Raw genomic sequence first — 70,609 nt, 5'->3', positions numbered from 1 at the left:
TTGAGTATTGAGACTGTAATTATTGTACAAATGAAATCACAGTCTAAAAATGCTTCATAATTGCTCTGAAATTCTTTGGTTTGACCACTTGTTCTTTTTTACGTTGTGTGTCTTCCTTTTTTTCTCTGTCCTTAGGGAATTCTTGTGCTTTATTGCATAGTACTTTAAAGGCTTCTTTCTCTGCTCTAGATGTGTAACAGTTTTTTGCCTTCCTTGCTGCTTCCTGTAGGCAGAGACGTCATTGGACTGGCAGAAACTGGCTCTGGAAAAACAGGAGCTTTTGCTTTGCCCATTCTTCAAGCACTGCTGGAAACACCTCAGCGGCTGTTTGCTCTTGTCCTCACACCAACAAGGGAGCTGGCCTTTCAGATCTCAGAGCAGTTTGAAGCTCTCGGATCCTCTATCGGTGTCCAAACTAGTAAGTAACTTACTAGTATTGGACCAGTTTTCCTGAAGACTAAAGTTAGTCAGGTCAGGATTGCAAAGTTAAAAATAGAGGATTTGTATGGAGGGTTGAACAAAAAGTAAGAAAAGCTTGTGATACTGGAAGACAGAGATCTGGTATCAGGTTTGCAAAAGAAAGACTCTATGGAAAGACCATAGAGTCAAGGAGAAATCTGCAGCTCTTCTGCATTTTATGTCTAAACAGTTAAAGATGGAAGTAGAAGAGAATGTTCTCAATATTAGGTTTGTGTCCAGTGAAATTGCATAGAGCTCCCTGCTGTAGTGTGATGTAGTTTAATATTTCTTTCAGACTGTCTGTATGGATTCTTTAGATACTCTCATTATTATTATTATTATTATTATATTACTACTAATAATAATAGCTTTATGGGTATTTTTAGAATTTCTAGATTTTTCTAGCTGAGTTAAGGTGCAAGGAATAGATTCTGCCTGTGAAAATAAAATACCTGGGGCAAGTAAGGACTTAATTGTATGGCATAAGAGGCCTGGGAAGGTCAGGTATGCTAAAATAAAGTGAATTCTTATAAATTCTCATAAAAATAAGTAGTCTTTCATTTGTACAGAGTTGTGGATGGTGAGGAGTAGGAGCAAACACTATAGTGCCTGTGGCTGACTGGTGCTACACTGAGGGATTCACTATATTCTGTTTGTCCTGCAGCTGTTATTGTGGGTGGAATTGACACAATGTCTCAATCTCTGGCCTTAGCCAAGAAACCACATGTTATAATTGGTAAGTTAATGTGCGGGGGATATGGAGTGTTAATATTATCAAACTGCGGTTACCCAAAGACAGACAGCCAGAAGGTTTTGTTAGAGTACATCTTTCATTTGCTTTTGTCCTGAAATCTCAGTATTGGTTTGCTAATGTTTCTAAAGTATACACCAATAACTTTGTTGCTACAAGCTCATTCCAAAGCATTCCTGCAAGACCTCCTTTGGCTTGTTTTTTCATTCTCCTCAAATGTTTTAAATCCTGGTTTCATCCATTGCAGTGTAGCTCATTTACGGTCTGTTGTGTGTTGTGTTTTTTTAAGGGGAGGACATTCTTCTGAGGGTCTGACTCCATTAGTCTTATTTCAAAACACTCTCTGAAGATGTCCTATGAAAGAGTTACTCCCACAAAGCAATCTGCCTTTACTTTTCTTGAGCAAAGAATCCCATTTCTGTAATGAATGACTGTCTTGCCTGTTTGGATCTTTCTTTTCCTTTGCTTTAATCCAATTTGCTCTCATGATGTTGTTGGTAGCAACCCCTGGCCGTCTGGTTGATCATCTGGAGAACACAAAGGGCTTTAACTTACGTGCTCTGAAATTCCTAGTGATGGATGAGGCTGACCGGATTCTTAACATGGATTTCGAGACAGAGGTAGGAATCTGCTGAAAGAGTTTGGAACACCAGATGAGTCCCTTTAAAATCTCTTCATACAGTCACATAGCAAACACTGAACTGTTCTCTAGAAATTATGAGCAAATTGTAACTAAGATCTGATAGCTGCATGAAATTCTGTGGTGGGAGTAGAACATAGGGGAGTTCTGCAGAGCGTTGCCAAGACAGTAGGAGGCATTTTGTCTCTGAAATCTACTGATTTCTCTGGAGTGCCTGATGTGGACACAGTTAATGTAGAACACAATCACACACACATTCCTGCAGAAACTTTGCCTGATATTTGCACTGTTATTGGACTTCTGGAATTCACACTGCCTAATTGTCAACAAGCTATCAGCCTACACCTTCCCTTTAGAAGAGGAAAAATTTGTTCCTACTGTATGTCTGCACATGCATTACTCTTCATGTGGATGATCATTATATTTGGGGGACGCTTGTGTCTTAGGTGCTCATAATAATTCAGTATTCCCATTTCCTTATCTCTTTTTTGCAGGTGGATAAGATACTAAAAGTGATTCCTCGAGACAGGAAGACATTTCTGTTTTCTGCCACCATGACCAAGAAGGTGAGAGCAGAGTACTCTGCTTTAGTTCTTCCATCAGGCTATCCTGTTGACTAAACTGTATTAATACAGGTTTCTGACAAGATCTCTGTCCATCCAGTGCTAACTTACAGTGATCTTACCAGGTTCAAAAACTCCAGCGTGCTGCTCTGAAGAATCCTGTTAAATGTGCTGTTTCTTCCAAGTATCAGACAGTTGAAAAACTACAGCAGTACTACATTTTCATCCCCTCAAAATTTAAGGTAATGCCACTTCTGTTTCTTCCCTTTTCTCATTATGTCTTGTCGTCTTCTTCCCACATCTGCCCAGTATCTTGTAATCTTCTGTGGCTTAGACTTAGTCTTTAATGTCGTACATGTGATTTTTTTTTTTTTTTTGGTAAATTCTCTCTCTATTTCGTTACAGGACAGCTACCTGGTTTATATCTTGAATGAACTAGCTGGTAACTCTTTCATGATATTCTGTAGTACCTGTAACAATACTCAAAGGACTGCTCTACTGCTCCGCAACCTGGGTTTCACTGCCATTCCTCTCCATGGGCAGATGAGTCAGGTATGGGCATTACCCCACAGAATGGAGCAGACAGGAGACTTGTGGCTTGGGAAATGGGCAGCACCATACTGAGTCACAGCTACCTTTCAGAAGGAGTACTTCACAGCTAGTGGACTAGATTGATCCCTAAAGATTTAACTAATGTGAATGCTGCCACTGATTCTGTAATATTTCAAAAAGAAATTAGAGAAGTGAGATTTTTGAGTAGTTTCTCCCCTGGTTCTTTTGTGCCGGTATTTCAACAAGAGCATATTAACTAGAATGAGTGTTACTCTCTCATTCCCTTTTTGTCCTCTTCCAGAACAAACGTTTGGGCTCTCTAAACAAGTTCAAGGCAAAGGCACGTTCTATTCTGCTGGCTACTGATGTTGCAAGCAGAGGTCTGGACATACCCCATGTAGATGTGGTGATAAACTTTGATATCCCTACGCATTCTAAGGTAAGCTTGTCTGTGTGTCTGCTGAGAGCTTCTGGTCACCAGGACATAGTGAAGGTAGACAAAGGAACAAAGACGTCTTTTTTCTGCTCTTCTGATTGGAAACCTGGTTCACACTTCTGTAGATTAGAAGGTGTAGTTCAGCCTCTGCAGCTGAGTTGGTATCTCAGTTTGGTTGGATGGCCTCATCTGGATTGTAGAATTGATCCCATACGTGAAGAGGGGAAGTGACGAACATTCTGTGTCTTTGCGTTTCTGTTCGGGGTATGCGTTTTGCCATATTGCATTAAAGAGCTTTGAAAACAGTTTTATTATTATTAGACATATTATTAGTCTCATGTGTTCCTGTGATCCAGGTCTGCCTTCATATTTTAAACTGTGTTTTAAAAAAAAAGAAAAAAAAAATTCTCCCATTATGTTCAATGAGCATTTGATCAAGAAAGGTGACTTACATTATGTTTCACCTTCATATCACAGAAGTACAGCAAACTGAAAAGAAAGTGAGTTACTGTCTTATAGAAAGTATAGGATTATATCAGGGATGTGATTGTTTCCCAGCCTGGTTCCAGAAAGCATACCATTAACATGCATTTCAGGAATTGCTGTTGTTGCTTACAATGATTGAAGATACTATACCTTGCAAACAGAAGAAAGCATGATCTTTCAAAGAACTACTTTTAGTGTTGTAAAAGGACAAACAAAAGAAAAAAAATGGAGGTGGCAGCAGCTTAAGTGATGTTATTACAGTTTTTGTGCTCTTCTTTCTCATCTAGCCCTGTCACAGAACACGTCCTTTCTCGTGATTCTTTCTCCACAGATACTGTATGGAGAAGGGAGTATTTTAATTTCTGTAATGCAGTATAAAACCTGGAAAACAGCCTAGAACCGTATTAACAGAAGACACTCAGGCTCTTCCAAATTATTCTCAATCACCCTCCCTTTCACTGTGCTTGCCAAATTTAAATCTACTTGTCTGAGAGTGTCTCTGGAAGATAGACTATGTCGAGCACTAGATGCTAAGACTGAAAATGCAGGCATGGGCTCACTGTGAATATTACCTTTCCAAGGAAGTGATACTGAAGTCTCAGCAAAGTCATGTATTGCAACTTTTGTCCTGCAGTCTGGAATAAATGGAGTTGGTCTTCACCTTTAGAAAGAGAAGAATTCAAATGTTAAAACCAAAGATATGCCGCAACAAGCCAGCATCTTCTCTAATTCTGATGCTGCACATGGTCCTGAGTGTTTAATCCTGGAGTATTTTCTCCCCATTTTCTTGTTCTTTCCTAAAGAATAATTGTGTAGGCTGATTTACCATGACACCTGTTCTGTGTTTGGTGAACATATCTTATTGCTTACCAAGAAAATTGTTTTCAGGATTACATTCATCGTGTTGGGAGAACAGCTCGAGCTGGAAGATCTGGCAAATCTATCACCTTTGTCACACAGTAAGTGTTAAAATTTGGCAGACTTATTCTTTCCAGCTCTATTTCAGAGCAGAAAATATCTGACCTCATCCTGGGTGAGAAGAAAATACTACTTTTTGTTTTGAGGTGCCAGTTGGTTTTATTTACTTAAAGGGGAGAGAATTCCAAGCCCAGTGTGGGGAGGGAGAAAGGTCTAGAGAAATTCTAGAAGCAGTCATGTAATGAGCAGAACTGTTTATAACTGAATTGTTATACATACATACGTTTTTATAATATATAATACAGCTTAAGTAGCTGCAGGGGGTGTTTATAATTACTGAACCGTTTGTCTGAAGAAGTCTTTTTCAAATCCTTCTGAACAGAGACGAGCTGAATAAGTCAGAGAAGCCACCCCAAACAGTGGCATCATTCAGATGCAGTTGAGTTGCTTGTGAGACCATCAGCACAATCTATCTGTGGGCTGCAGAGAAAGGATGAATTCTATGAGTGGTGACAGCTGAAGCACTCTCAGGAGGGCTGATTCAATCTGGTGTCTTGTCTTCTCGCAGGTATGATGTGGAGCTATTCCAGCGCATCGAACACCTGATTGGCAAAAAGCTGCCAGCGTTCCCCATGCAAGAGGAAGAAGTTATGATGCTGACAGAGCGTGTGGCTGAGGCCCAGAGAATTGCTCGAATGGTGGGTGCTGACTTTTTGTCCCTCTGCTCACTGTTGTAATCTGAATTTCCTCAGGTGCCAGAACTCTTGGTCAATCTATTGATTGCATTGCAGGAGCTGCGGGAGCAAGGAGAGAAGAAGCGATCTCGGAATGATAACGATGATGACACAGAAGAAGCTATTGGTGTCAGGAATAAGGTGGCAGGTGGGAAAAAGAAGAAAAGAAAAGCCTTCTAATTCGATATTCAAACAGACTTTTTTATTTTTCTCTTCATGGCTATATGAGCTGGCAAAAACGGTCTACCAGGCTATCTCCAGTGGATTTTTTTTCAAAACTACATGTGAACTTGGGTGGTCCATGAGGAAAACAACTTCTCTTCTGCTTTACCAGCTACAGACTGAGCTTGGACCATTGTGGTACCATAGTACCAGTCTTCTGTTCAGAGACATCATTAGAGACTGTCTGGACCTGGAAGCAGCTGTGGTCTGGCCCTGCTCATTCACAAAGAAGTGCAGTGTGACTGCAGCTTTTGCATTGCTGCAGCCTGTCTCACTACCCAATCTCACTGAGTGCATCTGGGGTCAGATAGATCTGTCAGAAAAAGTTAAAAAAAGTGACTGAGTTTTCACAGAGATGTGTTATGTGGAGAACTCCAAATATATTTTGGTTAATTTTAAAGCTACCTGGTTCTCCTTGTCTTGTCATTGACCTGTTTTGTTCAGTTTGTATATTTGCTCTGCCAGGTTTTTTTCTTAGGTCAATCTTAGCAATTCACATGTGACAATACCTTAGATATGTCAGCTGAAGAGTGGCCCAGCACAGGAGCACCAGTTTTGGCAGGAGGCTATTCACTGCTTGGAATTCCATCCAGAATCTGTAATGATTGACATGATAAGAAGGAAAGGTTTGGGGTTTGGGTGGGGTTTTTGCTGCTGATTCTTGTAGTACTTATAAACGAACACAAGAGGGGGGTATTAACATAGGAAAGCTGCTGACAAGCAGGGTGGTAAAGAAAAACGGGTATCATAGAAGTTCTGTTTCCCTAGTTATTTCTCTGTGTTAGGCAGAGTTCCATGCCATATAAGTAGACTCTTGCAAGAATGGGATAAGTGTACTTACCTTCATATCTAACCAGGTTAGTGCTAGTTCTCATTGGCAATTAAAAATTTCAAGCTGGATGTTTCTGCTGGTGGGCAGAGAAGAATGAAAAGCTCCTCTATATCACTCAACATGAGAATTTAATGTCCATTAGAACCACTCATAAACTGGATTTTCTGCTATGTGAAAAACAATGTTCACAATAGTTTTTTTTAGATCTAGATTGAAAATAGAAACTATTGCAGTAGTTGATGAGCACAGTGGTGCCCCTGTCCAAGCCATGGGCTGCAGCTTTTCCAGGAGTATGCGATGGGAGACAGTGGCAAAGGTTTTGCTGAAGTCCAGATAGACCACATGGTAATTCTGTGGGGCCATTTGGTAGTAAACCCCACAGGTAAGAGAATACAGCCCTAGAATGTACCCGAGAGAGAGGAATAAAATGAGTGAGCTTTGTGGGTGGGGATGCAAATGCTTCTTGCCCACAGAGCAAGGGAACACCCCCAACTGGTCTTCTGTCCTGCTGGGTGCTTGAACAAAATTTCTTATTCTTCATAAGCAGGACAGGGTTGGTTCCAGTATCAGCAAAGGAAACTTAAATCCTTCTGAGGGTCCTGGGACCCTGGGAAAGCTCTTGAGTGTTATTCCCAGCTACGTAATGGATGGGATGCATAGTCAGCCCTGAACCAATCTTGTAAGGTGATGTGAAGGGCACATGACTGCTGGAGGAGGTAGGGCAGAGTAATTTCCCTTCAGAAGTAGCATGATGCTTGCTTTAATAGCTTCTTGGAGTCTGTAGCATCTCTCTGTGTTCTTTCCTATATGGCAGGCTGCAACAGCAGCAGTCTTGCCCCTTGATGGGATCAAAGATTCTCTATCCCTCCTCTGCAGTTGCAAGAATATTGGAGGAGAGAAGTAGAGCTACTCATTGTGAAAGGTTACAGAGCCTCCTTGAGAGGAGTGACTCCTAGACAGCTGGCCACCTCCCTTGATTTGGAATGACAAGCCACAGAAGCATTTGGCGCTAGGAAAGCAAAGGTCTCACCACACCCACATTCTCACTGGTGCCTCACCTGCCACAGGTATGTGCGTTCAATTTCAACTAAAAATACCTCAACAGGTTGGAGGGGCAGGAAATGGGTATTTTATTGTGACTACTTCAGGAGGGCTGGGTCAGAGGGTGTTTGTATAACTGAAGTGGAATAGGGAGTGTCCAAAGATGTATTGGGTCAAAATAGAATCTGCAGCCAGCCCAAGCAAAATCTGTAGCTGATCTAATGAAACACGAGGGGAAAAGAATGAAGTGAGACCTGTCTCTGGATAAAAGTTCAGAAAATACCAGCACTGGTATGTGCATGACTGCATACTTTTGTACAACAACTGCTTCCAGTGTATTTGTTCAGTCAGGAGGACTTCTGACAAGCAGGTCTGAAGCACACCCCTGCACACCTCTTGAGTTTTGCGCAGCAGGGAGCTGAGTGGAGGATTAACCTTAGTGTGATGTAAGGTAGGATTGGGCTAACATAACCTGTCATGTTTTTGTAGTTGAAACTCAAGTGAAGTTTCAATAAAAGCTGTGTTCTTGAAAAACGTTCTGTGGGGATGTTGGCAGTTTGAAACCATTCTACACTTCCTAAGTTTGTGATAAGAAGGTGATTGTTTATGCATTTGTAACACATATTTTAAATTACGTTTTATAGTTTTGATTTTTCGTACTGCATAGGTGACTACTTCAGGCACTAACAAATAGGGATATAGTGGCTTTCATTTAAGTGTTCTAGACCCGACAGAAGTGGGACAATCCTTTTGAGGGGAGAAGTAAAATTAAACATTGATGTCAGTGTGGATAACTAACTCCAAGATAAGTGACGATAGCTGCAAAAAGGTAGCAAGCAATCCCTACAACCACACAGTGGTCCAGCGCAGAAGCTGCACTGAACTGACCTGTCTGAAGAGAATCTGGCCGTGTCAGTTCCTCAGTGCCATGCACCTGCTGCCCAGGGGCTGCAAGGGAAGACACGGGCCGGAAAGCACAACTGGGAACCACAGTGGGGAATCCAGGGCTTTTTTCTGTGATGGCAGCCTGAGCCTAAGTCTGCTTAAAGTAACCATGAGGCACAGAGCTTGTTCAAGGGCCTGGCAACCTGCCTGCTTCCCCTCCCCCCAAAAAGGTAAAGGTGACTAGAGAGGGAGAGCTAAATACCATGACACTCTCACAACATCATTAACTTGTGCTGAGAAGAGTCTCAGTTTAGGAGGGAACTCTCAGAAATAATTGGGAATCTGGAGGGCCTTAGTTTACCAATCAGGACTGAAGTTTGTAAACATTTCCAGTTTAGACAAGCACAGAAGAAGGAAAATATCCAACACACTTAAAAGCCCTTGGACATACTTAAGAAGGAATGGAATTGATTGCATGACCTATGAAAGACACAGGCATGTACCAAGCATTTTGATGCTGTTTAAATGTGAAGTTGTGGTTTGCCTGCAATGACATGTGAGGAGCTTCTGTAAACATTCAAGTGAGCAATTAGTTATTGTAAATGTTGCAGAGGAAATGCTGTAAAAATCCAGCTTTGGTGCCAGACGTAGTCCATGTAGTCGTTCTGAATTCTTACTCCTCTAGCTTTTGTACTTACCAGTAGATTTTTTGGGGGAAAAAAACCAAAACCAATTCCTGTAAATATGGAGAATCAGAATATGAGTTTCTGACAGAATCCCAAGCTCTGGGTTAACTCTTGAACTTTAAGAAAACCAGGTTAAAAGACACTTTCTTATTTTTCAGTTGGCTTTTTCTCCGGTCTGATTAGGAAAGCTCTTTCTGAATAACAATATTTAAGAGGAAGAACTAAGGATGTTTTGTTCCTCTGGCACCTAAGAAATGGAAGTGGTTGCTTGATCTCTGGCCCAAGGATGAATACAGCCATGCCTCTAGTGCTGTATTTCTTCCTGAGGACCCTTCAGATACGGAAACTTAGGATGATGACATAACTCTTTCTGCTTCCAAAGCCCCCCTGGGTGTATATGCCTTCCTGAACATGGTAGTTGAGTATATGCCATGTCTCATGGTAGGATGTGTGTTGGACTGTGCCAAGGTCATGCCTACTTGTGCAACAGGAGACAGTGGTACTGTGCAGTTTTCAGATATTGACATTATAGGTCCTCAGGGAGGGGTGGATGCCTTTGGAGCTTGTTCAACACTTTTTCTGGGAAGCACCCAGAAGCCTGAAGCTGTTTTTACTAGAGGCTTACATGGTCATTTTGTGTGCCCAAAGGGAAGAGGACTCTTTTTCTTTGCCTTCTCTGCTGAAAGATCCTCATCATTGCTGAGATGTACATGCAGCTCTTTTGCCTATCTCAAGAATAAAGTTAGGAGTAGGACTTATGTAAAACGCCTCTGCCTTCCATTGGACTTGGTGATTTCTAAAGGTTCCTGAGGAAAGGGAAATGCAATGTGGGCTTTCTGTGCAAAAATGTTTTGTCTTCCATGTCACAGAGACTACTGCTTCTGTCTATCACTTCCTCCTCCTGTTTTGATATTGTCAAGGAAGGTGGGTTTTTGGCATGTATTTCCCATCTGAACTGATTTAAGTACCCTTTAATCCTCCTCAAGTCTTTCACTCACAAACATGCCTCTGTGTAAAGGAAAGCAAATAGCAAAACTTGCTCTGCAAGTTATCTATGTGATGTAGAGGGAGGATTGCATGATAAGGTTGAATTGATTTGGTTATGCTAGCTTTCCATTAAAAAATTATTCCTTTGTGTGGTTTTTGTTGTACATTTGCTTCATCCCATGAACAAAACTAAAACATGAAATTGCTTGGCTTTGATGTAGTAAAAAATCTTTTGCACAATAAGAGCTGGAGTCACAAAAGAACCTTCTTTCCTGCAGTAGCAATGTAAGGGGGCACAGGATCCATGGAGCAAGCCTGGAAGAGAATGTGTGGAGGCTCATTCAATTCTATTACAAGCAACAGAAATTAAGGTACCCCAGTCATGCATGTAATTGGATATACTTGGTCTTCTACTGTCTTTATTGTAGCTCATTTGAAGGGAATTTATAATGGGAAATACCTAGCTGTCCTTGCCAGCTTCTGTGCTTGGTGTATCATCAGCAGGAAGGTAATACTTCTTATCCTTCAATACATATTCAAAATCATAAATTTGCCACTAGTGAGTGATTTCCTATTACTGCTGCTCATGTGCATGCTTACAGGTTTGCTAAACTTTTATCCTGGTGCATGCCAGAGGCTGTCTTTGGTCGTTAAGGATTAATTTCCAAATGCAATCAACAAATGAAGCAGGCAACCAAATAGACTCCTCTGACAGAGCTTAGGCAGAATCAGCTTTCCATGCCTGTAGTTGCAGGTCTCAAGATGCCTCTTGGAGTTCCTGCAGAGCTATGAACTGTTTTCCTTTGGATACACTCAAGGCATGTATGTGTATTAGTTTAGTCTTTCTCCACCTATTGGTGAGAATTTCTTCAGTATAAACTAGGAATCTTGGAGTTGCCTTTCCAATTTTCAAAAAGAAAGATAAAAATGCAAACTTTTAAAAATGGAAAAAGGCAGTGCTCTCCAAAATGGAAAATGTAGTGAGGAATGGTTATAAAAGATCTGTGGAAGAAATATCAGAAGTAGATTTGCTAGTCTGTTCTCTCTAAGATCAAATTTAGAGAGAGCCTCGTTTCTGGCTGTGTTTGCACACATCTTGGATGAGTTTGTTAGAGAGCCCTTCCTTGTGAAACACATGCTAGTGTTTTGTGACCCTCTCATTCTTCCAAAGCTGCCACTCGGATGGGACTTCTTTACTCCAACTATATTGCCCCTATCTAGTTCAGAGAATGACTTTTTGAAGATCCACCCTCTGAATGCCAGGCTATTCCCTCCTCTTTCAGATGCTGTCACCTGGTCTGTCTGATGAACAGCTTTGTCATTAGTGTGGAAACTCCCTCTCCATCAAGGTTGAATTAAGCTGATGGATGGGGAATCACTGTCACAAGTCTTGGTCTTGTATTTGCATAGACTGTTTGCATGTGACTGCTATGGTCCTTTGAAAATCCTATAGCAGAAAGTTGTGGCTCTCTTAAATTAGAAGTATCAGATGCAGAGGAAGACTTGGCTAGTGCAGGGCTCTGTTAGCCTTCTGTTGTTGATAAACCTGTTGTGCAATGGGAAGGCAACTTGCTGGAAGGCATAGTATCAATTAAATCTAGTTAGTGTCTTTATCTCTGTATCTTACGCAGTAAATAAAGCTTTTTTTTAACACAAGAAGCCTTTTGGAAAGCTGATTGACCTGTTCTTTCTTGGAAAGGAAGGCAGAGCCCCTGAACCAGGGTGTCCAGTGCCAATACTACATTAAAAACTTTGAGAGCTCTCCTCCTTCACTATGTTCCTCAGCCTCTCCTACTTGGGCCTGGGCAGCCTCCTGGAGGAACTGTTCAGCTTTGTTAGACATATCAGCCCTTTCTATCACCTGAGATCTGCAGGACTGTGTATTACCAATTTATATAGGCAGCACAGAAAATGCACAGGTGGAGATGCTTTTATGCCTCAAAGTGCTTGTGGATTAACATTCAAAAATATACTGAAGTCTATGGAAAAGACAGTGCAGTAGTTATTGTCATGTGAAAATACAGGGATAAAGAGGAGGACTGATGGGGGGAAAGCCTTTTTTTTTTTAGCAGGATAGTAGTTGCACGGAGCTGTTATCTCCCTTGGTGGGAGAAGACCTTTGACAAGTAGAGATCTGAAGCCAACAGTGGTTGGGTGACCTTGCCTTGAAGTGGCTTCTGTGATGACACTCATTTCCTTTGCCTTCATACTGGCAGGACACTACCCTGTGTTCTGCTTCAGCTGGAAGGCTTGTCTCTATGACTGAAGTGGGCAATGGCAGAAACCAGGACTGCCTGACATACAAGGTACTGGTAGGCTAGAGCAGGTGAGCCTGCCTGCTCAGCATGTCAGCAGAATCTCAGACAGGCAGAGTTTGCATCTTTCTGCTCTCCTGAATTGTCTTGCAGGATTGCATTATTACCCAGTCCACTCCCATCATTTGATCAGATAAGGCTGACCAAGGGATTTCACTAACCTTTGGAAGCATTCAGTGACTGAGATCTTGGGGCAGTGGTGCCCACAGGTGCATGAAGCTGGGGAACCACCTCTCCTGTGACTGAGGGAAAGGGAATCTCCCTGCATAGGCTGGAGTAGGGAAGCCCCTCCGCCCACAAGTGCCTGGGTGCAGCCTCCCTCCCTGCCCTCGGGCCTTTCCACATAGACCGACTTGTTCCTTTGGAGGCATTGGCCAAGGGCTCCCCTCACATAATTAACTGGCAATGCTGTGCTTCCTTCCTGCAGCTGGCACAGACCTGATAAGTTCTGCCAAGATCCTCCTCAAGAGAGATCTCCTCTTGCCCAGTATGCCCCACCATGTGTTGTATTATTAAGCTTCCATTATTTTTGGGGGAGGAGACACCTCCCATCTTCTCCCCCCACCTTTAGTCTCTCCTACATATCTGAATACCTTCCTTCACCACAAAAGTCTCATGTATCAATCCCCTTTTCCAAGCACCTTCTGCACTCTGCTCTGCTTCCTTCTCCCCAGCCTTGTGCCACCAAGCAGTCTGCAACCAGGTCCCCCAACAGGGGGGTGCTTTGCTTTGCTGTTCATACTGCACTGCAATATGGATCTGCAGGCTCTTCTCTCATCTGTTTAACAGGTGCCGGCCCAAGCTGTTTGCTTCCAGCTCTGTTTTGCTTGTGTTTTCCAGGGTGCAGGGGAGATGTGAGCTGTTACCATGTGGCTCTCCCCATCTTAATGGCATTATAGGAAACATCTCTGTGCTTTGAAGCCTCTTGCCAGAGGAAGTCACTACAACCCTGGTGCAGGTGGAGGTTCTTTCATTGCACCCCTGCAGGCACATCCCTCCTCAGCCATTAAGGGACTGGCTGGAATCTGTGTTTCCAGGTGCTCTAGAAGATACAAAGCAATTAGGTGCATGATAGAAGGCAATAGAGACCGTGCTGGGCTTTCTGGGCAAGTCTCTTGTTAATTAATGTAGCACTGCTTGTTAGGAAAAGATAGTTCTTTTATATTCAACAACTTCTTTCAACTCATTAATTGTAGTAGTCAAATCTTTTTGATAAGTAAAGAGAAGAATGGTTAGATTTAGGGCAAACCAATCAAAATTTTGTGCTGTCCTTGAAGATTGTAATACACCCTAACCAATAACAGATTCAACAGTGTCATTGCTCTGCTTGAAGATTACAAATAAGTAGTAAGGAAAGTCAGATTTCAATTGGCCAGCAGAGGTTTTAACCATGCATACATCTAGATTAACCACTCCGGAGATTGGGGATTATCAACTGTTACATAATAGCAGACATTTTTTTTAATTTGAACAGGACTGTTAACAGATGCCGTGTTTGCTAAAGAAACCAAACTGTCATGTCATACATCCAGAATGTATGCTTTGTTTGGCAGAATCATGCATGTGGATTGCCACTTCTTTTTGCCCTTACCTCTAGTGACACTGCTGGTCACACAGGTGAATCATTAGACATTGGATTTAGTTCTTATTTGGGTTGTCAGGTAAGAACTGAAGTTAGTTTGGTTCAGTTCTGGTTCAACACAGCTTCAATTCTACTGTATGTGTTCAGTTCTGGCTGAGGAAAAGCTAACCCCACGTGCTATAAGATCTCATGGTAACTTTACTCCTATGAATATCACAGCCCTGTAACCTGATAAATCCCTTGAAGTCAGCAATAATGCTCAAATCCACAGCATATATGAGATCCCTTCATTCATATACAGCATAGGTTTGGGGGGTTTTTTTCAAGGATATACCTTAGTTCATCCCACATAATGGGATGTGTTGTGTGCCAAGCAGGTCAGTGCTAAAATTTGTAGTGATTCTTTTTGCCTTTTAAAATGTAAGCACAGAGGCAATGAATTCTCTGTGTGATTAAATGAATGTCCCCACAGGTCCCAGAGATGGAGTACTGTGTGTTTCCTGAAATGTAGCAGTACTATCTGGTGCCCAAAACCTGCTAGGTGTTACCCTGGGTGAGGTCCCATCTGCAGCCAGGGATTCCTGGAAAAAGCACTATATAGCCTTTCAAAGAGAGCTACTCGTATGCCAGTTGATATTTCATTACTGCAAACAAATGTCTGTTATAGCAGTTTGCTCGTAATGAACAAGGAAGGGATTATTGAGCAATGGCACAACCTTGGAAAAGAACTACTGCAGAGAGGCTGAAGCTTCTCTTTGCCACACACCAAGAGGCATCCCTCTCTCTGATGCTTTCCTGGATTGCTCATACCATTAACTGAAGCTCTGTTTGAATTTCTGAAGAGATTAATTGGCAATTAAACCTCCACTAAATCCTTCCCTGGGGTATAGCTGTCACAGAGTGTCACTTTTATTTACCAAGCAAAACAGCCAGGGCTGCTCCAGGTGTGGAGAGCAACAGAGAGCCCAGGGGCTCCCATGGGAGGCTTGTCCATCACACCCAGCAGCCAGCTAAGTGGCCAGGAAAGAAACACAGCAAGGCCAGAAAAGGGCTCCTTAGGTTGAAGTTATTGGTCCAAATGGGTGTACATGCTCTCTTTCTCTCCATACTGCAAGGCAGAAGCTTTGTAAACCTTCTCCCTTCAAGCCAAGTCCTCTCCATTTGGCTATTAATAATGACTGAACACTGATGTTCTTCCCCCTAGCTTAGGGGAGCTCTTGGGTTGTCAAGAAGGTTGGAAGAAAAATAATCAAGGCCAGGGACATGGCAATCGGCTATATTTTCTGTCTAGTTCAGACCTCACCTCCTCCCAGCCCTGGGCACAGCATCCAGCTTGGAAATTCCTAGAGTACAGAAGTTTCTACTTCACGTTTAACAGTTTAATGCTTTTTTCTAATCCAGCATTGCTGCTCGTTTAGATCTATGCAAACATGGTAAGTTTACCATATCTTTAGTGACCCTCAAGTGAGATAGAAAATGTTCCCACAGGCTTATCGTTTCAGGAGAGGAGTTAAATGAAGGCATGAAGTAAGACTGAAACTATCCCAGCAGCAGATCAAGAGACACTTGTGAGTCCTGACAGGTAGCCTGAACTGTCAGTGGAAATGTCCATCTGATCTTTCGATGGAATAATGGAATTTTGGTTAAATGAGTGAGGAAGAGTATCTGTGTGTGTTCATCTGTATGTATGACTGTGTTTAAGACTACATATTTGAGAAATTATTTTTTTCTTTGCATGTATCAGAAGACTTAAAACAGTAAGAGTAGGAATTTTATGCACAGACTGCATTTTTCAGTTAGCTCTCCCTTTGAGATTTCTATTCTTTATAGTGATAGAATTAAAGGGAGGATAATTAAATGGATTACATTAGGGCCTCAGCTTCACTTCTCAAGTACTTAATCTCTCTAACTAGGATTCAAATCTAATGCCTCAAGTGCTCCACCTTTAAGAAGTGGAGCCACTGAACTAGACAGCATTTAAAGGGTGTAGGTCTTTCAAATCTTGCTTCACAAAGCAAACAGAGGTAACCTATGACAGAGAAGCACATGCTAAATATCCTGCAGTGAATTTTCTATGGAAAACCATTCTCAGTGATGCTCCTGGATTGCTATTGCCCTCTCTCTTTCCCAACTGCTCCTGGCTTGCCATTGCCCTCTCTCGCTCTTCCCCCATCTGGGTACCACTTCCACCAACAGCACCTTCACACGTTGCAAGTCCTTCATTTTTATCTAGTAACAAGAGACACTACAACCACAGAGGCAAAAGCGCAGCAGGCAGTGCAAGGCTGGGTGTGGCTGACAATGAGGTGTGTGTGCTTGCACAGAAGCGTGTATGTGTTTGTGTGGTTATCTGCCCAACGAGATTAGGTACAAACTGCAAAGGGAGGCATCATTTTACAGAAGCAGGCAGCTGGATCAGGAATGCTATCGGGCCTCTGAAACACACCCATTTAGTTGGTATGTCCCTTAGGGAACTTAATGTCTCTGGTGATACTAGGAAGTTGGAGATCTCATTAAGTATCAGTTGTGATTAATCAGTAGGAGAGGAGAAAACTTGAAAGACCTTAATATTGATGCAACAACTGGTCATTTCTGGCAAATATTGCACCATGAGAATCATTCAAGAAAGGGTTCCGGTGGGAGGAGTGAAGAGCTGAGCTGCAGTTCTGGGTCTCTAGTGAGCAGTATCCAGGGATGCTTATGTGCCCGCATTGTCCTCAAAGTCAGAAGACCAACCCACTCACCTTAATGTACAACAGGAAGCAGTGGAAGGAGACTTTCATGCATCGTCTTGTGCTAAGTGAAAAGAAGGTGCCCAGCAATGTGATGGCCTCTTAAGTGGAGGATGCTGATCTCCGTTGCCCAGCCAGCATGAGAGTCCTAGGCTATCACCTGCACTCCCCCTGCAACAGTGGGACCTGCTGCCATCTGTGCATGCCCGAATGGTGCCAGAACTCCAGGCTCTGAGAGCACGCCATCAACCTGTGCCAGAAACCAAGTATTTCTCCTGGCTCCTGAGTTGCCACAGGGAGGAGAGTCATCAAGATTTGAGTGAAAAGGCGTTTTGTGCATGCTGAAAGCATGGCCCTAGCCCTAACTTGATGAAACACTCGCCCTATTTTTCTCCTTTCTCGTCTCTCTGAGTGTTTGCAAGGCTGTATTGGTCTTTTTGGCACATGAACAACAACTTGGGAAGGACTTCAACATGAACTGAGCTAGTATTCCTCCGATGGATGCTGACATACGAGTGCTTGAGCTGCCCTGAAAGGCATCTGAGGAGTTTTATGGTCATCTATAATGATGGTTAAGCAACAAACTTTATCTAGAGTGAACTATCAATCAGAGCTGAGGCGTTGGCTTTATAAATTGTTTGTATGTATAATCTGGTAACTATTACTCACTGGCATTTATGCCAGGTAAGCACCGACCTGGCGCTTCTAACAGTCTCCATCTCTACCCCAGAGGAACACAGACTATCTCCCCTCAAATCACGGGGACCCATAGACTGTAATGCCCAAGGCTGCTGGGAAATGGCTGTGTCTATGGAGCAGAGAGGAGCTAGAAGTCCCCAACTCCATCTGCCTGAGCTTTGCTGCCAACACCTAGCACCCCAGAAGATGAAACTACACAGAAGAGAAGCTCCTTCTCCCAGGGCTGCAGTAACACGTTCTTCATCAAGGCTAGCACCAAAGCCTTGTGTGTTATCATGTTCTTTGGTTACATCTCCCTGAAGCCTGTGATTCCCAGACGTGGCTCCTCAGCAACTCTCCAGCTCCAGGAGGTGACACTGGGATTTGTGGCACCCAGAGAACAACAAGAATTGCCTGCCCTGGGAACCTGCTCTAAATTGCAAGAAAATATTAGGGAGCAATAGGCTGTGAATTCAATTACTTGACCTTACCTTACAATTGTTCCCTATATTTTTCTTCCCCAATGCTCATTTCCTTCAAGAAAAATCACAGCATTGATTAATGATTAGTCTACACACACTGTCCCGAACTGCTGGCTTCTTCCCAGGCCACGGTTCTGCAGTCAATAGCAGATTTGTGTAGAGCCATTTCACAGAATCACAGAATCGATAAGGTTGGAAAAAACCTTTAAGATCATCAAGTCCAACCAGGTGTGTTTGATTAAGATTAAACATGTAAATACAATTGTATTTTTGATAATTTAGCCAGGACAGACAATATTGGGTTTATGCCAGCTTTGATGCTAGCTGTGTGGGGACAAAGATCTGTACTAGCATGAAGCCTGTTGATAAAAAATAATCTAAAATCTATCAACATTGTTTTTTCCGATGAAGTCTAAAAGGGAGGAGTAGTTTATGCTGGATCTCAGCTTTGCTTTGTGTTATTCTGGTGGTGTTTGATCCAGAAGCAGCAAAGAAGAATTTTCTGTATCATTGCGCATGGAGTTTTTGTGCGCAACCTGATTCCCAGGAATGCTTCTTGCAGTGTTCTGCAGAACCTCTTACCCAAGACACTGCTGGCAGGAGAAATCAAATTCCACAGCAGGATGTCTATCTCAGGACCTCTGTTGCCAACAGCCAGCCATGAAAGAGAGAGACTGATGCTCTCTCAGTACAAATCTCAACCAGTCTTCTTAACCCCACAAAGTGGAGTGGAAAAGGAGGGAAAAGGGGAAACTACTCCAGGCACAGTGGGCAAGGAATGCTGAAAGGAACACCATCAGTGGCCAGACAAGGGTACGAAAACCAGACTGGCACACAAGGAAAGCAAAGGTCGTCTCCTCCTGAAGTACTTTGCTGAAAGTCTCTCTGTCATGCTTCACTAGCTAAAGATGCAGCCAGACATCCCCTCTCCTAAATCATTACCCCAGCCTTGGTGTCAGCCTTTCTGGAAGAGAGAAAATGCAGGTCCTCCTGGATCTCCCTTGGCATGTCTTCATTTCTAGGGTTAAGTTTTCAAACCCCTTGTTTACTGAGAGTTATGTACTTTTCCCAAAATGTCTCTCTACATACAAACCCCAGTAATCCAAATCAGGACAACTTGCTGCTTTGGGAACAAATCAGCATGAAAGCAGGTAGGGCTAATGTCATAAAGGAGGACTGGAGCATTCTTTGCTGATCTGGTAAAGTGGACGGGCATAGGATACCTCCAGAAAACTACATCTAGAGGAATGGCTCAGTTCTCATGAGTGAAACCTTTATCAGCATACAGTTGAAAGTCCTAAAGGAGGTGATTAATTAATTTTTTTAACTTGCTCACCGACTTCAAAAGCACAAAAAGGTTCTTTCTGGCCAAAGTGATCACAGTCACAGTCTCAGCTCTTCTCCACTTATTGCTGCCCATTCTTGCTCCAGCTTCTACACTTGTGGAGTATGAAAGACAGTTTGATACTCGCCTCTGTGGGAAAGGAGCAAGTCCAAGGCATGAACTCAGCACAGTTTCAGTGGGTACTACCTCCTACCCCTGGGTTTCCAGGGACTAGGCTGTTCACACCTGGGATTGCATACAGAAGTGATTCTGTTCGCAACATTGCAGAGCATTATGTTCCCACTGAAGGACCAGGCAGTCTATTTCCATTACATTTCCAGAAGCAAGGTCTTCTCACTAATTAGGGATGCTCTACCAGATAATTCACAGGTTTGAAAGTTTCTGTTTATAGGACGCACTCAGTAACACTGAATTCAATATTTTAGAAAGTCTCTTTGCCCTTTTCTTGACCAAATCTCTCCCTTTCCCAGGAAATGAAAGTCCTGTACCAGTAATCTGGGCAATTAGGAGCCAGGAAGGGGAAGGGGTTGGCTCATTTAAAGAAGGGAACTTCTTTGAGAGGAGGCAGTAATCAACACACAAAGCAAAGAACATCACTGTCATACCAGAAATGTTTATTTTGTTCCTGATACTGAAAATGGCAGGGGGCATAGCATGCAGTTTGGAAGAACTGATGGCTGCAGAGACAAGTAATGGCTCTGAAGGACATCAGAATGAGTTTCTTTTGCAATTATTTTAGATAATATTTACTGGAACACTTTTCATTTCAAAGGAAAACTATTTAACTCAAAGACTCTTAGAGTTACTGGTAATCCTTGGATGCATGCTTTCAGAGCCAGAGCATGAGGGATTGAGGGACAGGACCCCCAGGAGAAAGCCCACTGTTATCCAAAGGTTCCATGTGTCCCTTTTCAGAAATTGCATTCCCTCCCTTGTCTTCTCTCCTATCTAAGGCAGAGGTGCTTCAAAATGGCTGGATGAAGACCCGTCATCTCTGTGCCAGGCTGTTTCCAAGGGTGTCATAATGTTTATACCTGAAGTGATTTAAAGACGAAGGAAATGGATGTAGCAGGACAGGGTAGAGGTTGCGGTAATGTTAGCTCAGTATGACTGTGATACATACTGGCAGGGGGGACTTTTTCAGGGAGCAAGGCTGTTCTTATGTTGTCAAGCTATCTGTTGTGCACAGGTAGCTAAGCAGAAGGAATGACACAAGCATATTCACAAGCAGTATCACTGATCAAAAATAAACATGTTATTCAGACACATTCCAGAGCGCCATGCACCATCTCTCCCCAGGCATCTGCTTGTTTTATTACTTCTCTTAATAAAAGATAATATCTCAGTCCCTAAATCTCCCACACATGCTTTCTTCTGCTCAGCTGGCTGAGCTGAGGGGGCTGCAGCATTTTGTTTCTTTTGTGAGCTCAGCCCTGTGACACTGAAGCCAGTGGAGAAGAGCTGGCAAAGGGAGCACTGAGCACTGGCACCCCACGATAGGGAGCAGAGCCAGGCAATGCCAGCAGCAAGAAGGGGGAAGGAGCAGAGCCAACACAGAGCGAGAGCCCAGCCCTCGTCCTGCTGCTCGAGAACTGAAAGGGGAGTTGTGGGTGTGTGCTGCCCAAAGGGGTCAGACCCCACTGCTGTCCCTGACTCTCCTTGTCAACCATAGTCACTGCTCCCTTCCACTCACCAGCAGCCAGCTTGTTTGTCCAGGGCTGCAATATGGCCAAAGCAAGCTGTTTTGCTGCCAACAGCCTCCCACGCAAAGGTGGCTTCCAATATTACCAGCATTTTGCTACTGGATTGTCTTTAAATTATTTTGGGGACTTGCTATGCAATTCAGCTGTCAAGTGTAAAGATCTGTATCTAAATTCATTATCTCCATCTCTGTTGGAAAGAAACAGGTACTCCTCAGGTGTGACTTGGTTTGTCCTGAAGCAGTTCAACTGCAACTCCCCTGGAAGTGCCTCTTCCTCTCCACTAACTATAGTGGGAATCTGCATTCTCTCTGATGAAGAAGTCTGCTCTGTAGACACCTAGGAGTCAGTTAATACAGTGGTGCCTAAGGTCATTTGAAGTCCCCTGGGTTATTCAGTGTGAGCTGATTCTCCAGAAGGGTCATTTCCCACAGCTCTTATAAATTATATGCCATCCCTCTGCTGTTGACTGAGTAACAGTTAACAGAGCTACAGTACCTTCAATGAACTGTTTATCTATGCTGATGTAGCAGAATTAAGTCCATATAGAGGATATCTACATCTAGGTACCTCTAAATAAGCTGGGCAACTCAACTCTGAAACAGCAAGTGGAGATTGAGCACTCAATCCATTTGCTCTTACAAAGGTGATTTGAGATGCCTGAGGGTATCCAAAACATCTGCATAGGACTGCCAGATCTGATACAGAGGTAAGGGAGATTCATGTGCTCCTGGAGTGGTCACTGGAAGCTGAACAGGAGACACTGCAGTATCTCAAATGACACTATGGCAATGTGCAAGCAACTAATGTGAGGCCCCAGGCAATCCAGGTGACCACACCTGAAGCATTTCAGTGCACACAGAAATAGGCATCTGCATCCAATCAGCTGGGGCAGTCCTTCCGACCTTTTGGCTGTTTGGGAGCTGAGACACTCAGCTCACATTTAGGTAATAACCATCAGATATCTAAATTTAGACCCTCCCTCTGCAAGTTACATCCTGTCACTAAAGTGAGGTGACAGTTATCTCACCTTTTTGGTGTGATCACTGTGCCATTTGTACTTGCCTGTGTGGACCTGCGATGCTTCTCCACCTTTCCTGGCACTGCATGAGAGCCATGGCCACCATGTCTCAAGCTAACCTACCATGAGTCAGCAGCCCTCAGGCTCCTAAGTCACTTGGGATTTTTTTTTAAATGTAGCTCCATTTATTAGCCTTTTGAAAGTACAGGATGTGTTTGATGGCTGACACTCAAGGATTTCTCCGGCATTTTGTAAAATGTCAGTGTTGCTTTTATCTTTTCTTCTTTTTTCCCCTTTATAATTTGACAGGGTCTATTCCATGGAGGTTTGTGTGTCTGTGTAAATGTGCAGAAGTAGCTGGCAATCCATAATGTGCTATGACAAGATGCAAATAGGCTGGCAGTGACCAGTGACCTTTGAAATCTTCTTGGGATGTCTTCCTAGACAGGTTGTGTCCCACTGAGATGGTGCTAAACTCTCCATCACTCCCATCACTCCTTCTTTCCTCCTCTCATTTTTCATAACTACCTCCTTCTTGGCTGGCTCACTAAGCCTAGGACCTACCTTAAAGTTTAGATTAATTTTATGTAAAGAAACATGGTATGTCCTTTCCTAAGAAGCCTCAGGATTTTACACTGAAATGTAGGAAGGACATGAGGAACTGTCTCAGGGCTCATCATGGCCCACCCCAGAGTGACTGCACTGTGTTGCCTTTCACTGGGTGAGCTACTCATCCCTGCAGGCCCTTAGGTACTTCTGTGAGGTGCGGAAGAGAGGACTCTTCTGTAGGTGTCTTGTGGCAATCTCCGCATGTGATATTCAAAAAGAATCAGCACTCAGAAGTAAGCCCTAAAACAAACAAACAAACAAAATTAACATGCAGATGAGGCACCTGTGGGCAGTCAGACTTCAGCATAGGCATATACACCTGCTCCTCCCTTTTTGAGAAGGAGCACAAACCTCATGAGGTGGGAGGGATTTCCAAGTTTGAGGGGCTCTGTGTAGGGACAGTGCTCAGTGCGGATAGGCCCTGATCTCAATTTCTTATCAGGATAATAAAATACTCCCAGTGAGTAATATTTAAATAACAAATGAAGTCATGAACACGTTGGAGATACACGAGGATTTGGATGGGATTGTGCCGATAGGTGTGTGCATAATATGTAGAGTAAGGGGGAATATATCATTGCCTTTGTTGATTAACACTTTGGGCCAGAATTTCAACAAAGTGACTCAGCGCTTGCGAGCAGACAGAACTGAGTCTCCAGAGAGCAAGGCTGGGATGAGCAAGACAAGGAAAGTCAAGCTGGCCTTTTCAGGAAAAGAGCTGGCTGGCACAGGTGGAAGGGACAAGCAGAGCAGACAAGTCCCCACATGCAGTCGCAGCACCCAGCAAGAGCCCCGAGGAAACCATCTCTGGAGCTAGGCTTGCAGCCACTCTCCCTCAGGGCACCGTGGGCCCCGTTCGCACCCCACAGCCTCTCATCTCTCACTTTGCAACCACTTATCTGGTGAGAAAGCATGCAAAGAGACAAAAGACTTGGAGCAGGGAGGAGATGCACTACTATTCATAGTCCCAGTCCCCACCCACGGGTGCCAGGACTCAGACAGGGGAGCTCCTTATCAGGTGCTTGACTGAGCAGCATTCAGTCCCAGCCCAGGGCTGGGACAGGCAGCGACTCCATCTCCACCCCGACGCAGGGGTGAGTGCCCCACTGACGTCAGGAGGTCTTACTTCATTTCCTGGCACAGGGACCGAATTTTCATAGCCGTGTCCTGTGGGAGAGGAGAGGCAGTGGAACTGGAATAGGCGTGCTCAGCCCCACCTCCCCAGCCCTCCAGCTGTTAAAGCTCCCACGAAGGGCGAGCGCGGAGCTCCCGCTGGGCCGGGGTTGCGGAAGCGGCGGTGCCTGTGTTACTGCTGCACTGGAAACTTGCCTCTTGCAGACGGAGCCTCCCTGTTACCTACCCAGAGAGGTAATTCAAGGCAATGTTTTACAGGATCCAGGGCGGGCCTGCCTTCTGCGGCTGGGATGGGATGGCGTGCAGGACCATGGCTCTGGGGGGTGGGAGAGAAGGGGCATGGGGTGCCACAGTGATCTGAGAGTGCCTCCCACCCTTGACTCTAATATGGGATTGCCAGACGGAGCTGGTGGGTGGGGGGGTGTTTGTTATGAGAGACATTCCTGGGAAACTATTTGAAATTTGTGGGTGGATGGGTGTATTTTATGCACAAGTATCCATGAGAGAGGAGGGTCAGGGTGGAGGGACAGCACTCAGCAGTCAAGCGAGAGCCATGATTTGGGATGTGCTGTATAAGTTACCATAGCACAGGCTCCTTTGCACTGACTGCAGAACCCCTTGGAATTCCTAGACACTTCTGTAGGTGCTGGATGAGCACACAGCTTCTGGGGGACAACAGTCACCCAAGTAGACAGGGCAGAGATGCTTCATGACTCATCATGCCTCATAGAACATCTACCCCTGAAAAAAAAAAAAAAAAGACAGTAAAAATTATTACAAGTGGCCCAGTTCCCCAAGTCAGCAGGGTTCTTTCCATCCTATTTGTTCCAATGGCCATCGTGGCTGTCTGTGGCACGTACCACTTGTAGTGAGCACCAGTCAGGACTCAAAGAAATGGGTGTGCTCTGTGCTGCCATGTCTCATGCTGGCTCTTTGGGCTCTGCATGTGCCCCAACAGCGAGCACCAGTCTGTATCTGCCAGAGCTGTGAATAGATAAGATAACCAGTTCAATAGTAAATGTCTGTGGATAAAATTTTAGCATTTGCTCTACAGATTTTCAGAAAGGTTCATTCATTGTTACCCAGAAATATCCAGATAACTCTCAGCTATTTGTGCAAGAGATAAATCCCCCAAATTTAGTGAACAATGATTTGTGAAAACTCCTGCATATGTTATTCACTTATTCTGTTCTTTCCATGGGAGTCCGAAGTTCCTGCATATTTGAATAATTTGCATTGTATTGTAGTCAGCTTTTTGAAGAGCTGTACATCTCCTTTTACACAGTGAGGTTAAAACTTGGAAGAATATTCCACCAGTTCAGTTATAAGCAGGTCACATTGGAGCATATGTGGGGCTGAAAGTGAGTCAGTGATATTTTCACCCTTTGTTCATCCCTTGATTAGATCAATTGTCATTACTGAGAACAGTCTGCACTCCCTAAAATCTGTTGGAAGGGCTTTAGAACCAGCTTCATAATTGCAGTATGTTGTTCTGGAGGGAGAAAATCAAGGCAAATGCCATAGTGAGCGATAAAGTCTAAATTTTGCAAGGTTAATTTTTTTTTGTTTATCTGTCAGAAAGCCCCTGGTTTTCCAGTGTGGGTCACCTTTAAGCACAGGTTCGCCTACGTTTCATTCTGTTATTGTATCTAAACTCCTGTTTTGATAGATTTTAGTGACCCGAGGCTAACTGATCAATTTGGTATCTAGAAAGCAGTACCTGGTCCCTGGGATCTAATGTGCCATGAAGTACCCAACCCCTTGTGCAGTAGTTTCTGCATATGCTTCAAGCTCCCAAGAAAATAGGGAACTTAATTCCCCTCAGCGATGGGCAGAGCTCACCTAAACAGCCGTCTTAAGCCCTCTTTATCCCCTGGCGAGACAGGCTTATTCAGACAGCACTGAAATCCTTATGAGGAGACAGCAGGAATGCGCTAGTGCATTAGGGACCTTGACATCATTGACTTGTGGACTCCTCACACCGTAACTTGGTGGTTACTTATCATGCAATGAACAGCATTAGCTCTGACATGTCAGGCCTCTAGTCAGTGCAAAGCAATATCTTGGGGAGGAGACTGAGGTCTTCAAGACACTTCTTATTGCTGCACTGCCATGAAAAGTTTAGGGCTAATGGTTGGTGGCCTATATTTGCTATTTAATTTGGACTGAGAAGAGCTAAGCCAGAGGTATCCAGGTTAGTTATCTGGAGGATAAAAGGCGGTAAGGTTCCCCCTTCGCTCATAATAGTAAAGGCATTAAAGTTCCCTCTTCATTCATCCCAGTAAACCACAGCCAAAAGTGCTTTAGAGATAGTAAAAGGAAAACAAGCAGAATAACGAGTTTCCTGTTCTGCACTGTTCATTGCTGAACCTCACTGGCACAAGGTACTGATGTTGTTTGGACTTGTCAAAAAAGGGTAAACTGTGTTATGACTAACAGCTGCTCTTGTATCACAGAAGTGACAAGGCAGCTTGGTCTCTGCACTGCAGAGCACCAAGCTAATGCCTGTAAAAGCGCCTCACCTTTTCCCTGTTCCCCACACTCCTACAGCATTGCACAACCTCAGGCACAGTGCAGAGGACATGCAAGGTGAATTGCCTCCTGCTGAGGGGCTTGGCTTGTCTTTGATAGATAGTCTATATCAAACAAGGAGATGGCTCTGCTCCCATGGCCCCATGTCCTTATCTCTGTGGTGAGGTGAGGATGGAGGTCTATCCTGCCTCTCGTTCCTCAGTGCTGGCAGCACCCAGATGGTTGATATGACAGCCTGTGTCTTTTCTCCTACAGCTTTGAGGAAACATTTCACAGGGAGGTTGTTCAGGAAGGCAAGAGGATGACAACCTCACCTCCCCAAGGCTGCGGCAGCATCCATGCTGACTACTACCTGCTTTGTGACACAGAGGTGGCCTGGGGGATTGTCCTGGAGTCGCTGGCTGCAGCAGGCATCCTCATCACCATTTTCCTCATCTGCTCGCTCTTCTTTCTCATCTGCAAAGTCCAAGACAACAGCAAGCGGCACATGATCTCCGTCTATTTTTTCTTTCTCTTAGGCACACTTGGCATTTTTGGTCTCACTTTTGCCTTCATCATTAAACTCAATGACAGGACTCGCCCCACTCGCTTCTTCCTATTTGGAGTCATCTTTGCTCTCTGCTTCTCATGCCTCCTCACCCATGCCTGCAACCTCAGCAAACTAGTGAGAGGAAGAAAGCCCTTCTCCTGGCGGGTGCTGCTGCTCCTCATTGTTTCCTTTGCCCTGGTACAAGTTGTGATCAGTATTGAGTACTTAGTCACCATGCTAGTAAACCAGAAAGACAATTTTCTGAATATGTCTCGGGAGGATACCAACAAGGACTTTGTCATGCTTTTGATCTACGTGCTCTTCTTGATGGCTCTGACCTTCTTGGTTTCCATTTTCACATTCTGTGGGTCATACAAAAGCTGGAAGAGGCACGGGGCACACATCTTTGTCACTGTCCTGTTCTCCATTGCCATTTGGGTAGTGTGGATCACTATGCTCACAAAAGGCAACACAGTTCTAAAAAAAGAAACCTGGGATGATCCTGTCGTGGCCATTGCTCTGGTGTCCAATGGTTGGATTTTCCTGATAATGTATATCGTCCCTGAAATTTGCTTCCTCACTGCTCCTCTGAAGCTAGAGGACTACCCTCCAGAAAATGACTTCTGCCAACCCAAACTCATAAAGCAGGCAACCGGCGTGGACAACCGTGCCTACACCCAAGATGAAATTGTGCGAGGTATGATGAAGTGAATGACTCCATTGTCCCCCAGCCCAAAGCACACAAGTACCACTCTTGAGCTAAAAGGGGTATGAGGGCTACAAGAAAAGACTTGAAGATGATAGGTAATTTAGAGGTAGGAAAAAGTTTCATAGTGATTAAATACACATGAAAATTAATCTCCAGACAAGACAGAAATGAGTAAGGACCAATGCAGATGCCGAAGATGTGTAGGAGGAGTGACTGAGTAGGAGACTTGCTGCATATCATGGCTGAAACATAACTTCTTACAACCCTGTTATGTCAGGGAAGTCTATGTAAAAAATAAGGAGGGTTTTTTGTCTCTTAGTGATGTATCAGCTCATCAGACCTCTTCAGGTTATAGCTTGGAGGTTATTTATTCCAGTTCTGATCTCGTTGCCATTATCGATTTAAGAATGAACCCAACATCCAAAAAGAAGGCAAGGAGGTCTTCCTTTTCTGTATCAGTCTCCTGCCTACTTGGACAAAGCAAAATGTTTTATCAGTTGAGGCTTCCCAAATCTATGGGCAGGAGATGTGATTCCCTTTCCTGTGGATCTGCTACTGAGATCACATTTGTCACCTGGAGTCAAACCCCCAGGTCTGTAAAAGAATAGCCAAGAAAGGTTGTGCTCTCCCAGGGAATACCGCAGACGGGGGCTTGTGCATACAAGTGGGAGGGATTTGGCTGGTGATGGTGACAGTGATTGTGAGGCAACAGGAGGTGTCTAAACTCCAAGGCTACCTATGTCCTGTTATTTGCAATACTATTCATTCCTGCTTTCAGAAGGAAATATTTAATAAGTCATCCACCTATGGATTTTAACCCATTCCTGTCTGCGTATTGTATAGTTGGACGAGTCTAAAAGCAGCTGCTTATGTAGCCACGGGCCCTTTGAGTCTCCCTTGATGTGGTATTTCCAAGCTATTGTATAATGCTGATGCACTAACTTTCCCCTCCTCTTGTCTTGTGACCCAGGAAACAGAGGAGACCCCAGCTACTCCCCATACACTTCTCACTTTCCAATGAAGGTAAGTTCATGCCCCCGTCATCTCTTTCACCACATGGAGGCTATTGTTTGGGTACTGAAGGCAAGGAAAGTAGAAGGGCCAAAGACAGACGGAGCTAGAGCAGGCTCTGTGGAGGCAGACAGGTGCTTTGCATGGAGCCAAGTCATACCGTGATGTGTTCATGGAGGTGCCTGTGGCTGGGGGGAAGGAGCTGTGACATGTCCAGGGACATGGGAATGCAAGAAAGGGCCCAAGGTAAAGTCTTAGGTGTAGTTTTTAATATTTTGGGCTTTGATATCACATTTTTGAGCACAGTTCCTGCAGTAGACTGTGCCCTTTCCTAAGGAGATCGTGCTTATTTCCCCAGCCCATGCCCTAAATGTATTCCCACCTGCAGACACTGGACACTGCAGTACAGATCCCATATGGGCAGTCTGCATGTCCACCTGTCCATTCACCAGTCCTCCTTCAGACCACAGCCTATCCAAGTCCAGTAGCTCACATCAGGCCCCCACATGTCCTCTGGTGACACGTCTCCATCACTGATTTGTTCTGCCAGGATCCTCTTTCACTGCCTCATTGATCACATTCTCAGGAAACCTTCAGCTCTGTTTCTCCCTCCCCTCCTTTGTTAAGCCCTATTCTATTACTTCTCTCCAGTTTTCAAAGGCAAAGACTTTTGTGCTTCCTTTTCAGGCCATCGAACCCCAGAATGATTTCTCCATCCCTCGTGCCAAGGCCCGGACGAGCCCATACCATGACTACACTGGTGGGAAAAGCCCCATGTAGCAGCTCCACAGGGAGCAAAGACACTAAGTGCCCACCAGCAGAGGCATGGGGAGTGGGCCATATGGTCACAAGTGAGATGATCCTTCAGAAGAGAGTCAACCCACACCAGCAAAAGAGGAGAGGGATCCTCTTCCCCCACACAGGCACCCCTGTAGCCCCCTCTCATTCTTCAAACCCAGCTTTCAGACACTGCTCTGGCCATCCTGTCCCTGCGCACTCTGTCTCCATGAAATGGAGCTTCTCTCTTCTGACAGAGGATTGTCCTGGCCTATTTTCAGCAGGAATGCTGTAAGGCTAGAGAAGCAGGAAGATCGTCAGCTGGGTCTGCAACTGGCTCTGCCCCACAGAGGACTTGCTTTAATCAGCTTGTGGGTATGCCTGCACCCCACATCTGACAGGAGAAGAGGCAGGACCAGGAGCATCCCCTACTCCTGCCCCCCCATGTAGACATCTCAGTACTACTGAGGACATCCTTATCTATCCACTGTTACTTTTGTGCCCACTCCCAGCCCTGCCTGGCTCTCCTCCAGAGATCAGTGTAGAAGAGACAGACAGAGAGAGAGAGTATTCCTTTTTTCATTTTCATAATTGCTTCCAACACCTTCCTCATCATCTAGGGACCATGGTGGAGAGGGGGAAAAAATTTAAGACATAAAAAGAGCTACATCTATTTACCCTGACAAATTTTTCAGTTTGCACTTCAGCATCAGCCTCCTTCCTGGCTCTGACTCCTGACCACGTGCCCCAGCTGAACTCCCCAGGAGGAGCCCAACCTCACAAAGGAGGGGTTTGGGTCCCTTCTCACCCCTGCCACTGCAGGCTGTGGATCCACAAAGACAAAACCCCTTCCATACATCTCTTTGCAATACCCTGGTGGGATTTAATCTTGTGAACCTTGGAGCTCTGCCTCCTTCTGAATGGCATTAACACAAATAAACATTTCCCAAGCAGCCAGGTTACAGAGGGAGGACACCCTTCTTCCCAAGTGTGAGTAAGCATGAGCATGTGCACGTCTGTGTGCGTGTGTGTGTGTGTGTGTGGACTGCACCCTGGTGATGAGCAATGAGCCTGCAGAGTTGAATCATTCTGTAGCCTGCTTTGCATTTGATAAATAGCTTTCCATGATATTTCATACATAACTACAGAGAGCTCTCCAAGTGGGTGTGTATGGTACACTGGTGTCTGACACAGCTATGTATTTATTTAGCACTTTGTATGTGGAATATTTAATTAATAAAAACCAAAACAGCCTATGAGAAATTGGTGTTCTGTCTCGGGAATGTGATTCCTGCAAAGGGTGGTGGGGTGATAGCAATAGCTCTCCATGGGTTGGAGTAGGTCACTTGGGAGGTTGCACTTGGATCGACAATGGCAAAGAGATGCTGGCTTCTTCGAAGCTATCTTTGTGGATGAAAGATCAGCTGCTTGAGAGTGTAAGAGGAGGGTTAGCTTCTCCATTCTACTTTTCTTGAATGAAGAAAGTTGATTCAATGTTAAAGGTGCTTAAGAAATGAATAAATATAAAACCAAGCCATGGCAAGCAAATGCTGGAGGAAAGATGCGAACTTTTCATCACTGCATGTGTCTGTATCTGCTGTGTCAATATTCCTGTATTTATTCACTTGTGTCTTGTTGGGTACTTGCACAATCAAGAACAGGAAAGGAACATGAGGTATGTAATTCAGTTTGTAAAAAGATGTCTTTCTGATGTTCCTAATACATGTAATATTTTTATTTGAAAGTAGAAAACAATATCAAAGCAAAATAATTATGTCTGAAGATGATGACAATAATGATAATAAAATTTTTTTAACTACCTGATGGTATGAGGCTATAATCTCCCTTTTTAGAGGATCCTCTCCCATGAGATTTTACATGATATGTTATGCTACCAGATGTCCATATGCTCTTGCCCTTTCCTCAGGCACAGTGCTGTCTAGAATATGTCAGCCTGGGCCTTCCCCACTCTTCATCCCAGCACTGAAAGGCAACAGAGGGACATTTGAGGCTTCTGAATCACTTGGCATGAAAAAAAGAGCCCTCCTAAGGATTGGTTTGAAATGTGTCACCAGATAACTTGCCTTTTTCTAGTAAATTTGAGGTGGAAATAATGCTAACTCCCCTCCTCTTCTCCCCTCCACCTAACAGTCCACAGGTGTAACACAGGATGGGAGAGAAAACTCAAGGATGCTAAAGTAACACTGGGGAGGAGGCGGTGAAAAGGCCACAATGCAACTTCTTGATTTGCAGACTGAAGATAGGAGGGATGTGCTTGAAACAATGAACTTTAAAGAAATTAGGTTTTCAAGTAGATGTGGTGTCACTGATGGCTTAAATGCAGATCAGGTATGTCCCAGGATGATTCAAAAATGTGTTAAAACAGAGCCAGCTTCCCTGCTTCAGTGCACTCTGGTGGAGCAAAGGGACAGGTTAACAGGAGAAATAAGAGTGAAGTGTTCTCTTACCGTGTGTGTTTTCCATAACCCAGGTGCTTACTGACTCCTTCACTAACTGCCACAGAACAGAAAGTGCCTCCCAATGCACCTTGGCCCCAGAGGGAGCAGAACCAGAAGGGATGAGAGACACCATAAGCACTCCCATCGATTCAGGGCAGGGTGATTTTCTTGATTACTTGGCTGTTACTGTGTATGCTGCTCGGCAGAGAATGAAAATCTCCTTCCATGGATTTACAGTGCCTTTTAGAGTAGTTTTTTTAAACCTCTGTAATGACACAAATACTAATCTGCCCAGAGCTATTTTGCACTTGTTCAATATTAAGGCAGCTTTGGTTGAGGGCTGATTTAATGCCAAAATAAATACGAATTTCTGTGGAACTTGGCACTAGTAGGAAAGGGGTGCTGCTGCTCTGAAGATTTCTCACACCTCAGGAGAGACTTTTGGGAAAACAGCAGTTTCCTCTCTCCTTATAACCGAGCTTAAACCAAACCAGTTGGCCACTTAGTCACACACACACATGTCCCAGGGAAATCCTAAACTGGTGGGGCCAGACAGACTAGACCCAAAAGGGGCAGGTGAGTTGAGGAGGCAGGAAGGTTGTCTAATCCTTGTGCTGTTTTTTCTTAAAATCTGCTCACTGGAAGGCCTGTAAACCCAGTAAGGCTCATCCCTACCCACTCTCCTGCAAAGGGCTCCCTTAGTGGTGGTGGTTGCAGGTATGCTGCCTTCAGGGCCCTCTGGTTTCTCGTCCCTCCTCTCCCTGTTCAAGGAGACTAGAGCATCAGAAATGTACACACCAGAGAAGGGTTGGCACAGAGCACACTTGGATTATGAAAGCAGCCAGGATTATCAGGAGATAGGATAAACTCTGCTGAACTTCAGGTCAGGGGTGTCATGGGAAAAGAGCAAAGAATGACAAAAACACTGCTCAGTCCCAGGACCTTCAGGGTCACCATCCCATGGCCTTGCCAGGGCTGTAGGGCTCCACGTGCCTGGCCAGGAGTGAACATGAATGGTGCAATAAACCCTTGGAGCACAGACACAGGTCAGTGGTGCCACGGCCTGGAATGGGGAAGGATCTTGCGGGGTTTACTTCCCAAATGCTCCCTGGTTTGCCAAAAAGCTCCCCTTCTGGCAGCTGGTGCCAGTGCCACCCTCCCTAACAAGATGTTTCTTTGGGAGGCATTCACCCTCTCCCCACAAATCCTGTAGCTCTTGTGGCACAGGGGTCATGAGTCCCCTTCTTCAGCTGGGACTACTCTCTCCAGGCTCACAGGGCCAGGGGATCACTTTAATCAGATCTGCTCCCCAAGGAACAGAATCACAGGGTCATATCTTGGATGTGGCAACTTTTGGTCCAACTGTGCATGTTGTTCCTTTGTCAAAGGTGACTGACTGTCTCACAACAGGGCTGACATTACAGATGGTGTGGCCAGTGCCCAATGACAGTAGTCACCTCCTCCCACACAAACCCTACACTGTATGTTTCAGTGTGTGTCATCATACTGGGCCAGAAAAAAGGTAGCTGAAGAGGAGAAATACCTCCCATTTTTCTGGCTCTGATAGAGGCAAAGTAAACAGCTGGGAGCACAGTCTCCTTCAGCCATCCCAAGTAGCTGCATTACAGCCCGTAAGCAGCACCTCGAGGGGAACAACACTCAGAGGAGCAAGAGGCAGCATTAAATCCCCCACATTTCCACTGGGCCAGGTGGGCTGCTTAGCTTACATTCTTCTCCTCCACACACGCGCTCCCCAGGGAGGGACTGGCTTTGCAGCTTCTTAAAGACAAATGTGAGATCTAAAAGCTGCCAGTGTCAAGGTCATGTGTGGGTAACACATGGGATGCCTCTTGCTTTATTCTGCCCCAAGCTCCCTTCAAAGCTCCCTTCACACACATGCAGGGAGCTGGTGGTCCTGAGAAACAACAGAGTTCTTCCTCATTTCCAGATCTTTCCTACATTTTAGTAGGTTTAGCAGTATTACAGAGTCACACAAAGGCTTCAGTCAGAAGGGACCTCTATAGAGGTCTACTCTAGTAAGTCTTCAGGCAGAAGAGAATGAAGAAGGCTCAACTCAAAGCTAGACCAGATTTGAGGTAAGCTTTGAATATCTCCAAAGGGGAGATCACACAGCTTTTCAGGGTCCCTGTGCTGGTGTCTGACCACCCTCACGGGTATCTTTTTTAAACTTGTGTCTAATCACAATTGCCCTCGTTGCAATTTCTCTGTCATCCCTGTGACCTTTCAGTGTGTAACTAAGAGAAGTCTGGTCCCATCTTCTCTATAGCATCCATTTAGTTAATAGACAAAAGCAGCCCCCTTAGCCTTTCTTCTGGTGGCTGAGCAGGTCCCTCAGTCTTTCCTCCTGGTGACATGCTCTAAGCAGCTCCCAGCTGTCTCAGTGGCCCCTCTGCCAGACTTGTTCCACTTGATCAAGCTCTGTTGCAGTGAGAGACCCAAACTGGACACAGTACTCCACATACAACCTCATGAGCACTAAATAAAAGGAAATAACCAACTCCCTCACCTTGCTGACTTCACCCTTACTCATGCAGCCTGGTATGTGGTTGGTATACATTGCCATAAGTGCGCATTGCTGGACAATGCCTTCTTCAGATTTATTTTCCCCAGCATCAGTTACTCCCTTTGCCCTGGAGGAGCTTGTGTGATTATAAATAGAAGAGAGTCAACAGTCCTGAGGTTACATCTCCAAGGCAGGTTGTTTCCGGCAGGAGCCAGAAATAGCACCCAAGGCCACAAAGCTGAAGGATGCAGTGGTAGCTGCCTCTCCCAGCAGGAAGTCCTGGAGAAGGAAACCCAAAGGCCCCTGCTCTAATTTGCCTGCTTTCTGGGGCTCTGAATGCAAAGTGGAGGTGTGCCTCTGCAGCAGCAAGCCCAGCCCTTGTGTACCACCTGGTCTGCATCTTTCCACCCATGCTGGGGTTGGTGAGCTGTTGGTGACCAGCTGTGCTCAGTGAAGCTGTGCACTCTGGGACACCCAACCACAGGGACTTGCTGCCTCTGCCTCAAGGCAGTCTTAGCCACTGCACTGAGCAATGCAGGACAGTGGCCATGAGAGGCTCTCCTGGGGGTCCCTGCCCCACTCCAGCCATCTTGGTACCTGTGTACCTGGGACATGTCCTGTCCCCTCTCCCTCCCTGCAGCACATTCACCCTTCTGTACCCAGGACTCTCCTATTCAGGAACCTTTCCCTCCCCTAAAGTCAACATGCCTTGCCACATGCAGTTTCTAGGGCAACTGGTGTTTGCTTTGCTTTTGCTATGGTGATGAGTGAAGCACTGTGCTAGATATAAGTACCATTTTCTGCAAAATGCTTTCTCAAGTGCCAGGCATGGAGCAGGAGCTGCCATCCTGGCTGGCCAGGCTGATTTTATTTGTATCTACCTCCAGAGTCAGCCAAGCAGAGCTGGTAACTGGTGCATTTGAGGAGAAAGCAAAGGCTGTGGCTTACAAAATGGGCATCTTGTTTTCTAATTAATTAGTCAAGAGCTGAAATAGAATGCTCTGTCTCCAACATATGTCACTGTCTGTTGTTTCTCCCTCAAAACAGTCTGTAGTGAGGATCAAATGACTGAGTATAAAGAAATGCTGAAAAATTTCTGTGAGATCTCTAATCATGCAGAGAAAGGGATGTGGGTAGCATCCTGGGCTTTGGTACTGCTCTTTGCTTGGTGCTGTAAGAAACTACATTTTCCTGCAAATCAGCTCTCTATTGCTTTTGCCAGGCTGAACAAACACATGCTTGAATCTCAGTGTCACTTGGGCATCCCACGGTGCCCCTATAATCAAAAAAACAGGCTGTTCCTGCAGGCTCTCCGGTTTTAGCAGCGCCGAACCACCCTCTCTCACTGCCTGTTTGCCATGTCGTCAGCCCCTAACTCAGCTACCTGAGACTGGCGCCAAGGGAGCCATGAGGCACGCAGGATCCAGGATGATTCCAGCACCCACCAGGCTACCTACGGTGCTCTCCAGAGCAGTGGGCCCCGCCCCACCGCGCTAATTCTGGCAGGATTGAAATCGAACCCCTCGAAAACAGGGAGGAGGCTGGTTTTAGGCTTCTAGTTCCGCAAAGGAAGCGGAGGCAACGCCACCAAGAAGGTCGGTGCGAGGAAAAGAGCCGGCGGCCGGGACGGCAGGACCCGAAGCCGCCGTTGGCCGCCGGGTGGCGCCGTCGCCCCGCGGAGCCCCCGCGGCTGCGGCCGCCCCCGGGTCCGGCCCCGCCGGGATCCGCGCAGGGATGGGCGGGAGCGGGGGCCTGACCCTGCCGCGGGGGAAAACATACTTTGTTCTAATTAAAAAAAAAAGAAAACCCACCCCAGACAGAAAACCCCGCATCTCGTTAAAGCTTTAGAAGAAAAGAAAAGAAAAGAAAAGAAAAGAAAAGAAAAGAAAAGAAAAGAAAAGAAAAGAAAAGAAAAGAAAAGAAAAGAAAAGAAAAGAAAAGAAAAGAGAAAAAGAAGAGTTATTTCTAGTTGTTTCATGGCCTTACATTGAACTTTGGTAAAATTTGCAGTTCTGCTGCCGTGAAATGATTTGACTAAGAATGTTCCAGAAAAACCCCCAACCAAACAACAACAAAAAAAAACCCCAACAACCAAGCAAGCAACTGAAAATTTCCAACTGAAAAAGGAAGCTTTTCCACTGTGATGTTCAGCTTGTTTTATACAGTAGCACAAAGCCCTTGTCTCTGAACTCATTTTATTTTAGGCACAGCACAGTTTAGTTGGATTTCAACTAGCCTCTTCCTGACTGTCTGTACTTCAGCTGTTCAAGAGAAATGGCTGCCTGGAGAGACTCCTGCCCGTCTTTGGTGAGGTGAATGAAGATCAGTCAGACCCCAGACCCTGCACCCCAAATTCCTGGTGCTTCACAAGACTGTGGGAGACTGGCAGTCACTTGCATAGGGCATCAAGTGGGCATGCTTCTGGCGGACTGACTTTCCAGGCAGATTATGGCTCACCAGCTCTGTTCCCCATTCTGTCCAGCCTCCCAGATGGAGGTCACCAGATCTTGGGCTTGCCTGGGTGGAACTGTGCCAGTCAGCAAGCCAGGAGATCCCCAGTGTCAAAGCCTGTTTGGCAGCAGTGTGGACAGGACAATTTCATTACACAAAGAAGCAGCAGGTAGATAACATGACTTTTCTTTGTCCTTTCTCCTCCTCACCCATCACCACCATCACTACTATGTATCAAGGCTGTGTTGTGGTTCCCCTTTGTTACATCCAGACTTTTGGGTTAAAATTGGCAAATTATTTGTGTGAGATGACACACTGTCAGGGCCAAGATTAAATGCCCAGTTCTTAAGCACAGACAGATGGTGTCACTGGTGCAAGGACATGTGTGCTGACAGCCAAGGTATGCTCAGTTCTCCAGAGCACGGGCTGATTGAAGGACAGTGGGACAGTTGTAGCACTGCTTCAAATGACCTGAGAGCTGCCCCTTCAGCAGCATCACAGTGCTACTGTTACTCTCTCTCTGCTACCCTGCTCCCGTCTTAGGAGGAGATGGCCTCTGCCACCCTCTGTGCTTTAGTGAACTCTCTGAAAGACGAGCTAAAATCTGTCCCATGTGAGGGCATGAAACCTAGAACCGTCTCTATTTTACCGTGACATCGGGATCTTCAGTAACCAGGCGGGGGCACTGTGGGATTTGCATCCACCGTGAACACGGTCCCGTTCCTGCGGAGTTACCGAGAACGCGCGAAGATAGATCACGAACCACTTTTATCCTATTCCAAGTGTTTGAGTGAGTTCACACCAGATCAGTGTTTCGTGTCTTGGTGGCCATCACATTTTCATCTGACAGCAGAAGTTCTAAAGCCAGATTTACTGAGGTGTCCAGTCCTGGCTCTAGCTACAAGTGATTCTTTTCAAATTTGGGGACAAGTGGGGTAAGAGGAGGGGAAAGTCGTTTCTCTGCAAGTGTCATTACGGGTTTTGCCTTTTTTTGAATATAATTTGTCTTTATTGTCTGGCAATAATCTCTAAAAGTGGAATCCACTTTACTGAATGAATGAGGAAAAGCTGAAAGAAGCTGGATGCTCCTTTACAGGATCCCAAAGAGATGAAACCTTTGCTAGTGTCTCACCTGATTTCTCTTTCACAGTGCACTCTTTGAATGTAATCAGCTTTTGGGGCATGCTCTGCCTCCAACTGTGCCTACAATGCTCACATTGAAATTATCAGAAGCATGATGATACTTTTGAAGTGAGGATCTTGGAAATAAAAGTTCAATTCTTGCTGGTAAAATCAATGGCAGAAGTTTCTTTTACTTTAGTTCTCACTTTAGAGACATCTATATGTCTAAGGATGGAAAGAATTAAATTTTATGGGTATATGTGTCTTAGCAACATCCTAAGAATTAAAAAAAAAACCAACAAAACCCAAACTAAACCAAAAAACAAACAAACAAAAAACCTCCACGAACTTGGAAACATTTTATGCAAGGATTTTAGAAACATGTCTTTGTGGCCTCCCTCTTAGCAGATATGTGTTGCTGTGTTTAACCCCACTGCCCCAACCCCAGCTCTGCCTGGGGGAATGGGGAATTGTTTGTGTTTGATGTGATCATCATAATACATATGGGCAAGGTGCTGGGCACCAATTTGCATTGGTGACCTCAGATCTGCTATTTAGAAATTTTTCTGTTTTGTTCTTGATTTTTCTTTTGAATTGCTAAGAGTCCTTCAGGAGGTCTTTCACATGCTTATCCTTCCATCACAGTAGCATGATGGGGAAATGATACTTCCTACACTCAGGGCAGAAGCTCAAGGTCAAACTTCCACCATGCCTAGGTGATTGCTCACCCACAAGCCCAGGTGAATTGGTCTGTGTCATTCAGAAAAGAGATTCAAACCTGGGCTGCTTCCAGTCACTATCCCTGGAAGTGTTCAAAAAAGGAGTAGAGGTGGCACTTCACAATATGGTTTAGTGGGCATGGTGGTTTTCAGTTGAGGGTTGAACTTGATGATCTCAGATCCAACATATATGATTCTATGATACTGTACCCTCCTGCCTCTCCCTGTAATGGAGGTGATTTCTGGATAATCACATCTGCAGTCCTCTAGCTTGACTCAGAGGTGACTGCAGGGGAGCTGGAGGCTGACACACACCAGCTTCTGCAAACACACATCATCTCACACACAAACAGGCTGGGTCCACAGCTGAGACAGTGGCTTACTGTTACTCAGGCAGTCAGGGACACCAGTCCTAAACCAGAAAATAGATTGTCTAACCTGAGAACAGGGGCTAATCACAGCATGGAATTTCTGGATAGTTTTCCAATTTCCTGAGGAATAACTCTTGTCATTGTGTATCAATGAGGTGAAGCTAAGCAGCAAAAGATCTCACACCTGAAACCATCCTAATCTCTTTAAAGGTGGAAGGAAGAGAGACCCATTTGACTGGTGGGTGCTGAGCAAGGAGATTTTTTGTCCCCTCTTGACTTACCCTTCCAGGATAGTGGGCAACCCAAGTCCCAAGGGAGCACAGCAATCAGATGTGGTCCCTGTGGGTGCCGTGCCATCTTTTCCACTGTTCCATGCAGTTGCTATGACCACTTATAGAAGGGGAGTATTGATCCTTGACATGCCCCATCCTCGCAAATTTCTCTGCATGTGGAGAACTGAATAATTTCTCACATAATTAGCCTCTCCATCTATTAGAACAGCCTGAGCCCCAGCAAAGCTCCCAACAACAGCTGGTTTACAGGACAGAGAAGACCAAACAGATAGACCAAACTCTTCTGATCAGCAGCCTTATTCAGAAGGGACGCTATTATCAAGTGTAAGGTTAAGATCCCTTCCTGGAGGAAGATCCCTTCTCTGTAGGGAGAAATGTGGAGGGTCAGAACACCTGGATGTTCTCAAGGCATGAAGTAAGGTGGTGCTTGGGATAGATCTCCACATCAGACTGTCCTGTGCTTCCTGGCACTGACTGAATTGCAACCCAAGCACAGAAGCTGGGTACAGCCCACGCTGGCAGCTAGAGTCCAGGATCTCTGTGGACTCTCCTCTCCAATGTTAATAATTTGCCCTGTCATGTCCTACTAGCTAAATGAAGCAAGTGTAGGTTTCCAGGAACAAGCTGCACGCCTGCCACTTCTGCTTTGTAAAATCAGCCAGCAGCAGCTTGCTGCAGAGATTTCATAAGAGGGAGGAAATCATGGGTTAGAGGCACCTGGTCAAGGGTTTCCCTGGCTGCAGCTATGCCTGGGAGAAGCTCCCAATCCTTGTCTCATGAGCTGGACCAGATCTGCAATCATGAACTGACAGCAGGGGGAATGGGAGCATGTCCCAGTCAGGCAGAATGACCTTCTGTCTCCATGGGAAGGACAGCTGAGATGCAGCTCCCTGCACCCAAACCATTTATCCTCCCATTACACCATGGCCTCCTACTTAGCCTCCAGCTGTTATCCTGGCCGAAGGGAGGAGAAAAGCAGGAGTGGGATGTAATCCTGTCGCATTGTGCTGACAGTGAGTATTCATACTTTGCAGCTTCCTCTGAACATCTGTAGCACTGATTCCCCTGTCTCTGCTCTGTCCAGCTCTGCAGGTGAATTCCTGAAAGCGCTGTGAACTAACTGTGCTTTCTAAAGGCCTGAAGAATGAGAACATTATTTACTTTGGTTGTCAATGGGCATCAGATGGTGTGAAAGAAATGTATGCTGTAACTCCATTGCTATCTGGGACCAAAATAACAGATAAAAGGAGAAAATCTGTGGGAGTTATCATTATATGGAGTTGCCATGGAAATAGCATGAGAGAACTTGGAGGAGAGCTATCACACTGTGTCTCCAGGAGGGCATAAATCTCCTGCTAACCACACTCCTTTTTATCACATTAACAGGTAATATTTTTTGCTTTAGCAAGAGTTGGGAAAATATCAAAGCACAGTTCTGACATTTTTGTCTATCCCTTAATTTCTCTGACCAAGACCTCTCTGACCCCTCAAGAGGTAGAAAAGTGAACCCTAATGCTATTGGTAAATTGCCCTAGAAACCATTTGATAATTTCGGTAAAATGAAAGATGTCATTTTCCCCAGAAAATATTACTGACTTTCTGAAATCATATGAGGAAAAAAATGAAAAAAACCCATTCTTTTAAAAATGTACTATTCTAAGACTTATTTTCAAATTTAAAAACTACATATTTCATTAAAAAGATTTTTTAAATGCTGATTTCTAAGGAAAAGTGTTACAATTTGAAGGATCTCAGAATTTCAGTGAAGTTGCTGTTCTGCACCATTGCATTGTTCTGGGAAGCCCATTTTCTTCTCCTCTCTCAGTTGCCAAACCCCACTTTTAATCTATCTCATCCCCTCTGATTAGGACAGGACAACCAAGTCTGCTCATACAGTATATTTTGAGACCTCACAAACACAGCTCCAAGGCATGATGTCGTATAGGGGTGGCATCCTCCAGCACACATGTCCAGCTCTCCACCCTGCTCTTCCTGGCAGGCCATGGGTCACTCCTCTGGTGGGCAGTCCCCACTCAGGACTATCAATGATGGCTGTGGTAATCTGACCCAGAGTAAACTACCACTTGGATCCAGCTGTTTCTGAGTATAGACACGCAAATGTGAGTGAATGAAACTAGTTCTGTTCTTTACCAAAATTGTTGTCCACTCCTATAAGGCTTCACATTTTGTTTTGCTACGTTATTGCTCCAATGCTGCAGTATTTTTTTCCCACTCCTTCTCCTACCCTTTTTCAGGGCTTTGGGCACTACAGACTGTATCTGAGACAAAAAGGACCCTCAGCCTGCAGCTAGGCTCCACAGGGTAGAGAGCAGACAGGAAAGCCTGGAGCAGGGCAGCAGCAAAGCCTTCATATTTGTACCCGCTCCATTTCAGCAGAGTCAATAAGTGGGAAAGGAAAGATGCCCAGGAACCTCCAATGAGACCTTATCTTCTCCACCCACCAGTACCAATGCTTTGGCCCTGCATCAGTACTACAAGGGCAAGTGAGATGAAAGGAAGCAGAATAACAAGAGAGGAAGCCAAAGAGCATGGTCCCCAAACACTCCTTTAGGAGTCAATTCAAGTTATGTTCTAGTTATTGACCCCAATTCTGGCTCAGACCACCAATCTCAACAACTTAATTTCTATCACAGTTGTGACTCCACCTGCAAAAGCTGGGACCTCAAATGATATAAAGGTCTGCATTTATAAATGTCTCTCCTATAGAATAGTTGAAGCCATGGAATTAATTTGCCTGGGGTGACAACTTTGGCCCAGGCTTCTTCTTTGCTTATAGATATCAGGTTTGCCATTATGGCAGTAAATTCAACTTTTTTCCCTAAAGCTGTCTTAAAGAGAGAAAAGGAGAGGAGAGGACAGGAAAGTCTCTTTTGATATCTTCATTTCTCAGGCAGAAGTCTTACAATTATCTAAGAAAGAAAACTTTTGTGTTAAGTTCTTGTAGATTGTTTTGTCTTTTTGCTCAGCGGCAATTTAAGATAAAATTATATACATAATTTCATAAATGCTATTTATAAAGTTGTGGATACATATTATGCATATTTTGTGCCAAAATGAATCCATTTTTACCCCTGGAAAATGACAAGTCCCAAACACTGAATAAGGGGCTATTTTTAAGGCATTTGTTGCTGAGTAGCATCTCTCTGTCTATAGCCATGGGAATAGACACTATTTTTAGCTTCTCATAGTTCTGGAGCTGGATTTGTTCCAGAACAGTTTGTCACAACAGAGGACCATTGGATGGACCATTGGATGGCTATTTATGATAAATGGATTTGTGGATTATGGGATCAAACATTTTGGAAAACAACTGTGCTTACCTTCACATCGGAACTGTTTGGGGAGCTCCTATTCATACCCTTGCTGCATCTCCCAGGAGCAGGAACTGAAGTCACTGAGAAACACTCTGTCCAGGTGACAGTTCTCAGGACAGTTTCCTCATCTCCCGGTGTGCCTGCTTGTATCTTGGTGCTTTCAACAGAGTTATCTGGAAGCAGCTGCCGCCAGCATTGCTTCAGGATTGTTACTTTCACATGTTTTATTCCAAGGGAAGGGAAAACATCCAGAGCCTTTTCAAATGCTACTGCCTTAGCATCAGGAGTGGGAGTAACTTGAAAGGTGAAACAAAAATCCCTGTCTGTATCTGCAATTTTTGCTACATTCTGTGCATTCTGGGCTTTCATTCAAAATAAACAAATTTTTAAAGGCCAAAAATTAAATCATATGCTAAGAAAAAAACTTTATTTTTTTTCTCTTATTCAGAAATAGCATCATTGCAATGAAAAATAAATGAACTCTTGTTGCCTGTTAACAAACTAGCTCTGTGGAGAGCTGTCTCCAGCCAAACAACTCCCCTGGCTCAAGATCTGACCTTTATTCCTGGATTCAGAGAGAAGTCCTGTGCAGCCATTTAAAAGCTGATACCAACTATGCCTGGAGCATGCATCTGAGAAGCAAAGTGGGGAACAAGGCACTGCTGGCCCCACAGGTGAGCAGTGCCACTGCCATGCCCAGTGGGATGGAAGAGGTGAGGCATGAAGCTACATAGGGGTCAACACACAGTCAAAACAACAAATACACCTGGGAGGAACAAAACCACCCTTGGGCACCCTGTGTGCTTGAAACTGTACCCATTTTTTCCTTCTCTATTTGCTCCAGACCCTGTTTCCCCATTTGGATCAAGCAAGCACTCCAAAACCTACAGGACTGCTTTCACAGTTTTGAAATCGACTGGGCAGGTTGATTCACACTGGAGGGTGTTTTAGACAAGGTTCCCAAGACGCTGTCTCTCATAAAATTGTCATTTCTGTTTCACTCCCTGCCTCGTGACAGGGAGGGGTGCTCAGAGCAGTCTCAACTGCTCTTTACAGCTCAGGATTTCACCCCTCCTGGGAAGCAGTGCCAAAGATGTCCTCAGAGGAAGAGCCTTGCTTTCCACAGAGGCATATCCCAGAGGCTTGTGCAAAGCAGATGGCAACACATCAGGAGGAGAGTCATGTAGGGGATTTCCAGGGAGATCTTTGTTCCCTGGGGCCTGCTGTAGGGAGGAGACACAGTCTTTCTAAAGCAGGGCTGGAGAAGCTAGGAAGCATCTCTGGTTCCTTTTCTGTCTTTAACTTTGCTGCAGCCATCAGGGCATAAGCCCTATTGAAAGGGATTTTTCTGTCTCCCCTGCCAACCTCTGCCAAGGTGAAGGGCCAGTGTGTCAGTCATGGGGTACCCAAGACATTATGTTCAACCAACCCACCCTCACACCACTCTCCCCTGAGACAGCACAATCAAGACATCAACCTTCTCCTTCCTACACCTCCACAGGATTTTTATTTCCTCTAGCCTTGGTTTCCCATGCATAGGTATTGGTATGCAGGTGTGCCATGGTTTAACCCCAGCCAGCAATGAAGCACCACGCAGCTGCTCACTCTTCCACCCACCCTGATGGGATGGGGAAGAGAATCAGAAGAGTAGAAGTGAGAAAACTTGTGGGTTGAGATAGGGACAGTTTAATAGGTAAGGCAAAAGCCATGCATGCAAGCAAAGCAAAACAAGGAATTCATTCACTGCTTCCCATGGGCAGGTAGGAATTGCTTTTATCACAGAATATTCTGAGTTGGAAGGCACCCATACTTCAGTGAGCCAGCACATGTTGATTTGGAAAGATGTTCCTTTGCAAAGCTGAGTCATAAAGAGTATTGAGAAACTCTGCAATCAGTGATTAAACAAGAAGAAACATCCACCAGCAGGGAAGTGCCCAAAACTGTCATGCTGAACTCTACTTTTTATTTCAGTGTTTTGCTTTGGGTAAAAGGTTTCATTTGTTTCATTTGTCTGAGCATGATGCATTTCAAATTTCAGATCCTCTCCTCTTATCTTACTCACAGCAACATTCAATTATGTTGATCTTGTACTTCTACAGTTGTGTGGGAAGGTGTCTGAACTCTTTGTTTAATGGTAGAAGACATTTCAATTGCTTTTTTGGACTCCAATTAGGAAAGATCTTAAATTAGACATTGGGGATATAAAAAAAAATTGAACAAAACTGGAAAACAAGGGAGAATATTTGCCATGGCAATCCTTCTCTATTTTCTTTTGGGACATGAAAAGTATGTGCTGAAGAAGACACATCCCCAACACACACATCTCTTAGACCCAAATCCACCTAGCTTCCCAGTCCAGACACGGGTGGGGTGGGTGATGTAGCCACCCACATAGCACAAGTATGGGCTCTGCTATCCCACCACTAGGAGTCCCAGTGTCCTATCACACTGCCAGTGTCACACTGCACACCCAATGCCAGACTGTCACTCAAGTCGCAATGCAGGTCAAAGTGCTGCAGCACGTGGTATCTTTCAGGATGTGGTTTCTGGGATATTTTACTTCCACTGGTATTTTTAAAAATCTGCACATTAGATTCAGGCTCCTCAACCCGGTTTTCTCACAGGGATTGCACAAAAGATATGTCCGAGACTTGCCTGGGACCTTGAACTGCTGATCAATCAGACCTCACACTCACTCTAAAAACATGCACCCAACTCTCACCTAGGCATAGGGTCTGGATGTGGAATTTAGCAGACAGATCTTCAGGAATCAAGCAGTATTTGCACTGACCCATCTGCTGCAGCAGCTCCCACAAAGGACTAGAAAAAAAGCATTTGCCATTATTGAAATCTGTCTTGTACAACGGATTCCGCTGAGAGCAAAGCAGATATTATGAATGAGCTGACAAAACCAGCCTGCTGTTGGCATAGGCACCAAGCAGAGACAGAGTAGCTACACTGGAAGTGTTTCATCCATTACTGTCAGAGAAGTCCTTTTACCACTGATCTTGCTCAAATAAATCATGTTGCCAAGCAGTTTTATAGAGGCGTTATACATCCAAAGCTACTTATGGTCCTGTTAAAAGAGATGCATTTCTTTTTTAGCTCAATGTGGCTGAAATGCTGCCACAGAAGAAAGAGTTGTTGCTCAGAGCGCTATTGTAAAAGAGGTATTTTTGTAATTACAATAGGGAGGGACCATGTGAGCTAAGGAACCACTGTCTTCTTCCTCTGACCCATCGCCTCCGGGCAGCATTGCAAAGCTGAAAATTTGCTACCACAAGCACAATAGCTGCTCACACAGTCTTTGCCATGGGGATTGATGGGAATGGGGAAATAATGATGTTACTTCCTCATTCACCATAAATCACCCATCCCTTCAAAGTGACTGGAGTATTATAAGTCTGGTCAGATTTATGTGGACAACTTAACCAATTAGCTCTTTTATAAAGGCTGTCACCTTCTTAATGCAGTGTTAGATACATTTAGGCATATATCTACAAAAGAAAGTATTTCCTTCTGAAGCTAACAAAGCTCTCATTCTAGCAAACTTAAAATTTTGGTCTCCAAATGTTCACCCTGTGGCTGTGTTCGCACTAGCAAGTTATTCAGTGACTGCAGAAGCCAACCAATAGATCAAAGTAGCTGGTCTAGATACACACTACATATACACATATTTATACACATAACACACATACATATATATACACAGATATGGTTTGCCACCATTAATGCCAGCAGGAAAATTCCTTACTAACGAGTAGAGTAGCTTAGGAAGACAGCATGTCCAGCACAGCTAAATCTACATGGCACATGTATAATTTCCATCAAGATTATGCTTTTGAATTTGACTCTGTTTAAATGTAGCCCTTCCCATGGCCAGTCGTATTGCTGTCATACTGCTGCTTTGCATAGCATGGCGAGGGATCTGTCCATCTGCTAATAAGCATCAAGGGCACTCCTGTCTCTGGAACGCAGAGATAATTCCCAAAGCCATTACCCCGCTGAGCCTGTCCAGCCCAGCAGGTAGCACAGGCAGCTGTGGAGCTGCTCCACTGCACTGACAAGTGAGGCAATGGGAACGGGGCCACAGACAGCAATGTGGTCTGTGACACACAAACCCACCACATCCCAACAACTCAGCAAGGCATCCTCCAGCAGTGCCGAGGTACCTTAGCAAGAACAAACATCCACCTTCCAGTTTCCCCAGCACTGTTTTTTTAAATCCACACACGACAGGTAATGTCACGCTGCCCTGTCAAACAACAGAAAAGTACCAAAATCTCTCCATTTCAGCATTTGCTTGAGGCAGAAAAGGGCACTGGACAGGCAGAGAAGAGAAATAAGGGGGCCTCTAGGCAATCTGCGGTACTATTATCTCTTGGAGAACAAACATAGGAGGGAACAGAGAAAAACTTTTTTTTTAATTTAACATCAGTTCAGGAGTCAATTGTGTGTAACACAGTGCCTGTGGCCACGCTGGCTTCAGGTCAAAATCCAGGACACACCTCTGGCTTCTGGCCCCAGCACAAAGAGGTTTCTGGAAATCCTCCAATGTCAACAGTGAGTCTGGCTGTCCAAACAAACATGCACTTGCAGTGGCAGAGGTTTATCAAAAAATGGCTGATGCAGCTGCCTAAGGAGCAACCTGCTGGAAACCATCAGCCAAAGTGTATTTCTATCCTTCCACATGTAAGGAATTCCTTCCCATAGGACAAAAGGATGCCATGGATAGTAACTGTAAGTCTAGAAAGTAACTGGACAAATGCAGGGGATAAAGTCTACCTGGGTCCATTAAGCACAATAACAAAAATCCCTCGGCCACATTGTACTAAAGATAGAAATATTTAGAGGAGGTATCAGCCCACAGTTGCACTGATTCTGTAATCTGTCTCAGGTGTCCACTACTGTCCATCACTGGCAGCAGGGCACTGACCTACACAGGCCTCAATGGCACAAAATGTGTAACATTTCTGGATTGTAGATCATGTTGAAAATCAGTCATGAGCATCTGCTTGAACACTCGTGTTCACTGTCTGTGAACTGCAGCCACAGACACACACCATTTTCCTCAGGTGAGCAGGCCCCTAGTTTCTACATTAACACAAATGCATCACTCAAAGCCTCTCAGAGGAAAAAATGAAAGAGATTATTTCATCAACTCCCATCTTGCACAGTCAAATAATGCAGGGCCACACCAGGATACCTAAAATAGCAATTTATTGGAAAAAGCATTATGACTATTTATAGATGCTGTGACATGATTAGTACCTGAAAAAGAAGAATAAACTGGCAACCTACAGTCCAGCAAATCAACAATTCCCACTGAGCTCACAAAAGTCAATGATCAACACAGAAGTTGTAAATTACAATATTATATTTATTTCAAAACTCCAGAAAATGCAGACAAAACACAGGCATCTTTGCATACAGAAAAGGCAATTCAGTTTGCTTAAGGCTTTAATATAATTTAACACTGTTTATGAAACTCTATCCTGCCTGCCACATGCAAAAGGCCAGTAGCAGGGCTGCTGTAGGCAAAGCCTACAGATGTGATTACTCTTATAGTTTGTTCAGAAGCTCTCACTCTCTGTTTAGAGTGTATGCATGTTATGGAAAAACCCACCATGCTGCTGAGATGCGCAGTTCTCTTCAAGGGTTATAACTGGCCTTCCTAACATCTGAGATTTCACAGGATAAATTTTGAGAAATGTCAAGGTTTTGATAATTGCAGGACATTCACCACTGGTAGCCAGAAAGGACTGTATCCACAGTATAAACACAAATTCCAAAATGAACCTGGGAACACATGAATCAGACAGCACTGTGCTCTTCCATTCCTTACCCATACAGGTAAAAATAATACAGGACATGAATAGGTCCCTTTGGATTTAGGAATGGGCTTAAAGGGGCATTTGCTGCTTAAAAAATTCCTTCGAAAGCTAATCCTTTGTCTGTCTTGATTTCTCTTTTGATTCTCCCTCCTCTGCATTGCAATCACTAACTGCAGCCAATAGCTTTTCCCTTGTTGTTTGTTTTTAATTAATATCTGCTCTTTTTACCCATCATGAACTAGCTGCTCTTGCACAGTCCCCTCAAGTGACTGAAACACTCTCGTGAGGTCCGCAGCAAAGCTCTTTTATGGCTCAGCAAGAGAGAAAAGGAAAGCACATCAGAAACTCAAGTTTTCTCCTTTCACTCCTGAGATTTGTTCTCTGTAAGCAAACAGCTTGATCAGCCAAAAGCCAAGATGCCATCTGACAAATGTCTCTTTCAGCTCCAGGGGAAAATGGCCTTTGGAAAGCACCTGAGCTTTCGGGCACTCAATCATCAGAGGACCACACCTCTTTTAGTAGAGGTAATGAATTATACAGGCACCCACAGCAGCATGGTGTGGGAGTGCATTCCCACTGAGGGCATTCTGCTGCGTCTCTGGCAGAGCCCACAGCTAAAATGCTGGTTTGATGCCTAACAGTTCAATATTGTTGGTCTTCTTGAAACAAGACCCACACTTGGTATTGTATTTGAAGTTTCCAAAAGGCTGTTATTCATCATTTGATATAAGTCCCAGTTTTCAAGAACAGTCATGTCCTCCTTCTCCTCTAAAGAAAACAGCTGCTCTGAGTAGCCCTTCAAAAACAGACACCATTTAAGAGAAGTTTTTTTTAAAGATTGGCACCCAACAGTAGTTTCACTATATGTTCACCATTCTTCAAATGCACCCTCAGATCACAAATGATAAGCATCTGCTTTCTTCCCAGCCTATATTTTTCTAATTCAATTAGATTACCAAACACATTTTAGCTTTGGCCCTTGTATAGGCTGGTTTTAAAGAAATGTTACACAAAAGCAACAGGAAGGTGAGGAAATGATCTTGGGGTCTCCAGGTCACATTGTCCAGCTGCTAGCTGAGATCAAGACATAGCACGCCCCAAAATGTCTCACCTCAAACAGAAGAACAGCTGCAAACAGAAACCTGGATCTTTCTCTAAATGACATTTCTCAGTCAGATGACAGAAGCGTTGATCTCCTGCACACTCTGAATTAAAAGATGTTTATTTTCACTGTGCTGTGCTGGCAGCAATGCCTGTGTCCCTTTAGACTGCTTGTGGAATGGCAAAGATAAAAGCAGCATTTTACAGCTGCAGAAAACTCAAGGAGATAAAAAACTCACTGTATGACTGTATGCACTTTCATCATGTTCCCCTGCACGTCTCAGGTGAGACTAATAGTCTGCCAACACTTGGACGTGACTCCTGTCAGGCACCAGTCTTGCTAATTAAGTACTTTTGGCTTTCTCAGCACTGAACTATGGGAGCACAAAGGAGATAAAAGCAAGCTTCAGAGAGATCAAGAGAGTCTGTGTAGCTGAGGACCTGGTCTGGAATGAAGGAGCAGGACCTTCAGGAGGGTCAGCAAGTGTTCTCCTAAAATGGCTGGTCAATAAAAGACTAAGGCATAGGTGTGGAGAAAGGCAATGATAGTTTTTTGCCTCTGCTGAATTATTAGTTTATTTTAAAGAGAACAGGGACATAGGGTGGGGAGGTTATCAGTGCAAGGCAGCAGCACGGGGAGCCAGATGTTCACTCTTTCACAAACCAGACCTCATTGCGTCGTCCATAAGGCTTCATAGGGGGGTCATAACCATTGCACAAGTAGAAATCCTTGCGGTATGCAGCTTCACTCCCCAGAGCAGCCTTCAGCTTGGCAGCATAGTTCACGTAATCCGTCTCTTTGGCATAGCCACCAAACTGCCTGTAAAGAAGTCAAACACAGAGAGGTGTTGAGCAGTCCTGGCAAAGCACAGAAAGGGAGAGAGAGAGAACAATATATAGCCATGGTATATTTAGACACGCATTTTGGTCCAGGTCCTGCCAATATGTACTCATGCATGCACTGTTCATTGTGAACCAGCACACTTCATCTGTGATAGATGACGTCTCAACGGTTACACAGCCAGGGTGCAATCATCCATTGGCAGACCCCAAATGCATCCCCCCAAACATCCCCATGTGTATCACTCAGCAGAATGGCCCTGCCCTCTGAATCAACACCGTATCAGAGGAACAACTTTCTAGGACACAAGGTTATGTCCGTCAGCTCAGCCCACACCAACGCTATCAACAACCATATTCACTGTGGTGTTAACAATCATCTGCTGGAAGCCTGATCATAAAGGAAAGCCAAACTCTAGCTAGCCCAAGAAAAAGGGGAGACATTGGCAATTAGAGCACATGATGCTATTTAAAAGGAGTGGGCTGGAATGAGTCTGGTTTATGTCGAACTCCCACCAAGAGGAACTGTTTTCACATCAGCCTGCATCTCACCACCTTGCTTCAGGGCCAAGCTTTGAGACAAAACAGCCTGATATTGCAGAACTGGCCCACGCCCAGAGCAAAGGCCAAGCAGCAATTGCAGGCAAGTTCAGAGTCAGCCGAAATAGTTCAAGAAAGGAAGCAGAGGAACTTTCAAATGGTTAAAGACAAGGTGAAGATCTTAGTGCTAATGTTATGCTAGTTTTCATCCAGGCTGCCAGTCAAGAGCCAAAGACATCCAAAGGTGATTTGAAGCAATGAAATTGCTTGTTTCCATGGTGAACTCTAGTGTGAGTCCATCTAAATGAGACTTTAGCTGACACCTGTAGTTTGACATGAACCACATCAAAGGACGTTCTTGATGACTACGAACCATTTGGATCCCAGTAAGTGGGGAAAATAATAGTTTTTGGATAACAGAAATGACTCAGTATCTTTCAGGGCTAACCTCCACACTAGTTTAACCAGTGGAAAAAAGTCCATATTCCAAATCAGTGCAACATGACTAAAGGTAAGAAATTAAATAAAACACCTGTCTTCAGTGTAGACATACCCGTCCATCTCTACCACATGCACCCTTGTCCAGCAAGTCACTGGTAAAACAAACACTGCACTTCAGAGCATGCTAAAAAGACCTCAGCGCTTAGGACTGGAAATCCCAGGATGCATTTCTTACGTGGAATAAATGGTCATCCCCTGTCTCTCTTCAATCTTAATGCTTTCATCAGTAGGACAAGGAGGGTTGTCTTGAAACTGGCTCGGGATTCGCAGAGACACTTTCACTTTCTGCTGAAAGGAGCCATCTTCAGCAGGAAAAGCAGTGATGGAGACAGGAGCAGTCATGCCCATACCAACCCCTGAAAGAGACCACAGACACTGCTGAAGAAGTCAAGGTTCTCAGGAACTCAGAAAATTAACAGGAGATTCACAAAAGCTAATTTTAGTTTAGGAAAACTCCTCATACTGAATTTCTTGTATATTCAGTCAGGAGTGGGTCCCTCTGGGGCATGCAGGCAGAACAATCATATCAGGCTTCTGCTCGGGCCAAGCTCTCTCTCCACACAAGGGCCCTGGGAGACAAGGGCCCCAGGTGATCTCCGGAGCGCTTTTTATTAATGGTGCTGGTTTTGTGGTTCTTGGAGACACTCTGTTCTATTGACAAATCACTTCTAACACAACAGGGTCTATAGTTCTGGGGCAGGCCACTGGCACATAAAAATCTAAATCAGCAGTTAAATTGATACTATCTGCACTTAGTCATGAACCCATAGCCAACACTGGGTGACAGAAGCTTTCTCTTAAACCCTTCCAAATCCTTCCAGACATCCTACAAGTTCCAGTACCCTAAAACATAGCGCTGTTATGGCTTTAAACAGAACTGACCATGCTGTCCACGCTCCAGGAACAGCATGCTTTTTCCCAGCTCATTAGCACCAAGAGGCATCACATGGTACTGAAGACCATTTTTCTTCACTCTTCTTGCAGCAGTAAGGAACCTCCAAACCTCAGGATCAGGCAGCCACAAAAACAACTGAGATCAAGCCATCTTTCTCATTTATTTTCCTTTGATACCATAGCTGTGTTTGTGTCTCATGTTATAGAAGGCACCTTTTCTGCTACAGCAACAGGGATCATCACCTTTCCAAAACACACTGCTGTAAATGCCATTTCCCACTGCATCCAGCTCCTACTCCCACAGAAGACTATACCAGTACCTCTACTAGATGCTGGAGAAAGGTGTGTGAGCACATGTATATGCCTCAGAACTACTCTGTAGTCGTCTCCTGCTATAAATGGTTAAAATGCACTTACTTTAGTAAAATGAGAATTAGAAGCAATCACCTGGAAGTACTGTTATAAAACATTATGAAATACCATTAAAAAGGAAGCTTCAATACCCTTTCATGAATAAAAACTGCTAGATAAAATGTCAAGGGCGGTTATTTCACTGCCTACAAGGCACATCATAGAACCTGTGTCCCAGATACCCTGGATTTCATCAGCTACTGCTCACCCAGGGAGCTGTGATAGATACATGTCTGCCTGTCCTCATGTTGTACCAGCTGCAAAGTAACTCATTCCTGCTTAAACAAATAATTTTTGACATTTTACTCTGAAACAGAGATGGGTTATAAGTGGATTCAGCATCAGTTGGTTGGGCACGATTTAAACTGGCGAGTTTACTTCTCCCAGTGATGAGCCATGCCCATCACAGACTCCCAGTGCCGGGAGCCACAAGCCAGGCGGACCCGCGGTGCCATCGCCTCCATCCATGCTGCCTTCACCAAGCCTCAACCACAAACATCCGCCAAGTCCCCTGGGGCAGGCAGCATCTCTCACCTTTGTCGTTGCTCCCTCCGACGTACTTGAGGAGCTTGACTGCCCCTTCCTTCGAGGCTTCGTCGAACGGCTTCCCCTCCAACTCCACCGCCGCAAACCGCCCGCCCTCGCACGCTCTCTCCTCGTAGCTGACCTGCTCCTGGGGAAGGAGGTGGGGGATGGAGACGCTGCCAGGAAGAATGCGCTGCCCGGAGGTGATACTCTCTTCCCCTCACAGCGCCTCATCAGTTCCCGCTGGCGCAGAACCCCCGCAGGGAACAGCGCCGGCCGCCCGCCCCGCCACAGACCTTCTCGCCCTTGCTCAGCACCCGGCAGGGCCATGCCTCCACCGTGCTCAGCAGGGAGTTCTTCACCATGCCCAGCATGGTGCCGCGCCGCTCGCTCCGGTGCCGCTCGGCTCGGCTCTGCCCCGCTCGGCTCGGGTCGGCCCCGCTCGGCCGTGGTGGGAGGGCCCGGGGGCCGCCCCGCCGCCTGGAGCGCGGCCATCGCCCCGGGGCGCGCCCGGGGCCGCCTGCGCCGCGGGGCTGGGCCGGAGCGGCGGGACCGGCGGGGAGCGGGCACGGCGGGGCTGGGGCAGCGGGAGGCGGCCCCCGAGGGGGAGGTGATGGAGGGCGCCGAGAAGTGTGAGGAGTAACGAAGTGCGGGAGCAGATGGTACTCATCCGGAGGAGAGAGATAGCGGGGAGAGGAAGTACTGGCGAAGCGCGTAGAGTGGCACAGTGCTCCTGCAACTGCAAAATCATAACCTTTTTTTTTCTTTTTTAATTTAATAAAAAGAACTAAAGGGGAACACAGTCGGTTTTTAGGTTTTTAAGACAGTGAATTTGAGGCAGTGCTCTCCGTCTCTGGATGTTGTAAGGTTTAGGAGAGGGGTAGATCTTAGAAGCCCCTAATGATACTTGGTCTCCCTTGACTGACCACCCAGCCAGTCACCTCTGCTTAAAATTCCGTCCAAATCCCTTCCCAGAAATACACGTAAATGAACACAACAGGGAGCTTAGATGACTTATGTAGCTGGATATATTTATATGCATAGAAGACTTAGACACTTTCATGACCACAAGTGTTTTTTTGTTGTGTAAGCCATGTCAAAGGACAAGTACTAGCTAGAGAAAGTGTCTTGCACAGGATCTTTTAAGAAGAGGTTAGCAAAGGCAGAAATCAAATACCGGTCCCTGGGAATCAGTCCCATGGATCAGACGAGCTTCCCCAGGCAGATGAGACAGTCACCTCGAGGTCATTGCTCAGCTGGACTCCTGCCTACTCAAATCGAAGGTGAGAGGTGCAGAAGTAGGCTGACACATAACTTTCCTATACTCTTAAAGAGCAAAAAAGAAAACTGTAAAAGAAATATGACATTAAAGCTTTTCCATCTAAAGAGAGAGGGCCGTGCAAAGGCAAAGAAGTTACAGAAGCTGGCTGTGATCATCAGATTGAACAGGCCGTGTTCGGATCAGGGAGCTGGGCTGGAGCCTGGCATGGACTTTCACAGAGTGAATGACGGGCTGCTATCAATGGTGACAAGGCCACAAACCTGGTAATTTATTAACCATTTATATTTTTTTGTTTATTCACCATTATGCAAGAAATTGCAGAATTGTAGTATACATACGTTGCATACTGCAACTTATTTTTTCTCTTTTAAAGCAAATAGTTTCTCCATTGTGCTGAGAAGTTTTTGCCAAGAGTACCAACTTGCACATATAGGTAGGAACACATGGACTCCTTTGTTTCTGGCAGAAGCTGGTGGTAAAATGGTGAAAAGTAAAAGCATACAGTGATCTGGTCTGGCCTCCCATCTCCAGCCATCTGTGACTGAGGGAAGTCTCATCTTTCTGTTTCAAGTAGTCCTCAATTAATTTTATACAAATTCAGGTTGCCTGATAGAATGCTCATGTCTAAGATATACCATGAAAGCTGACATTTATGTTGTATTCTTCCTCCAGATAGGCCAAAATAACCAGCAGTCCCTACAGTCCCGAACAAAGCATCCCTTGGAGGGACCAGCAGTGTGTGCAAGCATGCAGCTGATTCTACAGCACAGCCTAGTAGCTCTAAGTGCAGAATAACAAGAAGTTAGGAGCCTTTCTCTCCTGTTATTCCTTGTAATTTATGTAAATATATTCTGGGATCAAAATACTGTACATTTCCTGAGAAATTATGATGACAACTTCAACAAAGGCACAATTGTATCCTTTTATCTGCCTTTTCACAGTCTTGATTTTTCCCTTCTGTAGCTAAGCTGTGTTTCAAATTGCCAAGCAAAAGCCAAGGAGAGAGTTTCCAAGTTAGAGTTTTGTTATTTTTTGAAAACCTGAACTCAGAGAATTTACATCCGGGAAATATTTATCAGATTGTCTCATACACTGCTCATACCTGCCCACTCAACTAACTCCCAGGTTGCAGCCAAAATTCTTACTGTGTTATTTCTTCTGGTTTATTCTAAGGATTTCATATGAAACTAGTTTTTTCCCCTTTCCCTCTGGAGGTTATTGTAATGTCACTGAATTTCCTTCCATTAACTCAGGCTTTGGGAATCCTTAAATAGCTTGTCTGCATCCTCAGTGCTTATGACTGGATAGTGTTTGCGAAACAACTATCATGCCAGCCACCCCCACAATCACTTAGACATGATCCATTCTTTATTTCTGTTCTCATAAATTGCTTCATCCAGACCTTAAAAAAAATGGTTTCTTTTCCTCCCTGCCTCTCCTGTCTATGTTTCAACAGATTTCATGTACACAATTGACTGCTGTGTGGAAATCTCTGTATTGGATTTATCTTCAGAGACCTGAAGGGCAAGCCCACTCTATCCTCTGTTCAGTGCATAATTTGATTTTTGCACTCTTTTATATCACCAGCTTTATTGTCAGGAAGCCACAGGCAAGGACAAGCTGAAGTCAGTGTATTCTGGGTAATCCCCGAGGGACCAAAGTCTTTGGGGTGCGTAGTCGTTAATTTTCTACAGATCTTAATTGTGTTAAAGGGTGTTGGGAAATGTCTGGAGGTCAGTGCTTACATGTGGAGAAAATACTCTGTGAGTTAGACACCAATCGAAATCTGTGATTTCGGGGATTGAACAATCTCTTAAGCTATTTTGGAAAATCCTTCTGGACACCTATCTATGCCATTCGATGTCTAGATAGTTTTGAAAAAAAAATCCTGTGGTTCCATGGGTCTTGGCAGAAGTCAATTCAATGTCTTTCAGAGTGCTGGAAATTCTGAACATATCTGCTGAATAACATGGTTCTGAGTGTACAGTCTCAGGTAGCTAAAAAAACCCAATTTTGCAGAAGGTGGATGTTCAGATTTGGTCCCTAGCAATTAACATATCTTCAGTCTTGAAGGATGATGCACAGACCAAGGTTATCCAACCCTACCCACCCTCTGAACATGTGAACACGAAGAATAGGTTAAGGCTATATTTTGAAACAAAGCTTCCTCTCCCTCTCCCTGCCCAGCTGGAAGTGCCAAGTACTAATCCATCTTTCTGCATTCATCAGTTGTTCAACTCTTTTGAAGTTCAAATTCCCCAGCTGTTTCAGATGGAGTGCTTTAAAAATAGGATAGAAAGAAATTCACCTGATCTTTATATAAAGAGCTTCCTCTGGTAAGCAGAAAGAATGACTGTATAGCCTAAAGGTATTCACGCACAAGTGGACTGAGCTTGTCAACTCTTTTTGCTTGGGACACAAACAGCCATCACTGAAGAACAGGGTCAAGTCTCACCTACTGACCTAGGTTTGGAAGGCAGCAGCAAAATGCGGAAATTCTGGTCTCCTTCGAGAAGCTGACTTGCGTGTGCTTTGCTTTATTCTCTCCAGCAGCATCCCACTGAGAAAGGCTTAAGCAGATGAAAAAATTAAAGACTTGCCCTTTTTTTCAGGTAGACAATTAATTAACTGCTCTGAGGTCTCCTGCGAACATACAACCTTCTCCTATGGATCGGAAGTCTCCGCAGCTGAGTATTTCCACGCCTTTGGCTCTGCAGAGCGTTCAGTCGAAGGGGAAGGATGGTTTTGCTGATGACATTGAGGCGTTCATTCAGTTCTTCCAGCCTTTTCCTTATCGACTGGACTTCCCTCACGAGATTGTCCACAGCCGCAGAGACAGGGCGGAGACTACAGATAGAGTAATACAGGAGAGTAACTCAGTTTAGGGAGTGTTCCTGAGCATGCAATGTAATTTACCATGACCTTGTGTTTCTTAACAGGTAAGGGCCCTTAATGATGAAAGAGCTGCAAACAACCATTAAAAGATGCTTCCAAAGCTACCCTTCCTCTTGGGTGTTGGGAATTCATCTGAGGTGCCACATCTGAACCCAGGAAACCATGAGCTTCAGGATCAGCATGGGCAACATGGTCTTTCTACCGTCTGATTTTAATTAGTATTATTTAACTAGGAGTAGACGTGGAGTCTGGGCCAGCGATTCCCATGCAGTACTGTTAGTCTTCTACATTTCCAATGAACCAGCCTGTGTCCTTGCCAGCAAACTCTTAATTGTAAACCCAATGCAGGAAAAATGGCTGGATAGTCTCATTACATCTTCCTGGACTAAAGTTAGAACTTTCCAAATACAGGATTTAATATCATCCCTGTTAATCTTAGGCACCAATGAATTTCAGCACTGTCAGTGTAAAAGCTGTGATGAATTCTGTGCTAGAATCAACAGCCATCATGCAAACAGGGAGAAATCCACTTGATGTCAAAGGTCACATATAATCTATGAACTATATCCTCCTGAAACCCTAATTTGTACAGATATTGTGTGACCTTTTGACTAGTGCCTTTTTTATTCTTCTAGCCTTTTCAACTGGTTCAATGGGTAGCAACTGCAAACAGATTTTTTTTTATTGTTCCTAAAGAGAAAGATGAATTATGGAAGATGACCACTTGCTTTGTGAACAATTCTGATTTGAGTTATATTAGGTTTCTAGTAATTCCCACTATTACCCTCTCCTCTCTCTCTTTCGTTGCCTTTCCCACTCTGTTTCCAGAAATATGAGATTGAAGTAAATTTTGTGAATGTGCTCAACAGTTAATATTTCCTGCAATGCAAAGGGAGAATATGATTACATGAACTAGTGAATGGCTTTCTCAGATCTGTGTGTTAGAGACTGAAATAAAAAAACATCACGGGCCAAATTAGCTTCTTCTGCCTGCCTTGTGGCCAAGTCCATGTGTGGGTTTGTAGCACAATTCATTTTTTCCAGCCTGTTCTCACAGGAGTGAGGTGCCAATGACATTTTCTTTAGGATAATTCTTGTTATACAGTGATGGCAATTGAGAACATTTCACAATAAATAATCAGCAGAATATTCAGTTTACTAATCTGACCAGCTAGCACAACAGATACCAAGACAGTGGGTTTCATTTCCCCCAACTGAGCAATATGAAAATTCATCTTAAAGCAGATGAATCCTGCTCAAGGAAGAACACCCAGGAGAGGACTGAATCCCACCTCCAGATCAAGGCAATTACCTGGAGAACTCAGGCAGTAGAGCATTTGGGTTGTTCAGCAGGGTATGCTTCATTTGCCAGAAGATGTCATTTCCCCATTTCTCAAGGGTTTGAGTAATGCTGTTAACACCTTCTATGTTGACCTTGTCAGCTAGGTTAGCAGGATGTCCATGGAAGAGAGGAAATAAATGTGACAGAACAAGAAAACATGAGGCAGTGCTCTGAGTTTGATTCCATTCCCCATCACAACTCAGTTGCAATGAAATGCCAAATGATTCCATTCCCCATCACAACTCAGTTGCAATGAAATGCCAAATATTAAACATATGGAGGATCTAAATTAAAAAGCATAATTCTCTGCCTCCAGGTGCCCAAATTTTCTGCTGTCACTGGTTACCCCAGCTGATTATTTCTAAAACCATTTTTTTCACCATAAGTCTCAGTAGCTACCCAGGAATCAAAAAAGAGCAGTCATGAATAAGCACTGTGGATCTCACTCCAAGGACAAAGTAGGCAAATCTGCAGCTCTGAGTTACTGAATGCCTCCCATGCTGACCCACCACCATCCTACCGCCTTCTCTGTAGTTCCATTTCTGATGCTGGTCCAGAAAGTCCTCCTGGGATTTACTGCAGGGCAAAAGGATGAAGAGGAGGGAAAGAGTGAGAGTCACCATGATGGTTGTTGCAGGATCTTGACTTCCCTCTGCTCTGTGGAAACAAAAAGTCTTGCTTACTGCTTTATTTATTTCTTTCCTCTCTTTCACCACTTCCCATCTGCCACCACAACACCAAATTTCTCTCTGATGATGTTTAAAAGATCTCTCTGATTCTTTAAAATGTTGTTCAAGTTGCTCAGTATAACTTTTACAGAAGCACAGGGACTTTTCTGTTTCACAAGTACAAACCTTACTTTCTTTTCAAGCAATCAAGTGCTACAGAGATGCTTCATCATCTGGCAGCAGCTGTGAAGGTAGTTTTGCTTCATATGTAGCTGTGTTGGGATAGCACCTTATAGCTGTAATTGTTCTATCAATGTCAGGAGGAGGCAGTACCAGGTATAAAAATAGCCACATCTCCACTTTTTGGGGAAACAAGGTAAAATACAATGAAACAATTAATCAAGTATTTCATAGTGGACAGGATAAAAAAAAAATTATCTTTTTGATCTGATCCATTAATCAGTGGCAACATCTTAGATGCTGTCCAGTAATGGAGCCTCAAAGGCAACCCCACCCTCATGTACTATCTCCACCTTGCCCTGGTGTCTCTAAATGTAAGAGGACAAATCAGTCTCTCCACAGCTTATTCATGCTGATTTGTTATTCTGTCCTAATTAAGTCGTCCCTCAGTGTTGAATCTGGTATTTTTATTTAAAAAAAAAAGTAATGAACAGCTGTTCTGGTAGAAACTGGCTGGAAATATCAATTATGCACATATTGCACATAGCAAACAGAAAAAATGCATTGCCAAGTTCATGTGTTTTAGTGATGATTTCAGTCATCTGCAGTCACAGTGATAGAGCAGCTCATGTGAGAAGTAGGCACATTTAGAAAATCCAAATTATTCCCCTGTTTAGGTACATGCATCAAAAGCCTAAGGCCTCACTGCAAACTATGAGGATATTAAATTGCTTTTTGAATATCATATAATCCTTGTCTAACAATCTGGGAAGAATTTAGTCACGTCAAAGCCTACCAGGAGCTGTAGCAGATAAAGCAGTAACTATATAATTCCTTTCACTTTGTCCCTTTCTTACATTCAATCACTAGTGTATTCTAATTGCAACTCCATTTATTTTCCCACTATTTAAAACAGCAATATGAATATAGCCATATGTCATGATACTTAAAAAATATTATGTTTCGCCTGTTGGGATGTAATTTGTACTTAGTATTCTTCTAACTGAAGTATTCATTTAAGGGGAAAAAAATTACCTTCTTCCTATCTCACACATACACACACCTCTTCTTTGGCTCAACTCAGAGCTGTTAAAATGAAAATCTCTAAGAAGGTCTGACGATATCACCAAGGCTCATAATGAAAAGGTCCTCATGGACCTTCTTCAAAGTATTTGCATTGACACCATAGCTCCTCTGCCTCTCAGCTTTTCCAGATAAATACTCCAGCCTTTACACCTTTTTTTTCCTCTCTTTCTTTGAATGACTATGCACTGCACATGCCTTTTTAATCTTCCCTGATGGGAAAGGACTTAACAGACACCAATGTGTCCAATTACAAATTATTTGAAAATGCTGCTAACATCAAGGAGGCACTGTGGCTTCCAAGCTAATTTTAAAACTTCCTGAAGAGATTGTCCATTCCTTACTCTTTCCACCTCCCACTTGTTTCAATACCCCACAGCTGAGATACTTTGATCTTTCTGTATTTGTTAAAAGAAGGGTGGTAATAAATTCCACCTACATCTGATACTGAAAATCCAACCTACTTGAGCTCAAACTTTTTAAAACATCAGGTGCCCAAATGAATCACAATACCCACATGTTCTATTTGCAGGGCCCTTCACAGACCAGTTTCCTTGTAGTTTTGTTCCCTGCATTCCTGAGGGCCTACTGGATTTTATTATCACAGTAAACATCAGGTTATAATCATTTTTGAAATAGATTCTCATACCTCAGACACACAGAAAATGAGCACTCTTCCCTCTGTTAAGTGGAACTGTAGAAGGCAAATGGATATTCACTAATAAGTTTCTAGCTGAAAAGGTCTGCAGGATCATCTGTAATAGGAACCAGATCCTAAGCTCATTCAAATATGTCTTCTGATCTATTGCAGAGTTGAACTTTAAAGTACTATCAGGGTAGAACACATTGATAAGCAGGGAGAACTCTCTCACATCTTCAGATGGAAACTCTTCCCTAAATGCAGAGGATAACAATAACAACATATTAGCTTTATCATTGTTACTATTAATTACAGTAATATGGAGAGCTGTCAGAAAATTACATCACATTCTGCCCTTGAAGCCGGGTAGGTTCAGTGATTCACTGGACAATTCCTTCATCTGCAAGCAATGAAGACAGACACATTTGTCTCATTATTACCCAATATTTTTTTCAGCTTTTCACCTTTTGATTCCTCACTTCAATACAATAAAAGAGCTCAGCTAGCTCCATACCCTGAGCACAGCCCTGCTTGGATCAGCAGCTGTGCCATCCAAGCCAGAATCCCTGCCCCAAAGCAAAGCAGTATTGCCAGTATTTGAGCTCCCATAGCTATCCTTCTCCTGTTAACCCCTACAGTTTCTTGTTGACCTAGTATACTCCGTTTCTGGTGCTCCTCCCTCCTTACACATAGTGGGTAATCACAACAGAGCACTGAGATTTCACTGGTATCTGTCCCAGACTTTGGTACACCAAGGTCAAACGAAATAACTGAAGTTCGCTGCTCATGTGTTGTGCTGCCTGCTAGGATACAGGGAAATTGCCTAGGTTATCCGCTCCTGGTACCAAACACAGCTTCATTGAGAGAGCCCTCTCTCCCACAAAGCCTGAGGAGAACATACTCATCCTGTTGCAGACGTGAATTGTTGCATTACAATGCAAAGCTTGCCTACCCCTTGTATATCAGGAGAGCTTGAAACCTTCCCCTGTACTTCTGACTGCTCTAAACATGTGTGCTCTCTTGATGTCATGCATGAGCATCCCAAGGTTGTTAGCTCAAGCCCATGCTTGCTTTGAGAAGAGGGTTTTGTTGATTAGTGTTAGCAATCACTGTGATGATATCTAAAATGAAGGATTTTTTTTTTCTGCAGCATTGAATTGAAAGTGAATTACATTTGTGGTTTTCATTTGAGGTTCATTCTCCTCTAATAGCTTTCCCAAGTTCCTTTCAAACTACTTTCAAACTAAAGCTGAAAGTGATACTCGATTTTGGGTTGTTTGCAGAGAAATAAAATATACTTTTAAGTGAATTGGAGTTTGATCTCAAGTAAATAACAAATACAAAAAATGTATCTCTCACTACAATGGTAATGGATATTTAAACATCAAAGTAAGTTTAAGACTCTCTATTTTGTAAAGGATCTTAATAGATAATAAAGCTATTTTTTCAGACTGTTGGAATTTCTCTATCTTTATTTCCATATGCAGCATTTTAAGAATGTGATAAGGTTATATTACTTACACACACCCAACTAAAATGTTCTGGTTTATGTATTAAGTTCATGAAGGTTTAAGAGATATAAAACAAACAGCTTCATATTAAAAAAAAGCATATTGTAGCTGCACACAATTTATAAGTTAATGCCAGTTCTGCAAGAGCTCCCAGCCTGGGATCCTGAAAAGTCTCTGAGCTTTTAGAGGAGAAAGCTGCCAAGACTATGAGTCCAGAACAATTAAAGTATTTGCAAGCTCTGCTTGCAAAGCGGATGGCATTTTCTAGCTCTCCAAGCAAAAAAAAAAAACAAACCAAAACAAACAACAACAAAAAAAAGCATATGCTTGTAGTATTGTGTAATGATGAAATATAATGAAAAATGCCAAAAATAATTTTGAAAAATTGGGTCTTACAATATTAACCCACCCACAGTAGTACAGCTAGAATATCACCTGTTTCAAAAGTCTTTATTATAAATCCATTGTAATGTATTATTCTTCAATTTATGTGTGTGTGTGTGTGTATAACGCTGTATGTTGGCACATGGACATGCTCAGCTTTGGTTTGGAATAACAATATGTAGGAATAACTATATCTTGGATTTTTCAAGTTTGGCAACATATTTGAGTTAAATAGTGCTTTTTCATATAATTAGGAGCTACACTGCTCATTTTCTACCCAATGTTGTAGGAAGGCAAAGAGTATCTGAATTCCTTGAATAGTCTGACCATCCTGCTAAACAAAGAGATCTGATTGACAGCCCTGATGACTGAGAGGTAGGGTGATGCTGTTGTCAGCAGCCAGCCATACCAATGATAAAGAAGAAAAAAAGCTAACTAGGTGCAAAGCACACATCTATTGCAATTTGTAACATCAGTAAAGGACTGTTGGTTTTAAAGAGGTAATATGCACCTTTTGCCTCTTCGCCAGGTGCTCCTGCTTTTTCAGGATATGTCTTATCTTCAACTCTCTTGTTTAGTGCTTGGTGCTTCCTCTTAAGAAATTTCCTCTCTCTCCTTGGATAGGCATCCACAGACCTTGCACTCTCCGTGTCTGCCTGTCTGCCTGACTCTAAGGATTTGCTTGCTCTTTCTTTCTACCTCCTTCTCTCTGCACATTCCTATTCTCTGGAAACGTAAGTAACAATCCTCCAACTTGCACGTCCATGCTAGTCTGCACATGAACTCTCCTCTCCTGGCTCTTCCCACTGGTGCCTTTAGAGTCCCTCAACTCAACAAGCTCTTTCCGAGGTGCATGAATGTGTCTCCTCCAGAGGAAGAAACAAAACATTCCTGGGAAAGAAGGCAGAGAATTGCATACAGACATTACCTTTGCTCTTGAGGTCAGTCCTTCTGTGACGAGGCTTCCGAATCTCTGCCTCCCTGCTCCTTTCTTCTCCTTACTACCCCCTCTGCATTTCAGCTTGCAACGAGTGACGTGTCCCTCTTCATTTCCCTGCTTTCCACATTTCCAAAGTCTTTCCATGGAGCCTCCTCCAGCTGTACCTCTCTTACCCCTCCCTCTCACTCCTGCAAACTAGCCTTCTCCCCCCACACATGGGAGCCTTATGGGAAGAAAAGCTTGGGCGATGGAGCCCTTCTCAAAAACAGCTCCATCTGCAAGGACACCCGTGTATTTTTGCCCCCGGTTCTTTTGGGCAGCTCTCAACTGCTGGCTCCCCGGCACAGCTGTATGACTTCTCTTAACTAGTCACAGTTTCCACTATGCAGTGCTTCTTTCTGGCTGCTTGAGCCCTCCGGTCGTCCAGTCATGAATTTGTTCACCACGTTGTTCCTGCCTTTTAACTAACATGCCAATTAATTCCCTGCTGATTAGTTCATTCCTGATGCACTCTGCCAAATCTATTTCTAGTGGAATAAACAAGGAGGGATGAATCGGCTGCAGTGTTGTTGTTTTTTTCCCTGACCCCTTCCCCCGGATCTGCGCCTGCCAAATCAAACAGGCTCAGGTCTGGTCAGTACTCAATAAGGATATTTTCAAAGAAATGCAAGGTGTTAAAGTGATGTTTTTTGTGAAGCAGGAGGTGGACCCCTGACTCTGGTCCTATGTCTTTGTCAAACTGAGATTTCGTTGTGATTTGAGAGGATGTGCAGCCCCACAGCCCAAAGCTGCAGAATTGCTGCACACACAGGCTCATGACTAGACCCATGGCACTGCTTGTGAGTACCTTGGCCAAATCTGCATTCTTTTTGATATTACTTCTCCAGTATCAACTGGCAAGAACACCCGCTCTGTTTCCTGACCAGCCTATTCTTACTTAACTCAATGTTCCACAGCCAAGATGCTGCACTCAACAGTGAGAAAAAAGCTGCTTTTCTCACAGGGCGAAGGCCTGTCCAGTCACTCAGAACAAAAGCAAACACTCAGAAGTAAGCAGCCAGAGGATATGTGCAAATGTTACAGACAGAGCAGTTACAAACACAGCATCGTGATTGAAACAGACTGATGCTGGTTTAAAGCAGGTGAGGAGCATAAACATCATTTTGTCAGCCATTTAAATGCACTCAAGAACAGAGAGGTTCCACTGGAACCAGACTCAGGGGTATCTGCTTCACTGACACCAGAAGCATGTGGTTTTGGCTGCTTCTGCTCCCCCAGTCCCACTGGCTCTGTGGCAGGGAAATTTCTGAGAAGACTGCGTTGTTTATGGAGCCTTGCCATTGAAATGGCAGGACACTCATTTGCGAAGTTATAAAACACTAGTTTTTAAAAGCAGCCTATAATATACAGGCGTAATACAGATCAACCTCCGGAGGAACTGGAAACCTATTTTTTCAGGGCTGGAGCAAGCAAACAAAACGTCCAGGCAACAGGCAAATAACCCAAACAATCATCTGCCTCCAGCTGTTCCCCATTCAGCATGTGGCAAACACAGTCCTGTTATGCCTTTGCAACTCCCTGCTAAGAGGAAGCGAACTGCTGATGGTCAGTGTGAGATGAGGACACCAGACTGAGGAATACTCTGAGCAAGAATCCCTCCATGAGGGCATGGCACAGAGACACCGGCTGAGCAAACCTGATGGAGAAACACACACACTCCCAAAATCCTGGTCCAAATCCAAACTGTGCTGGTGAAGGGTTGCAGTGTGTACCCAATGTCCTAGTCCTGTGCTGGCAGCCTGCTAGCTCAGGACAGCTCTCAGCAGGCAGGAGCGTGTATCAGCAAAATTGCCTGTTCTGTGTGCCTCCTTGGGAATTGACAGGACAAGAGGGAGCTGTATCTTTTCCCTTCCCTGTCTCCTTTCTGCTACCATCCACATTTCCACTGCCCAGCCCACTGTCACCACCATGGCTGCATTCAAATAAGGATACCCAGCACCCACGTGCCATCGCTACCACAGCAAGCATAGACTAGGGAACTTTAACACAACCAACTAACAAGAAACTCCCTTTTTTTGTTGTTGACAAATTTATGTAACTGTATTGTAAGCAACAGCAGGATGTTCCATTTGCTGTCCCGAATGAGGACTGCTGCTTCCAGTCAGTTTTTTAAACTTGAGTAGCCTAGAATGAAGCTTGATTGTGATATGTGTGTGTCTATCTGTGGCTCTCTCAGGACACACAAGAGCTCTGAGACAGCAAAACCCTCCTGGAAAGAACAACATCTACAGAAACATTTGTGGTCATCTCCCCAGAACCTGGTTCAGCCCATGGCCTTTGGGCAGGTGCAGATTTAACAAGCTAAGGGCAAAACAAAAGGGACACGAACCTTCCCTTGTGCCTGGCAGGGTGTTTGTGCTCTGGACTATGTGGGAGAGCAATATATGTGAGGGTCTCCTCAAGACTGCTGCTTGTGTCCTGCCCTGGCTGCCACACACACACAGAGCCAAAATACCCTGAGTGCAAAAACTGGGCACCCCGAGTGAGATGAAACCACAGAAGAATTCCTAACACAACATGGGGAACAGATGGCAGGCTGGCTCTGAGATGTTAACATCTGTAGGGCTGGAGGCCTTTTAAAAGTCCACACATGAGCCACCAGGGATTTCAATAAAGGTCTGAAGGGAGACAGATGCTCCTGTGCAATTTCTAGGAGCATCCATCTTTGGAGCTGCCCCAGGGGCCAGCTGGCCAGCAACTGCTGGACTCTGACTGGTTTCAGCCCTCCATGCAAGCCAGAAAGCAGCCCATCTGAAACAGCTCCTCTCTTCCCAGCCTTTATTGTGCTGGTCACCTCCACCACTGCTGTGCCCATTCACCTGCCTGTCCCTGCACAAACCACCACTGCTTTGTCTTACTCACTCAGTTGCAGCCATTTCTCTCTCACTTTAGATCGAGACAAGTGCTGAGCATCTGTGAAGTGTTGCACTCTTCCCCTGGTACCGTTTCACACTTGCTTGGGACCCCTGCAAATCAGTAAATAAAATGTCTCTGATGCATGATGCCTCCTCCCTTCCCTAGCTGAGATGACTGCATGTCACTGCTCCAGGCACAGGCACCGCGACTGGACTCAGACTGCCCGTGGCATCACCATGGGCTCATGCAGGGAGGCCAGGCAGTCAGAGGAAGCCACACAGAACAACAGGGAACACAGGTCTGGCACTGAGAGCCTATACAACACTTCACAGCATGCGTTGACCCAGTGTTGTCAGACCCAACAGGTTAGAAGGAAGATGGCAATTCCCAAGGGTCTATCAAGATATATGCTTGCTGCTGGGCAGTTTGCAGGATTTTGTAGCAGATGCTGCCTCCCCTTTTGCATAACATGTCCCTTTATTATCTACTGTCTACTCTTACTTTATTGCTTCTCCAGTTCATATGCCACTGGGCACTTCCCTCTGGGCTCTCAGCCACAAGACTCCCAGCAATGGCAGAACAACAGTGAGACTAGAGATGGACCCATCAGGAGTTTGGTTGGGGCAGCCGTCCATAGTAACTCCCTCAACTAACACACCCTATGCCTGCCCCTGTGAAGGCAGGATGTGGGCACACTCCACAGCCTCAGGTGCTGCAAGGCTTAAACTTTTGCACAGTTCTGAGTATCTTTTGGCCTTTTCTCATGCTGGGGTGAACACAGGGCTGCCACTGGTTTTACTGCCTGGGTTCGTTAGAAACTATGATCATCCACTCAAAATTGCCTAAGTGTGTCTGCTGTTTTGCACCTGCTAGAAATGTTATTGTCATTTTTCCTGGTTTTACTCGCTTTCAGTGTTTCCTCCTGTTAGCCTTCACTGCTTGACTGTATTTGTTTGCTGCATTTCCTGTTTATTGCAATGTCTGCTCCTGTGTGACTCCTCTGTCACAGAAGAACTCAGCTAGGCACAGGAGGAAAGAGGATGGTGCTCCTGGCTTGTCCATGTAGCCATGCAGAGGAGAAGGGTGAGACAAATAGAACAGGCAAAAGCATTAGCTTAATGCTAATAGGAGTGCCAGGATACACGTTATTTCTTCCCTCTGGACACATGGAGAAAGGGACAGCTGAGAATAATTCCCATACCGGCAGCTCTTCAGGAGGCAATTGCCCCTCTGTTCTTACAGCAGAACTGTGTGCAATCACTCCACTGTGCAGCTTTGCACAAGTGACCTTCTCTAGGTTAAGGACCTTAAATAGCAGTGTTTAATGTGGGTCCTTTCAGTGTTAAAGAGAGCTTCTTGTGCTGGCAAGCTGGAAAAGGCTATAATTTTCTGGTAGACAGGTGTCAAGAAGCAAGTCAGTGAGGTGTGTCCCAGTTAAACGTGCCCCACTGCAATCCAACCCAAACCTCATTCTCCATTTGTTTGGATTAGCCCCATCCTTTACTAAGTGATTGGCAGGAAATCACTGCACAAAAAGGGCAATGCATTTGCCTTGTGGGAACGTCAAGGTAGGCTGGTCTAGTGGCTAAAGCAGAAGAGTACTGAACAAACTAATTGCGGGGCAGGAGAGGCAATATGCATGGCCTGTTCCAGAAGGAAATCAAGGAGGGGAAAAAGAGAAGACAGCTGCAACCTTGATGCAGAGCTAGAGTGTGTTATCTGGGATTGCTGGACAAGGCAGCTGTCCCTACGTATTGTGTTCTTGCTGCTGTTCTAGGACTTCACCCCTCTCCTTTTGTGTGGAGCGATGGTGAGAAGTTACTGTAAGAGGTGACACTGAAAAGGTTTCCTTATGGTGTTTCCCACCAATTTTGAGCCAAATGCAAAGTCTTCTGAACTGGTCCTATTAGGGTGGACCCTGGATATCACTACAGTTTGTGTAGTTTGGGTGAATATTGTGTACCTGCACAAAGATTCCAACACACTGGCATTGCAAAGGGCATGGGTCAGGTCAGAAATCAGACATCCAGCAAGGCACAGCAAATTTACCACAGGCAGGGTATTCAGGACAGCAGGTGCCAGAGTGGGCAGAGAGGGCTTGCACAGGCTTAACACTGGTAAGGGGCTGGTAACTGTATTTTCATGCTTTTTGGCTTGTAACATTTTTCTGAATGACCACATTGTCTACCCAAAGCTCTCAGACTTCCAGACTTAAGCCCAAGGATCTCATTTTTCAGCATCTGGCTTTTTCAAACTGCTTTGGAAAAAAACATAAATAAAATGAACATTCACATAAACGAATGATTTATTTGCAACTTTTTGATTGATATAGTACACTTGACAAGTCCAATTTATATGCGAATCAGCTTACATTCACAGCATAAGGAAGGAAAACTTAATTTCTCATGCTTTGCAAATCATTAAACCCCCTGAACTCTTTGCTTAGTCATATGTTCCTCAAAAGGATCAGTTTAATCACAAATCACTTGTCCTTGCAATCCATTAGCCTCACATAGAACTCTGGGCTTGGAGAACAAGCCATTTTTGTGGGAATGCATGAAATTAAGAGTGGGCTATGCTGTACCACAAATGTAAAAGCTTTGCAAATTATGGACTTTTGCAGTGTATGTGTGTGCACCAGATGTTAGAAGATCACAAATGAGGACACCAGATTTCCCAGTTCCTGCTTCTGGCTGTTTTCTGCTGTTCCTTTGCTCCCAGCTCTAATTGGTACCAGAAGCATTTTCTTAGAAGGAATCACTCTGCTGGACAGCTCTTGCTCTGTGTATCATGGGCTTTGCTAACTGAGACTTGAAAAGGGTCCAGGACCTATCCTGTAAATATTTACATAGATACAGGACTGTCGCTGCTCTTAAATCAAAGAGTAGAGGACAGGAAATGGCATACAGAACAGAAGGACTCTGTATTCAGAAAGACCTGGAAGGGAAAGAACAATAACTACTGTGATGGCTTCTCCAGAGTTTGCCGCCTGGGACTGCCTCCACAAGTGCTGTGTTCTCAGGAAAGTCCTGGTCTGAAGCCTGTTGACATCAATGGGAAAAAAAAAATCCTCTGGTACCAAAAGGTTTTGGATCAGAACTACTCTTTCCTATTCATATCTGAAAAAAAAAATATCTTCACCAGCTAGACCACTTGGTGTCTCTCTTCTGCTCCTAATTTATTATTACTATTTAAGGACAGACCCAGACAGGAAAGGCTAAGTACATTATTTGCAGAAAGAGCACCTGAAACAGGAAAGCAAGAGGAGCAGCAGATGCTGAGGAAATATGATGTGTCCTTTAGTTGGTCGGACTGTCTTTTAATGTATTTAGCCAATACTCCTTTCTCTCAATCTGTGATAAAGGACATTGCCTCGTAAATTCTCATACAAGTCATGACTTGAAGAAGGGGCAGTGTTAGGTGGCCTGTGCATGATCCTGAGAATCAGGAAGCTGGATTCTTGTGGCTTTGCAGAAGCCACAAAACCGTCCTTGCTCAAT

The 70,609-nt window shown here is 44.4% G+C and overlaps 3 protein-coding genes across 3 annotated transcripts in view; 2 read left to right on the top strand and 1 right to left on the bottom strand.

Moving 5' to 3' along the window:
• Nucleotides 1–8,168, top strand: part of DDX47 (DEAD-box helicase 47) — a 9,903-nt gene extending 1,735 nt beyond the window's left edge. The window contains exons 3-12 of the mRNA XM_027721265.2: nt 230–418; nt 1,124–1,195; nt 1,712–1,830; nt 2,345–2,416; nt 2,539–2,655; nt 2,819–2,965; nt 3,267–3,404; nt 4,776–4,846; nt 5,374–5,503; nt 5,597–8,168. Of these exons, the coding sequence (XP_027577066.1) occupies nt 230–418; nt 1,124–1,195; nt 1,712–1,830; nt 2,345–2,416; nt 2,539–2,655; nt 2,819–2,965; nt 3,267–3,404; nt 4,776–4,846; nt 5,374–5,503; nt 5,597–5,719 (1,178 nt within the window). The 3' untranslated portion in view covers nt 5,720–8,168. The remainder of the gene's footprint in view (nt 1–229; nt 419–1,123; nt 1,196–1,711; nt 1,831–2,344; nt 2,417–2,538; nt 2,656–2,818; nt 2,966–3,266; nt 3,405–4,775; nt 4,847–5,373; nt 5,504–5,596) is intronic.
• A 15,702-nt stretch (nt 8,169–23,870) lies between these two features.
• Nucleotides 23,871–30,265, top strand: LOC113988039 (retinoic acid-induced protein 3-like). The gene is made up of 4 exons (XM_027721269.2): nt 23,871–24,024; nt 26,578–27,548; nt 28,531–28,583; nt 29,259–30,265. The coding sequence occupies exons 2-4, from the start codon at nt 26,624–26,626 to the stop codon at nt 29,349–29,351; spliced, it is 1,071 nt and encodes a 356-aa protein (XP_027577070.1). The 5' UTR covers nt 23,871–24,024; nt 26,578–26,623; the 3' UTR covers nt 29,352–30,265.
• A 17,719-nt stretch (nt 30,266–47,984) lies between these two features.
• HEBP1 (heme binding protein 1) lies at nt 47,985–53,732 on the bottom strand. The gene is made up of 4 exons (XM_027721266.2): nt 53,565–53,732; nt 53,278–53,416; nt 51,614–51,794; nt 47,985–50,377 (listed from the first exon to the last, which is right to left on the bottom strand). Exons 1-4 carry the CDS (start codon nt 53,640–53,642, stop codon nt 50,206–50,208), a joined length of 570 nt encoding a protein of 189 aa, XP_027577067.1. The 5' UTR covers nt 53,643–53,732; the 3' UTR covers nt 47,985–50,205.
• Nucleotides 53,733–70,609: the final 16,877 nt, after the last annotated feature.

The sequence above is a fragment of the Pipra filicauda genome, unplaced genomic scaffold (assembly GCF_003945595.2).
Source record: "Pipra filicauda isolate LSUMZ 115617 unplaced genomic scaffold, ASM394559v2 scaffold334_size1588553_pilon, whole genome shotgun sequence".
Lineage (NCBI taxonomy): Eukaryota > Metazoa > Chordata > Aves > Passeriformes > Pipridae > Pipra > Pipra filicauda.
Note: the sequence above shows the minus strand (reverse complement) of the source record. Positions and strands in the feature narration are given on the sequence as shown.

What these genes read in the sequence shown, in the direction of transcription:
- LOC113988039 (XM_027721269.2), top strand. Translation starts at nt 26,624, where the DNA reads ATGACAACCTCACCTCCCCAAGGCTGCGGCAGCATCCATGCTGACTAC. An exon ending in CCAAGATGAAATTGTGCGAG is followed by an intron (nt 27,549 to 28,530) that starts GTATGATGAAGT and finishes CTTGTGACCCAG; the next exon opens with GAAACAGAGGAGACCCCAGC. An exon ending in CTTCTCACTTTCCAATGAAG is followed by an intron (nt 28,584 to 29,258) that starts GTAAGTTCATGC and finishes CTTCCTTTTCAG; the next exon opens with GCCATCGAACCCCAGAATGA.
- HEBP1 (XM_027721266.2), bottom strand. Translation starts at nt 53,642, where the DNA reads ATGCTGGGCATGGTGAAGAACTCCCTGCTGAGCACGGTGGAGGCATGG. An exon ending in CGGAGGGAGCAACGACAAAG is followed by an intron (nt 51,795 to 53,277) that starts GTGAGAGATGCT and finishes GGTCTCTTTCAG; the next exon opens with GGGTTGGTATGGGCATGACT. An exon ending in GGGATGACCATTTATTCCAC is followed by an intron (nt 50,378 to 51,613) that starts GTAAGAAATGCA and finishes ACTTCTTTACAG; the next exon opens with GCAGTTTGGTGGCTATGCCA.